Source organism: Bos indicus, chromosome 18, assembly GCF_029378745.1.
Source record: "Bos indicus isolate NIAB-ARS_2022 breed Sahiwal x Tharparkar chromosome 18, NIAB-ARS_B.indTharparkar_mat_pri_1.0, whole genome shotgun sequence".
In the NCBI taxonomy this organism is placed as follows: Eukaryota; Metazoa; Chordata; class Mammalia; order Artiodactyla; family Bovidae; genus Bos; species Bos indicus.
In genome coordinates, this window is record NC_091777.1 from 58,102,533 (window position 1) to 58,172,748 (window position 70,216).

The window sequence follows — 70,216 nt, forward strand, 5'->3', positions numbered from 1 at the left end:
GGCCTTCTTTTCAAAGCCACATGAAGGCTTAAGTCATGTGTGCAAAAAACCTGTGAACTTGCTGCCCTTTCGGGAAAAAATTATTTAATTTTCACAAGTTTGACTATGATCATAAACATTTTAGATACTTTCAGGAAGAAGCTATGGGACTGATGGAAAGTTTCTTTTACAGTTAGATAGAAATAATAATAAATTTTTTACTTTTTTAAACTACAGAAACAAAAAGAAATGTCCGTCAATCAATCAATTATCTTCTTTCTACTCTATTTTAGATATCATATAATTAATCTTATTTCCTCATATAATGGGCTTCCCTGCTAGCTCAGATGGTAAAGAATCTGCCCTCAGTGTGAAGACCAGGGTTCGATCCCTGGGTCAGGAAGATCTCCTGGAGAAGGGACTGGCAACCCACTCCAGTATCCTTGCTTGGAGAATTCCATGGAGAGAGGGCCCTTGCAGGCTACAGTCCATAGGATCACAAAGAGTCAGACATGGCTGACTAACACTTTATTAGTAGAATATTCATATTAATTAATATACATGATTATTCTCTTAAAACGAGGCAATCAAAGAGGATCAGGCCAAAAGTATGGGGAACAGGTGTTATGCAGGTGTGATAGGTGTGCCTGACTTGTGAGAAAAATGGTATGGTGGCCCAGTGCTTAGCACTCTGCACTCTCACTGCCTCTGGCCCAGATTCAATCCCTGGTCTGAGAACTAAGACCCTACAAGCCCTAGGTCATGGTTGTAAAAAAAAAAAGGAAGGAAGAAAAATAGTCTTCAATAACTGTCTTATCTTTTGTTTTTCAGCATTTTATGTTTTGTGATTGATTACATAGGTTTCTCATTTCGAAAGAAACTCAGATGTGATGTGCCTGTGATAAAGAGACTTTTAGGAAATATATATTTGGCCTTCATCCACAGTTCCTGGCTCACAGATTCATGGATTGTTGGAATTTTCTGATTGATAAGAGATATGGCAGGTTCTTTGTCCAAATATTTGCTCTTTGTTCTCAGTCCCTGAAAACACTTCAGGGCCACACCAGAGACATGGGGGTCACATTTTGTATCTGGGGGCCATGTCTGTATTGTATTCAGTGACACCATTGTTTTGCCTAAGGAGGGATCTGAACAGTTGAGTCAATGTCAGGCTCCACAGAACCCTGGACTGGCCCTGCCCAGGGTCCTGGTGAAAAAGAGGGGATGAGCTCTCTCCCTCACTCCTCATCTGTTGCGGGAACATTGCTGGACAAGCAGGCGCTGGAGAAGGCCAGGATCCGCAGGGCTGTGCAGCACACCTTCAGAGCGGCTGGCGTCCAGCAAAGGTCAAGCTGGGATGGTCAAAGAACAAGAAACAAGCAGTGTTGGTGAGGATGTGGGGTAAAGGGAACCCTTGGGCACTGCTGGTGGGAATGTGAATTGTGCGGCCAGTATGGGGACACTGTGCAGGTTCCTCAAAACTAAAAATAGAGCCTCAAGCACTTTCACTTTGGGGCCTTTAAAGAAGATGAAAATGGCAATTTGAAAATATATATGCACCCCATGTTCATGGAAGTGTTATGTACATTATTGAAGACACGGAAACAACTTCCATATCTAATGATGAGAGAATGAAAAAGAAACTGCAGTGTGTGCACACTCGTGATCACTCTTCAGCTATAAAAGAGAAGGAAATCCTGCCTTTACAATACATGGATGGTACGTGAGGGCATTAGGGTAATGAAACACGTTAGACAGAGGAAGAAAAATACTGTATGATCTCACAGGTAGGTGGAACTAAAAAAAACCAAACAACATAAAGTCAAAGATAAAGAGAAATAACCGGTGGTTCTCAGAGGTAGAGAGTGGGCTCTATGGCAAAATTGGCAAAGTGGTCAGAAGGTACACATTTCCAGGAATAAAATAAATAAGTATGGACATGTAATGTACATCATGGTGACTATATTTAAAATGTTAAGGACACTAATACAGTTAACAATACTGCACTGTACATTTGAAAGTTGCTAAAAGACTAGATCTTAAAATTTCTCTTCACACAAAAAAATTTTACCCTGTAGATATAAATGTTAATTAGGCATATTTGGTGATCATTTTGTAATATGTACATATATTAAATCATTATATTGTACACCTGAAACTAACACAATGTTATACCTGTATCTCAGAGAGAATATGTGTCTATGTATGTAAAAGATTTGAACAACGTCAATTGGGGGCTTGGATTAGAGTGGTCCAAAACTAAGAGAGTGTTCCCTGCTTGACAGGCTCCAGTGGCCTTTCAACACCTGCACAATCGATTACTTATGTTACATTTCCTCTGTGGAAATACACAATACGTAGTGTGGCTTCTAGTGTGGCTACTGTCCCTGATTTACTGATTAAACCTCCAGAGATGAAAACAGTGAACACTGGATGATTGCAAATGCCTTTGTGATAAAATTCACAGTGCATTGGAAATAAAAGAGAAATTCCCTAAAAAGATGAAGGGTATCTTTAGATAACATCATACTTAATGGAGTAGCATAGGTTCCACCCTAGCAAGTCAACAAATATCGGTAAAAGGTATAACAATTGAAAGGAAAAAAGAAAGATTTTGTTCATAAAAGTTCTACATGTAGAAAAATCCAAAAGTTTATACCGATACATTTAGAGGTTTAACAAGAGAGCACAATGACTTGAGACAAATTCTAATTTGAAAAATTCATTGCAGACTTCCCTGTGGTCCATGACCAAGCATCTACCTTCTAAAGCAAGGGATGGGAATTTGATCCCTGGTAAGGGAACCAAGGTCCCACATGCCTTGCCACTCGGCCAAAAAGATCAATTACGTTCTCATATCACAGTAATATAAAACTGTATGAGAGCCATTGACAGTTGCATCAAAAATTAGGATATACCTGGAATCTATCTAACATTTAGAAAGGTATACAACAAGAGGATATACAAAACCTCAATGGAGAAAATTATAAATCTGTCTTGAAGGACATTAAAGATATAAATAAATGGGAAAATATACCACATTAGGGGTTTGAAAAAAGAATATAAATATCCATTCTACTCAAAATAATGTGCAGAATCAAAATGTATGTCACCATATCCCAAGTGGACATCTGTGGAACTCAATAATTCCACTGTAAAATTTATTTATTTATTTATTTATTTTCCACTGTAAAATTTAAAAGGAAGCAGACATTTCAAGGAAGGCACGGGTACCTTGAAAAAGAACAGTGTGTGAGGCCTGGCTCTGCAAGTTGTGAAGACACATAACCCCCTGCCTGCTTGCTTAGTTGGACAGTCATGTCTGACTCTTTGCCACCCCATGGACTGTAGCCCACAAGACTCCTGGGTCCATGGGATTGTCCAGGCAAGAATACTGGATTGGGTTGCCATTCTCTTCTCCAGGGTATATTAGAGCATAGTAGAACCAAATTTTGGACTGAAAGAGGGATGGTCAGGTAGACTAGTGGATCGGAAAAGGGAACCTAGAAATAAACCCCAACCACAGGAAGCATCATGTGCAATAGAAAAGGTGATAGAAAGAAGTGACAAAGAGATAGGCGTTTCAATTACTCTGTGGGCGACAGGGGATCTGAAGCCAGTCAAATGCAACTGCACCCCTAGCTCATATGGGAACCAAAATCAAGTGCAGATGGGCTGAAGATCTATTTAGAGAGACAAACAGTAGAGCTGCTGCAAGACACTGCAGCAGGTGTCTCCATGAACTGGGGGGGATGGGGGGGGTAGGATTCCTGAACAACACAGAAACAACACCATCTCTAAGACAGACGCCGAAATCCCGAGCTGTATTAAAATGAAGAACTCTTCATAACAGATATCCCTGGGAGTGCCGAATTGAAAGCCATCAGGTGGGAGAAGACACTGATGACACAGATAACCATCAAAGTAACAGTAGTCAAAATATGAGTTTCTACAAATGCCTAAGGTAAAAGAAATATACAGAAATGGGCCCAAATGAGCAGGACTTTCATCGAGGGCAACATATAAGGAGACCGTCAGGGAATGGAAAGCTGCCCCACGTAACTGCAGTCAGGAACCTGCACATTAAGACACTAACAGGGCATGACTACGTGTGCTCCAAGTAGCCAGCTATTAAAGTCTCTCAAAACACCAACTGCTGGGAAAGTGTGGAGCAGTGGTTGTTGAAATGTAAGTTGGCCCACACGTTTGAGAGGAAAACAGCTTCTTACGGCAAGCTGAGCTTGTTCTTACATGAGGACCCAACACTTCCACTCCTTGGATGCATGTTCTAGACCAGCCATGAGTAATGGTGGCCAAAACCCACATGTGGCAATTGAAGGGTTTAAAGACGGTTATAAGGCTGGGTGTTGGGAGGGGCCACACGAAGTGCTGTAAGGTGAAACGACACTGGGTTTCCAGATTTAGTACAAGAAAATGAATGTAGATGATTGTGGGCCCGATTCCAATGTGTCTGTCAGTTCGACCACATCACGCACAAGCAATTCTGTTGAATTGAGTTGAATTCTCAGAATTCAACTCAACTCAATCCAACTCAATGTTGACACTGTCTACCTGTAAATAGCATCACATCCTACAAGACTTCAGTTCTTCCAGACTGCCCCTCCAGTTTCATATGCCTGTTTCAAATCCAGGTTGTCACATGTACACCTGATCTGCTGGTTACTCATGATTCATTCAGTTCAGTCACTCTGTCATGTCCGATTCTTGGAGATCCCATAGACTGCAGCACGCCAGGCCTCCCTGTCCATCACCAACTCCCGGAGTTTACTCAAACTCAAGTCCATTGAGTCGGTGATGCCATCCAACCATCTCATCCTCTGTCGTCCCCTTCTCCTCCCGCCTTCAATCTTTCCCAGTATCAGGGCCTTTTCCAATGAGTCGGTTCCTTGCATCAGGTGGTAAAGTGTTGGAGTTTCAGCTTCAGAATCAGTGCTTTCAATGAATATTGAGGACTGATCTCCTTTAGGATGGACTGGCTTGATGTCCTTGCAGTCCAAGGATTCTCAAGAGTCTTCTCCAACACCACAGTACAAAAGCATCAATTCTTCAGCAGTCAGCTTTCTTTATGGTCCAACTGTCACATCCATACATGACTACTGGCAAAAACATGGCTTTGACTAGACAGACCTTTATCGGCCAAGTACTGACTCTGCTTTTAAATATGCTGTCTAGGCTGGTCATAACTTTCCTGCCAAGAAGTAAGTGTCTTTTAATTTCATGGCTGCAGTCTCCATATTCAGTGATTTTGGAGCTCCCCAAAATAAAGTCTGCCACTGTTTCAACTGTTTCCCCATATGTTTTCCTTGAAGTGATGGGACTGGATGCCATGATCTTAGTTTTCTGAATGCTGAGTTTTAAGCCAACTTTATCACTTTCCACTTTCACTTTCATCAAGAGGCTCTTTAGTTCTTCACTTTCTGCCATAAGGGTGGTGTCATCTGCGTATCTGAGGTTATTGATATTTGTCCCAACAATCTTGATTACAACTTGTGCTTCATCCAGTCCAGCATTTCTCGTGATATACTAGGCATATAAGTTAAATAAGCAGGGTACAATATGCAGGCTTGAGGTACCTCTTTCCCGATTTGGAACAGTCTGTTATTCCATGTCCAGTTCTAACTGTTGCTTGCTGTTCTGCAGACAGATTTCTCAAGAGGCAGGTCAGGTGGTCTGCTATTCCCATCTCTTTAAGAGTTTTCCAGAGTTTGTTGTGATCCACACGGTGAAAGGCTTTCCCATAGTCAATAAAGCAGAAGTAGATGTTTTTCTGGAATTCTCTTGCTTTTTCGGTGATCCAACAGATGTTGGCAATTTGATCTCTGCTTCCTCTGCCTTTTCTAAATCCAGCTTGAACATCTGGAAGTTCACAGTTCATGTATTGCTGAAGCCTGGCTTGGAGAATTTTGAGCATTACTTTACTAGTGTGTGAGAAGAGTGCAATTGTGCAGTAGTTTGAGCATTCTTTGACATTGCCTTTCTTTGGAATTGGAATGAAAAGTGATCTTTCCCAGTCCTGTGGCCACTGCTGAGTTTTCCAACTTTGCTGGCATAAAGTGCAGCACTTCCACAGCATCATCGTTTAAGACTTGAAATAGCTCAACTGGAATTCCATCACCTCCACTAGCTTTGTGATGCTTCCTAAGTGATGCTTCCTAAGGCCCACTTGACTCCCCATTCCAGGATGTCTGGCTGTAGGTGAGTGATCATACCATCGTGATTACCTGGGTTATGAAGATCTTTTTTGTACAGTTCTTCTGTGTATTCTTGCCACCTCTTTAATATCTTCTGCTTCTATTAGGTCCATACCATTTCTGTCCTTTATTGTGCCCATCGTTGTATGAAAAGTTCCCTTGGTACCTCTAATTTTCTTGAAGAGATCTCTAGTCTTCCGCCACTTAATTGTTTTCCTCTATTTCTTTGCATTGATTACTGAGGAAGGCTTTCTTATCTCTCCTTGCTGTTCTTTGAGACTCTGCATTCAGATGGGTATATCCTTCCTTTTCTCCTTTGCCTTTCGCTTCTCTTCTTTTCTCAGCTGTTTGTAGGCCTCCTCAGACAACCATTTGCATTTTTGCATTTCTTTTTCATGGGGATTGTCTTGATCACTGCCTCCTGTACAATGTAACGAACCTCCATAGTCCATAGTTCGTCAGGCACTCTGTCTATCAGATCCAATTCCTTAAATCTATTTCTCACTTCCACTGTATAATCGTGAGGGATTTGAGTTAGGTCATACCTGAATGGTCTAGTGGTTTTCCCCACTTTCTTCAATTTCAGTCTGAATTTGACAATAAGGAGTTCAAGATCTGAGCCACAGTCAGCTCCTGGTCTTGTTTTGCGGACTGTGTAGAGTTTATCCACCTTTGGTTGCTAAGAATATAATCACTCTGATTTCGGTGTTGACCATTTGGTGATGTCCATGTGTAGTCTTCTCTTCTATTGTTGGAAGAGGGTGTTTGCTATGACCAGTGTATTCTCTTGGCAAAATTCTATTAGCCTTTGCCCTGCTTCATTCTGTACTCCAAGGCCAAATTTGCCTGTTACTCCTAGTATTTCTTGACTTCCTACTTTTGTATTCCAGTCCCCTATAATGAAAAGGACATCTTTCATGAGTGTGAGTTCTAGAAAGTCTTGTAGGTTTTCATAGAACCGTTCAACTTCAGCATTACTGGTAGGATCATGGACTTGGATTAATGTGATATTGAATGGTTTGCCTTGGAAATGAACAGAGATCATTCTGTCATTTTTGAGATTGCATCCAAGTACTGCACTCAGACACTTTTGTTGACTATGATGGCTACTCCATTTCTTCTAAGGGATTCTTGTCCGCAGTAGTAGATATAATGGTCATCTGAGTTAAATTCGCCCATTCCAGTCCATCTTAGTTTGCTGATTCCTAAAATGTCAATGTTCAGTCTTGCCATCTCCTGTTGACCACTTTCGATTTACCTTGATTCACAGACCTAACATCCAGGTTCCTATGCAATATTATTCTTTACAGCATTGGACTGTACTTCCATCACCAGTCACATCTACAACTGGGTGTTATTTTTGCTTTGGCTCCGGCTCATCATTCTGTCTGGTGTTATTTCTCCACTGATCTCCAGTAGCATATTGGGCACCTACTGACCTGGGGAGTTCATCTTTCAGTGTCCTATCTTTTTGCCTTTTCATACTGTTCATGGGGTCCTCAAGGCAATACTGAAGCAGTTTGGCATTCCCTTCTCCAGTGGACCACGTTTTGTCAGAACTCTCCACCATGACCCGTCCGTCTTGGGTGGCCCTATATGGCATGGCTCATAGTTTCATTGAGTTAAACAAGGCTGTGGTTCATGTGATCGAATTGGTTAGTTATCTCCCACTGAAACGTGAAACTGAGTTCTGTTATGATGCTGGGATGGAAATTCACTTGGCTAATCAAGAGAACTCTTTGAGGCTGCCTTCTAGAATTAAATAAATGCTGGCCTTATGGCGAAACACTTCCTTACCCACCAGGAAAGAAGTGCTGTGCTGCTGTGATGTGCTTATTCCCTCAGTCATTTCCTACACTGTGGACCACATGGACTACAGCCCGCCAGGTTCCTCTGTCCATGGGGATTCTCCAGGCAAGAACACTGGAAGTCAGTTGCCATGCCTTTCTCCAAGGGACCTCCCCAACCCAGGGATCAAACCCTGGTGTCTGCCATTGCAGGTGGATTCTTTACCAGTTGAGTCACCAGGGAAGCCCAAGAACACTGGAGTGGGTAGTCTATCCCTTCTCCAGGGGAACTTCCTGACCCAGGAGTTGAACCAGGTCTCCAGCATTGCAGGCAGATTCTTTTTTTTTTGTCTATATGTACTTTATTATTATTTTTTTTTTTTATAAGTAGAACTCTAAAGTTGGAAGGAAGTTTTGGTGAATTTATCCTCATCAAATGTTTCATAATTTGGACATTTTCTATTTAGTATAGATTTCCCCCTAGACACACTATATTATACGGGCAAGGTTCTACTTTATGTAAATAATTAAATATGAGGAATGTCAAAGAAGAGGACTAGGGAGTAATTCATCAGTTGATTCATAAAATATTTGCTAAATGCCTATCTTACATTTGAACAAATTGCTTAACTTCTGACAGGTGAGCTTCGTTTCCTTAAACGTGAAGATAATGTCTATCACAGGGCTACCATTAGGATTAAATAAGACAAAGTATGTGAAATTGCCCTGCATATCACCTGCTCAATATGGGATTTCAGTGGTGATTTTTTTTTTTTTTATTGCCATACCTCATTTTACTGTGCTTTGCTTTAGTGAGCTTTATAGATACATGTTTTTTTTTTTTTTTTCCTTGTTAATTTTCTGTTTAGTTGATCTATCCATAAGTGTGAGTGGGGTTTTAAAGTCTCCCACTATTATTGTGTTATTGTTAATTTCTCCTTTCATACTTGTTAGCATTTGTCTTACATACTGCGGTGCTCCCATGTTGGGTGGATATATATTTATAATTGTTATATCTTCTTCTTGGATTGATCCTTTGATCATTATGTAGTGACCTTCTTTGTCTCTTTTCACAGCCTTTGTTTTAAAGTCTAATTTATCTGATACGAGTATTGTGACTCCTGCTTTCTTTTGGTCCCAATTTGCATGGAAAATCTTTTTCCAGCCCTTCACTTTCAGTCTGTATGTGTCCCCTGTTTTGAGGTGGGTCTCTTGTAGACAACATATGTAGGGGTCTTGTTTTTGTATCCATTCAGCCAGTCTTTGTCTTTTGGTTGGGGCATTCAACCCATTTACGTTTAAGGTAATTACTAATAAGTATGATCCCGTTGCCATTTACTTTATTGTTTTGGGTTCGAGTTTATACACCATTTTTGTGTTTCCTGTCTAGAGAATATCCTTTAGTATTTGTTGGAGAGCTGGTTTGGTGGTGCAGAATTCTCTCAGCTTTTGCTTGTCTGAAAAGCTTTTGATTTCTCCTTCATACTTGAATGAGATCCTTGCTGGGTACAATAATCTGGGCTGTAGGTTATTTTCTTTCATCATTTTAAGTATGTCTTGCCATTCCCTCCTGGCTTGAAGAGTTTCTATTGAAAGATCAGCTGTTATCCTTATGGGAATTCCCTTGTGTGTTATTTGTTGTTTTTCCCTTGCTGCTTTTAATATTTGTTCTTTGTGTTTGATCTTTGTTAATTTGATTAATATGTGTCTTGGGGTGTTTCTCCTTGGGTTTATCCTGTTTGGGACTCTCTGGATTTCTTGGACTTGGGTGCTTATTTCCTTCCCCATTTTAGGGAAGGTTTCAACTATTATCTCCTCAAGTATTTTCTCATGGTCTTTCTTTTTGTCTTCTTCTTCTGGAACCCCTATGATTCGAATGTTGTAGCGTTTAATATTGTCCTGGAGGTCTCTGAGATTGTCCTCATTTCTTTTAATTCGTTTTTCTTTTATCCTCTCTGATTCATTTATTTCTACCATTCTATCTTCTAATTCACTAATCCTATCTTCTGCCTCTGTTATTCTACTATTTGTTGGCTCCAGAGTGTTTTTAATTTCATTTATTGCATTATTCATTATATATTGACTCTTTTTTATTTCTTCTAGGTCCTTGTTAAACCTTTCTTGCATCTTCTCAATCCTTGTCTCCAGGCTATTTATCTGTGATTCCATTTTAGTTTCAAGATTTTGGATCAATTTCACTATCACTATTTGGAATTCTTTATCAGGTAGATTCCCTATCTCTTCCTCTTTTGTTTGGTTTGGTGGGCATTTATCCTGTTCCTTTATCTGCTGAGTATTCCTCTGTCTCTTCATCTTGTTTAAATTGCTGAGTTTGGGAGTCCTTTCTGTATTCTGGCAGTTTGTGGAGTTCTCTTTATTGTGGCCTTTCCTCGCTGTGTGTGGGTATGTAGAGGTGGCTTGTCAAGGTTTCCTGGTTAGGGAAGCTTGTGTCGGTGTTCTGGTGGGTGGAGCTGTATTTCTTCTCTTTGTTCAGTCGCGCTATGGGGAGGGAGGGAGGGATGCTGCAAACAAATGACACTGGCGTGCGCTCGCAGTGCCTCAGCCACACTGGGTCTGCCCCCGCTCACGGCGCGTGTAGCCTCCCTGCCCACACTGCTCAGGCTCTAGGTTGTTCCGCCGGGAACAATCCGAGGCTGGCCCTGGGTTGCATGCACCTCCCAGGTCCAAGCCGCTCAGGTTCAGGCACTCAGGTAGTCCTCAGAGGCGCAGACTCAGTTGGGGCTGCGTTTTGTGCTCTTCCCAGGTCCGAGCAGCTCAGGTGATGAGGTGTTTGGCGAGCGCCAATGCTGCGACTTATCGCCTCCCCGCCACTTGCTTATCTGGGTGTAAAACTGGCGCACCTTCTCAGGCAGATGTTGACCGTCCAGACCCCCAATAAGTTTTAGTTAGCAAAGAAGCCAGTTTTATAGATAATGTCTCTCTGGGGCTGCGATTGCCCCCTTCCAGCCCTGCTGCCTGTCACCGGAGGGGGAAGGTTTGCAGCCGGCTACCTCTGTTTAGTCCTTTGTTCCGTGTGCGGGCTGGCGGTGTCTTAGGTTAGGGCTGGCTTTTCGCATGGTAGATATCCCACAGTCTGGTTTGCTAGCCCAAATTAGTTCTCTCAAATAGCGCTCGGGGCATTCAGGCCAGATCCTTACTCTAAGCAATGCAGCCCGTGCCTCCCTGCCCAACCCCCGCTTGCTAATGGCGGATGCAGGCGTCTGCGCTGCTTCTCCGCTGGAGGAGTTACCGTAGGGCTCGCAATCTGCGAGTTTTAATTGTTTATTTATTTTTTCTCCCTGTTATGTTGTCCTCTGTGCTTCCAAAGCTCGGCACGGATTCGGCAGTGAGAAGGTTTCCTGGTGTTTGGAAACTTCTCTCTTTTTAAGACTCCCTTCCCGGGACGGAACTCCGTCCCTCCCTCTTTTGTCTCTTTTATTGTCTTCAATATTTTTTCCTACCTCCTTTCAAGGAGTTGGGTTGCTTTTCTGGGTGCCTGATGTCCTCTGCCGGCATTCAGAAGTTGTTTTGTGGAATTTACTCGACGTTTAAATGCTCTTTTGATGAATTTGTGGGGGAGAAAGTGTTTTCCCCGTCCTACTCCTCCGCCATCTTGGCGCCTTCCCTCTGCAGGCAGATTCTTTACTGACTGTGTGGATCACAACAAACTGTGGGAAATTGTTCAAGAGATAAGAAGACCAGACTACCTTACCTGCCTCCTACAAAACCTGTTTGCAGGTCAAGAAGCAACAGTTAGAACCAGACATGGAACAAGAGACTGGTTCAAAATCGGGGAAGGAGTACGTCACAGCTGCATACTGTCACCTTGCTTTTCTAACTTATATGCAGAGTACATCATGAGAAATGCTGGGCTGGACAAAGCACTAGCTGGAATCAAGATTGCCAGGACAAGTAACAATAACCTCAGATATGCAGCTGACACCACCCTTATGGTGGAAAGTGAGAAGGAAACGAAACAGCCTCTACATGAAGGTGAAAGAGGAGAGTGAAAAATCTGGCTTAAAACCCAACATTCAAAAAACTAAGTTCATGGCATCTCGTCCCATCACTTCATGGCAAATAGATGGGGAAACAATGACAGACTTTATTTTGGGGGGCTCCAAAATCACAGCAGATGGGGACTGCAGCCATGAAATTAAAACATGCTTGATCCTTGGAAGAAAAGCTATATTTCCTTCCAAACCTAGACAGCATATTGAAGAGCAGAGACATTACTTTGCTGATAAAGTTCTGTATAGTCAGAGCTATGGTTTTTCCAGTAGTCATGTATGGATGTGCGAGCTGGACTATAGAGAAATTGAGTGCCAAAGAATTGATGCTTTTGAACTGTGGTGTTGGAGAAGACTCTTGAAAGTCCCTTGGAATGCAAGGAGATCCAACCGATCCATCCTAAAGGAAATCAACCTTGAATATTCACTGGAAGTGTTGCAGGAAGGGGGACCCCTTCCAGGGCCTGAAACTGGGCTCTTGTCCAACACTCAGAAATGGATTGTCCGAAGAGACATATGTGCTGACAAAGCAAGAGCCCAGAGGGTTCTGAGCTTGCTAGGCGAACTCTCTTTCTGCAGGTCTCAGCCCTGCATCTCCAGGATCCTGGTGCTGGAGATGGGGGCAGCGTCCAGGGTGGGAAACCCTGGAACCCAGCTCAGCTGTGCAGGAGGGTTGCTGTCAGCAACACAGAGCAGCTGCAGTGCCTGGCTCTCTGAGATGAGAAGGGACGAGGTGTTCTGCAGAATCTTGAGGGCTTTTGGGGAAAGCCCAGCAGGAGAGCTGGGGGAGGCTGAGTTCTCACCATCCGGCCTTCCCAGGATCTATTAGCATCTGTGCATATATCTTTGTGTATATTGCATGTGTGTGTGGTCTAGTGCATGGGAGGTGGGGCGGGGTGGTGATTTTCTCGCTGTTCTTCCCATATCTGATCGCACTCAAGTGCACACACCCCCCTCCTTGGAGGCGGTCCTAGGAGCAGGACCCAGCCCTGGAGAGCAGAGGTCCTGTCCTACCTGTGATGTTTCTGAAGGAGAGGCTGATGCGGAGGTTCCTCAGGGCATCTGGGGCAGAAAGACATGGGCTTGCTGCAGAGGAGGAGTGGGATGGAAACTGACCAGCACCCCAGGAGGGAAACCAGGAAGCGGAGGGCTGTCCTTCACGGCCACTCCCCACCTCAGCTCCCAGTGCGTAGACCCATAGAAGAGTAGGCTGGCCTTCTCTCTACACACTCACACACACACACACACACACACACACACACCACTGCCCTGAGGGACTCAGCCACCCCTCCACACTCATAGGAGACATTGAGATGGATGGCTCTCTCCATGGTCACCTGAGATCCTTGGAGATTCACCCAACATGTGAGGTCAGTGCTGTGGTCCTGGGGCCTCAGGGTGGGGGTGAACTTCAAGGAATGCAGAGTCTCTGGGTGCAGCAGCAGCAGCGGTACCATGTCCGCATCCTCCAGCCCAGGTCCAGGTGCCTCCGTCTGGGAGGAAGTGCCCCAAATGTGGGGAAGGAAGGAGGAAGCCCCAACAGGAAGCCAGGAAGGCAGCAGGTGATGAAGACTGGCTGGCGAAGAAGGGGGAGGTGGACTCCATAGGCGGGTCTGGGAGGGTATCGATAAGAAGTCAGGCTGTTTCACGTTCTCCCTCCAACCTCTCCCCCCTCCCCTCTGCCGCAGGCTGCAGGGGAGAGCATGAAGCCCCAGAGCTGGCAAGGTTTCACCATATGTGACTCTGAAATGTTGTTGTTTACTCACTATGCTGTGTCCGACTCTGCGGCCCCAGGGACCATAGCCCGCTGGACTTCTCAACCCATGGGATTACCCAGGCAAGAATACTGGAGTGGGTTGCCATTTTGTTCTCCAGGGGATCTTCCCAACCCAGGTACTGAACCCACATCTTCTGCATTGCAGCCTGACTCTTTACCACCGAGATACCAGGGAAGCCCAGATGTGACATGATCACCTTCCGAATGATTTTCATGTTCACCATGGGATCGCCCCGGGAGCAGTGAAACCAGAAAAAGAGAAACAAAGTCCAGCCCTGGTCATCCGGCTTGACCCACCTACAGCTGAAAAACACCGAACGTTCTGGAAAAGAATATTGAAAAATTTATCAAAACCATTCCACTTCAGGCAGGAAAAAAGTTTCCAGACCCCCAAACAGTGGAGGATGGAGCCCAGGAAGGAAAACTTGAACATTAAAGCTCCTTTGCCCAGAAGGGTTATCAGAATACGGCACAGGCCTACGGGTCTACGTGGACCTGAGTGTCTGTAGGACCAGCCCCCGGGGCACTGCTGCTGCTGCTGTCACTTCAGTCGTGTCCGACTCTGTGCGACCCCATAGACAGCAGCCCACCAGGCTCCCCCGTCCCTGGGATTCTCCAGGCAAGAACACTGGAGTGGGTTGCCATTTCCTTCTCCAATGCATGAAAGTGAAAAGTGAAAGTGAAGTCCTCAGTCGTGTCTGACCCTCAGCGACCCCATGGACTGCAGCCCACCAGGCTCCTCCGTCCATAGGATTTTCCAGGCAAGAGTATTGGAGTGGGGTGCCATTGCCTTCTCCGGGGCACAGGCCCATGCAAAATGGGGTGGCTGAAGTGAGCGCCTTGCCCCACTCAGTGCAGACCCCCGAAGCCCGGACTTCACAAGAATGGCATTCAGGACCCCTCACACTGCATGCCCTTGTTTTCAAAGCCACGTGAAGGCTCAAGCCATGTATGGAAATAACCTGTGATGTCAATGCTCTTTAGGATTGATATTTCATAAGGTTTCCTAAATTTGACAGTGCCCCTAAACATTCTACACCCTCCCAGTAACCAGTTCTGGAAACCAAAACAAACAAACAAAAAAAACCCTTTCTTTAATATTTATTTAGAAATACTCTGTTTACATTTGTTAGTTTCTTAAAGTGTAAAAATCTTAAAATTTTTTCAGAGGGAGGAAGGATAAATTGGGAGATTGGGATTGACAAATACACACTACTGTATCTAAAATAGATAACCAACAAGGACCAACTGTACAGCCCAGGGAAGTATACTAACAATGTTGTAAAAATGTATAATGGGAAAGAATCTGGGGAGAATATATGTATATCACTGAAACACTTTGCTGTACTGTGAAACTAATACAGCATTAGAAATCAATTATATTTTAATTTTTAAAAAGTCACATCCAGACTAAAGAATTCAAATTAACAAGAAAAAGACTGCCCAATTTTTATTTTTTTTAAATTACATAGAAGTGATTTTTATTTTTTAAATTTTATTTTATTTTTAAACTTTACAATATTGTATTAGTTTTGCCAAATATTGAAATGAATCCGCCACAGGTATACCTGTGTTCCCCATCCTGAACCCTCCTCCCTCCTCCCTCCCCATACTCTCCCTCTGGGTCGTCCCAGTGCACCAGCCCCAAGCATCCAGTATCGTGCATCGAACCTGGACTGGCGACTCGTTTCATACATGATATTATACATGTTTCATTGCTATTCTCCCAAATCTCCCCATCCTCTCCCACTCCCACAGAGTCCATAAGACTGATCTATACATCAGTGTCTCTTCTGCTGTCTCGAAAGAATACATTTGAATCAGTTCTAATGAGATGGATGAAACTGGAACCTAGTATACAGAGTGAAGTAAGCCAGAAAGAAAAACACCAATACAGTATACTAACGCATATATATGGAATTTAGAAAGATGGTACCAATTTTTATTTTAAGTGGGCAAAGATCGAAACAGGAATTTCACTAAAGAAGATATTCAGATGGCTCAACATCATTGTACATGAGGGAAAGAAACTAAAAAGGCAAGGAGATACCGTCACAGTGGAGTGCAGTGCTGAAAACTGACCGTGTAGGTAATACAAGTGCTCCTGAGGGTGTACAAAGCTCAGAACCCTCACATATGCCATGGGATATAAACTCATTTAACTACTCAGAAGAACTCTCTGAGGCCACCTTCTCAAACTAAATATATGCCAAATTTATGATGAAGCAGTTCCACACCCACCAGGAGGAAAGTGCTAGCCCTCCTATTTTCATCACACCATTCACGTCAACGTTACTTTGAATGAGCCAAAATTTGCAAACGAAGGCAATGTCATCATATTTTAGAGTCCATACAGAACTGGAGGAATAGTCATACATAAAATACTATTTTCAAGACAAAACCAAGCAATACCAAGAATGAGTTATTGATACATGTAAAAACATGAGTAATCCCATACTAAGCGAGGTAAGTCAGAAAGTCGCCTTTCAATGGCATTGACTCTTCCCACTGTCACGCAGTCATCTCCACAAATAAAGGCTCGTGGATGCAAAGGGCACAGGGTTGGAGGCGAGAGTTTCCAGGGAGAAGCAAACTGTGATGTCCCCACGTCTGTCCTCTGGGCTCTGCATCCTCAGGTGAATCTCGTCATGAGAGGGAGCGAGGCTCAGCCATACCCCTCAGCCCAGCTCCTAGTGGCCACCACACCTGCAGAGCCAATAGAGTCTCAGGTCCGAGAGTCAGACCCATTTCATTCATTCTGGGCTCTGCCTCAAGGCATATGCGACCTTAGTTCCTCAACCCAGGATCGAGCCCCTGCCCCCTGCAGTGGAAACTCACAGGCTCAACCACTGGACCAACAGGGAAGGCCCTGGAGAGTCACACAGCTTAGCTCCAGGCAGGACAGGACCACCCAGCCCCACCGGCAACTCCAGAGCCATTCCCCGGACGTCCGCGCAGGGGCACAGGGGTGCTCACCTGGTGTAGTAGGTCCAGGTGAGGCCATAGGTGAGGAGGAAGCCAGCCCCCATGAGGGCCCCTCTGATCAGGGTGAGGACCAGGGGCCAGGAGCCCTGCTGCTCCTCAGTCTCACAGCTGCAGGGAGGGGGGCCTTCTGGGGAAGGGAGAGGGGGTGAAGCTCAGTCCCCAGACCCAGCTCTCTCAAAGGCACACACCTGCCAAGGCTGCCCACCCCCAGGACCTGTCCTGTAACTCACTCTGCATAGAGAGGCTGAAGGAAACTTGCTGGGAGCCCAGAGGGTTCTGCGCTCGGCAGGTGACTTCTCCATCTCCAGCCGGTACTTGTGGTATCTCCAAGACCCCGGTGCTGGAGATGGGGGTAGCCTCCAGAGTGGGAGACCCTTGGAACCAGCTCAGCTGTGCAGAGGGATTGCTGTCAGCAACACACAGCAGCTGCAGCGCCTGGCCTTCTGAGATGAGAATAGATGCGGTGTTCTGCAGAATCTTGAGGGCTTTGGGGGAAAGCCCAGTGGGAGAGCTGGGGGAGGCTGACATCTCCTCCTCCCTCCTTCCCAGGATCTCCTGACTTCGCTGTCTCCTCCCCTGGCTGGCCATCTGGGTTCCCTGTGGTCCCAGGGCTGGACCTTCCCACCCTAAGCAGGCTGAGCCAACGTGTCTGGGCCTCGTATCTTCAGGGGAGGCTTGGTGTCTCAATGGGACAGGCCTGGGCTGTTTGGTGGAAAGAAAACCCAGAGCCTCAAGGCTTGAGATGTTGATTCAGTGAAGGCAGCAGGAGATGGGACTAAGGAGGCTTTTGTGCAAGAAAGCCACACAATAGAACCATGGTGAAGGAAATGGGCTTTGAACAGGGTGTGTGAGTGTGTATATATGTGGGGTGTATGTGTGTGTGCCTGTGTGAATGTGTGCCTGAGTGCACGTGTGCCTGAGTGCACATGTATATGTCCATGAGTGTATGTGTACATGATGGGTGCCTGTGCTGTGGGTATATCTCTGTGTATATGTGTGATGTGTATGTGCCTGTGTGTATGGGCGTTTCTGTGTGTGTCTCAGTGTATGTTCACGTGTATGTACTATATGTGTGTGCCTGTGTGTGTGAGTCTCAGTGTGTATTGCATGTGTGTGTGGTCTAGTGCATGGGAGGTGGGGCAGGGTGGTGATTTTCTCCTTGATCCTCCCCTATCTGATCACATTCAAGCCCACTCCCCTGCCCCACCTTGGAGGTAGTCCCAGGAGCAGGACCCAGCCCTGGAGAGGAGAGGTCCTGTCCTACCTGTGACATTTTTGAAGGAGAGGCTGATGTGGAGGTTCCTCGGAATATCTGGGGCAGAAAGACATGGGCTTGCTGCAGAGGGAGGAGTGGGATGGAAACTGACCAGCACCCCAGGAGGGAAACATGGAAGGAGGGGTGGGTGTCCTTCACGGCCACTCCCCACCTCAGCTCCCAGGGCGCAGACCCACAGACGAGTAGGCTGGCCTTCTCTCTACACACACACACACACACACACACACCACCGCCCTCAGGGACCCCATCACCCCTCCACACTCACAGGAGACGTTGAGAAGGACGGTTCTCTCTAGGGTCACCTGCTGGATTGTCACCCGACAGGTAAGGTTGGTGCCGTGGTCCTGGGCCCTCGGGGTGAGGGTGATCTCCGAGGAGTGGAGGGTGTCTGGCTTCATGGCATCAAGGGCGTCCCCCGCCCAGGAGAACAGGAGAGGGTGTGGCTCATCACAGGCTAGTGACAGTCTGCAGGTCAGCTTTGTGGGGCGGCCGGACTCCAGAGGCTCCAGAAAATGGATTTCGGGTTTCCCTGGAGAAAGGGAGATGAGGAGACAGAGGGAGATGCCTGGACGCAGGGGTGTGGGGACCCAGAGGGTCAGGGTCACAACTCCTTCCCAGTTCTGGGTCTCTCGTGAACCCTCAAACCCCAAGACCTGGAGCAGGGAGGGCTCCTATACCCTGTTCCTGTTCTAATAGAGGAGTCTCCATGGGCCAGGGTCCTCTCCTGGGCCCCCTGTCATACCTGTCACCAGCAAATTCAGCTTTTTATCTCTGTAACTGTATCTCACATCATATCCTCTCTCCACTCGGAAGTAGTAGACTCCTGAGTCGCTCAGCCTGGCCTGTCTGATGCTCAGGGAGCAGTCATTGTTGTTGGGGTCCCCGAGGAGGCTGAATCGGCCCTGGGTCTCTGGTTTCACTCGTTTCCTTGGGTCGTTTGTGGCCACAGCATCATTGGTGTGCTGGTCTTTTTCCCGGAACCAGTAGATGAAAAGTTCGGCAGAGGAATACCGGGGATATCCCAAATTCCAGGGGTAGGAGAAGGAGCAGGTCACGCGGACGTCCATGCACGCCTTCACCGCCACTGATTCCTGCACTTCGAGCCCGAACCCTGCCATTTCCTGCAGGGACCCTGGGGAACACAGAGGCTCAGCGGCAGCTCCAGCCCCTCCCCACGCGTGCTCCCCTCCCCCAGCCGTGAGCCCCGTCCCCCACCTCCCCCACTCACCCCCCCACAGCAGGGGCAGCAGCAGCAGGGGCACCATGTCAGCATCCGCCAGCACAGAGCCGGTTCAGGTCCCTCTGCTGGGGAGGGAAGCGCCCCGAATGTGGGGAGGGAACGAGGAAGCCCCAACAGGAAGCCAGAGGGTGACGGAGACAGAGCCTTGGCCAAGCACAGAAGGGGAACTTGGATGCCCCAGGCCATGGAGGAGGGGTGGCCCTGAGAAGGCAGAAGGTCACACCCCACACCCCACACCCCAGGGGGAGATCCTGAGGCCCCCAGAGGCCGAGAGGCTTCACCGCACGTGGCTCTGACATGACCACCCATCCAGTGATGCTCGGGTCCACGGTGGGATCGCCCAGCAGTCGGCACAACCAGAAAAGAGAAACCAGGTCCAGCCCTGGTCATCGGGTGGGACTGACCCTGCAACAGAGAAACACTGAACTTTCCAGGAAAGAACATTGAAAGATTTCTCAAAACTATTCAGACTTGGGCAGGAAGACTCACATACGCTGGAGGGTGGAACCCAGGAAGGAAAGCTGAGCGTGAAAAGCTCCTTTGCCCAGAAGGGTTTTCAGAACAGGGCACACGGGCTGTGCGTCGTCATGGATCTGAGGGTCTGTGGGACCAGCCGACCAGGACAGGCCCACGCAGTGGGGTGGTAAAGGAAGAACTTTGCCCCATTCAGCTGGGACCACAAAGTCCAGACCTCACACAGAAATACAGTTCACGACCCCTCACTCTGGATGGCCTTCTTTCAAAGCCACATGAAGGCTTAAGTCATGTGTGCAAAAAACCTGTGAACTTACTGCCCTTTTGGGAAAAAATTCTTTAAGATTCAGAAATTTTACTATGATCATAAACGTTTTAGACACTTTCAGGAAGAAGCTATGGGACTGATGGAAAGTTTCTTTTACAGTTAGATAGAAATATTAATATATTTTTTACTTTTTTAAACTACAGAAAGAAAAAGATATGTCCGTCAATTAATCGTGCCAGTGGAAATACTGTATTTTCTTTCTACTCTATTTTAGATATAATTAATCTTATTTCCTCATATAATGGGCTTCCCTGCTAGCTCAGATGGTAAAGAATCTGCCCTCAGTGTGAAGACCAGGATTCGATCTCTGGGTCAGAAAGATCTCCTGGAGAAGGGACTGGCAACCCACTCCAATATCCTTGCTTGGAGAATTCCATGGACAGAGGGCCCTTGCAGGCTACAGTCCATGGGATCACAAAGAGTCAGACATGGCTAACTAACACTTTATTAGTAGAATATTCACATTAATTAATATACATGCTTATTCTCCTAAAAAGAGGCAATCAAAGAGGATCAGGCCAAAAGTATGGGGAACAGGTGTTACGCAGGTGTGATAGGTGTGCCTGACTTGTGAGAAAAATGGTATGGTGGCCCAGTGCTTAGCACTCTGCACTCTCACTGCCTCTGGCCCAGATTCAATCCCTGGTCTGGGAACTAAGACCCCACAAGCCCTAGGTCATGGCTTAAAAAAAAAAGGAAGAAAGAAAACTAGTCTGCAATAACTGTCTTATCTTTTGGTTTTCAGCATTTTATGTTTTGTGATTGATTACATAGGTTTCTCATTTCGAAAGAAACTCAGATGTGATGTGCCTGTGATATTGAGACTTTTAGGAAATATATATTTGACCTTCATCCACAGTTCCTGGCTCACAGATTCATGCGTTCTTGGAATTTATTGATTGAAAAGAGATATGGCAGCTTCTTTGTTCATTTGCTCTTTGTTCTCAGTCCCTGAAAACACTTCAGGGCCACACCAGAGACCTAACGGTCACATTTTGTATTTTGGGGTCCATGTCTGTATTGCATTCTGTGACACCATTTTTTTTTCCTTTTTTTTGCCTAAGGAGGGATCTGAACACTTGAGTCAATGTCATGCTCCACAGAACCCTGGCCTTGGGGTCCTGGTGAACAAGAGGGGATGAGCTCTCTCCCTCACTCCTCACCGGTTGCGGGAACATTGCTGGACAAGCAGGCGCTGGAGAAGGCCAGGATCCACAGGGCTGTGCAGCACACCTTCAGAGCGGCTGGTGTCCAGCAAAGGTCAAGCTGGGACGGTCAAAGAACAAGAAACAAGCAGTGTTGGTGAGGATGTGGGGTAAAGGGAACCCTTGGGCACTGCTGGTGGGAATGTGAATTGTGCAGCCACTATGCGGACACTGTGCAGGTTCCTCAAAACTAAAAACAGAACCTCAAGCACTTTCACTTTGGGGCCTTTAAAGAAGATGAAATAGGCAATTTGAAAATATATATGCACCCCATGTTCATGGAAGTGTTATGTACATTATTGAAGCCATGGAAACAACTTCCATATCCGATGATGAGAGAATGAATAAAGAAACTGCAGTGTGTGCATACTCGTGATCATTCTTCAGCTATAAAAGAGAAGGAAATCCTGCCTTTACAATACATGGATGGTACGTGAGGGCATTAGGGTAATGAAACACGTTAGACAGAGGAAGGAAAATACTGTATGATCTCACAGGTAGGTGGAACTGAAAAAAAAACAAACAACATAACGTCATAGATAAAGAGAAATAACTGGTGGTTCTCAGAGGTAGAGAGTGGGCTCTATGGCAAAATTGGCAAAAGTGGTCAGAAGGTACACATTTCCAGGAATAAAATAAATAAGTCATGGACATGTAATGTACATCATGGTGACTATATTTAAAATGTTAAGGACACTAATACAGTTAACAATACTGCACTGTACATTTGAAAGTTGCTAAAAGACTAGATCTTAAAATTTCTCATCACACAAAAAAATTTTACCCTGTAGATATAAATGTTAATTAGGCATATGTGGTGATCATTTTGTAATATGTACATAATAAATCATTATACTGTACACCTGAAACTAACACATGTTATACCTGTATCTCAGAGAGAATGTGTGTCTATGTAGGTAAAAGATTTGAACAACGTCAATTGGGGGCTTGGATGAGAGCGGTCCAAGACTAAGAGAGTGTCCCCTGCTTGACAGGCTCCAGTGGCCTTTCAACAGCTGCACAATCGGTTACTTACGTTACATGTCCTCTGTGGAAATACACAAGATGTAGTGTGGCTTCTAGTGTGGCTACTGTCCCTGGTTCACTGATTAAATCTCCAGAGATGAAAACAATGAACACTGGATGAGTGTGAATGCCTTTGTGATAAAATTCACAGTGCATTGGAAATAAAAGAGAAATTCCCTAAAAAGATGAAGGGTGTCTTTAGATAACATCATACTTAATGGAGTAGCATAGGTTCCACCCTAGCAAGTCAACAAATATCGGTAAAAGGTATAACAATTGAAAGGAAAAAAGAAAGATTTATGTTCATAAAAGTTCTACATGTAGAAAAATCCAAAAGTTTATACCGATACATTTAGAGGTTTAACAAGAGAGCACAATGACTTGAGACAAATTCTAATTTGAAAAATCCATTGCAGACTTCCCTGTGGTCCATGATCAAGCATCTGCCTTCTAAAGCAAGGGATGGGAATTTGATCCCTGATAAGGGAACCAAGGTCCCACATGCCTTGCCACTCGGCCAAAAAAGATCAGTTACATTCTCATATCACAGTAATATAAAACTGTATGAGAGCCATTGACAGTTGCATCAAAAATTAGGATATACCTGGAATCTATCTAACATTTAGAAAGGTATACAACAAGAGGATATACAAAACCTCAATGGAGAAAATTATAAATCTGTCTTGAAGGACATTAAAGATATAAATAAATGGGAAAATATACCACATTAGGGGTTTGAAAAAAGAATATAAATATCCATTCTACTCAAAAAAATGTGCAGAATCAAAATGTATGTCACTGCATCCCAAGTGGACATCTCTGGAACTCAGTAACTCCACTGTAAAATTTATAAGGAAGCAGACATTTCAAGGAAGGCAAGGGAACCTTGAAAAGAACAATGTGTGAGGCCTGGCTCTGCAAGTTGTGAAGATACATAACCCCCTGCCTGCTTGCTTAGTTGGACAGTCATGTCTGACTCTTTGCCACCCCATGGACTGTAGCCCACAAGACTCCTGGGTCCATGGGATTGTCCAGGCAAGAATACTGGATTGGGTTGCCATTCTCTTCTCCAGGGTATATTAGAGCATAGTAGAACCAAACTTTTGGACTGAAAGAGGGATGGTCAGGTAGACTAGTGGATCGGAAAAGGGAACCTAGAAATAAACCCCAACCACAGGAAGCATCATGTGCAATAGAAAAGGTGATAGAAAGAAGTGACAAAGAGATAGGCGTTTCAATTACTCTGTGGGCGACAGGGGATCTGAAGCCAGTCAAATGCAACTGCACCTCTAACTCATATGGGAACCAAAATCAAGTGCAGATGGGCTGAAGATCTATTTAGAGAGACAAACAGTAGAGCTTCTGCAAGACACTGCAGCAGGTGTCTCCATGAACTGCGTGGGATGGGGGGGGCAGGATTCCTGAACAACACAGAAACAACGCCATCTCTAAGACAGACGCCGAAATCCCGAGCTGTATTAAAATGAAGAACTCTTCATAACAGACATCCCTGGGAGTGCCGAATTGAAAGCCATCAGGTGGGAGAAGACACTGATGACACAGATAACCATCAAAGTAACAGTAGCCAAAATATGAGTTTCTACAAATGCCTAAGGTAAAAGAAATATACAGAAATGGGGCCAAATGAGCAGGACTTTCATCGAGGGCAACGTATAAGGAGACCGTCAGGGAATGGAAAGCTGCCCCACGTAACTGCAGTCAGGAACCTGCACATTAAGACACTAACAGGGTATGACTATACGTGCTCCAAGTAGCCAGCTATTAAAGTCTCTCAAAACACCAACTGCTGGGAAAGTGTGGAGCAGTGGTTGTTGAAATGTAAGTTGGCCCACACGTTTGAGAGGAAAACAGCTTCATCCAGCAAGCCAAGCCTGTGCTTACATCAGGACTCAACACTTCCACTCCTTGGATGCATGTTCTAGAGCAGCCATGATGAATGGTGGCCAAAACCCACATGTGGCAATTGAAGGGTTTAAAGACGGTTATAAGGCTGGGTGTTTGGAGGGGCCACATGAAGTGCTGTAAGGTGAAACGACACTGGGTTTCCAGATTTAGTACAAGAAAATGAATGTAGATGATTGTGGGCCCGATTCCAATGTGTCTGTCAGTTCGACCACATCACGCACAAGCAATTCTGTTGAATTGAGTTGAATTCTCAGAATTCAACTCAACTCAATCCAACTCAATGTTGACACTGTCTACCTGTAAATAGCATCACATCCTACAAGACTTCAGTTCTTCCAGACTGCCCCTCCAGTTTCATATGCCTGTTTCAAATCCAGGTTGTCACATGTACACCTGATCTGCTGGTTACTCATGATTCATTCAGTTCAGTCACTCCGTCATGTCCGATTCTTGGAGATCCCATAGACTGCAGCATGTCAGGCCTCCCTGTCCATCACCAACTCCCGGAGTTTACTCAAACTCAAGTCCATTGAGTCGGTGATGCCATCCAACCATCTCATCTATTGTCGTCCCCTTCTCCTCCCGCCTTCAATCTTTCCCAGTATCAGGGCCTTTTCCAATGAGTCGGTTCCTTGCATCAGGTGGTAAAGTGTTGGAGTTTCAGCTTCAGAATCAGTGCTTTCAATGAATATTGAGGACTGATCTCCTTTAGGATGGACTGGCTTGATGTCCTTGCAGTCCAAGGATTCTCAAGAGTCTTCTCCAACACCACAGTACAAAAGCATCAATTCTTCAGCAGTCAGCTTTCTTTATGGTCCAACTGTCACATCCATACATGACTACTGGCAAAAACATGGCTTTGACTAGACAGACCTTTATCGGCCAAGTACTGACTCTGCTTTTAAATATGCTGTCTAGGCTGGTCATAACTTTCCTGCCAAGAAGTAAGTGTCTTTTAATTTCATGGCTGCAGTCTCCATATTCAGTGATTTTGGAGCTCCCCAAAATAAAGTCTGCCACTGTTTCTACTGTTTCCCCATATGTTTTCCTTGAAGTGATGGGACTGGATGCCATGATCTTAGTTTTCTGAATGCTGAGTTTTAAGCCAACTTTATCACTTTCCACTTTCACTTTCATCAAGAGGCTCTTTAGTTCTTCACTTTCTGCCATAAGGGTGGTGTCATCTGCGTATCTGAGGTTATTGATATTTGTCCCAACAATCTTGATTACAACTTGTGCTTCATCCAGTCCAGCATTTCTCGTGATATACTAGGCATATAAGTTAAATAAGCAGGGTACAATATGCAGGCTTGAGGTACCTCTTTCCCGATTTGGAACAGTCTGTTATTCCATGTCCAGTTCTAACTGTTGCTTGCTGTTCTGCAGACAGATTTCTCAAGAGGCAGGTCAGGTGGTCTGCTATTCCCATCTCTTTAAGAGTTTTCCAGAGTTTGTTGTGATCCACACGGTGAAAGGCTTTCCCATAGTCAATAAAGCAGAAGTAGATGTTTTTCTGGAATTCTCTTGCTTTTTCGGTGATCCAACAGATGTTGGCAATTTGATCTCTGCTTCCTCTGCCTTTTCTAAATCCAGCTTGAACATCTGGAAGTTCACAGTTCATGTATTGCTGAAGCCTGGCTTGGAGAATTTTGAGCATTACTTTACTAGTGTGTGAGAAGAGTGCAATTGTGCAGTAGTTTGAGCATTCTTTGACATTGCCTTTCTTTGGAATTGGAATGAAAAGTGATCTTTCCCAGTCCTGTGGCCACTGCTGAGTTTTCCAACTTTGCTGGCATAAAGTGCAGCACTTCCACAGCATCATCGTTTAAGACTTGAAATAGCTCAACTGGAATTCCATCACCTCCACTAGCTTTGTGATGCTTCCTAAGTGATGCTTCCTAAGGCCCACTTGACTCCCCATTCCAGGATGTCTGGCTGTAGGTGAGTGATCATACCATCGTGATTACCTGGGTTATGAAGATCTTTTTTGTACAGTTCTTCTGTGTATTCTTGCCACCTCTTTAATATCTTCTGCTTCTATTAGGTCCATACCATTTCTGTCCTTTATTGTGCCCATCATTGTATGAAAAGTTCCCTTGGTACCTCTAATTTTCTTGAAGAGATCTCTAGTCTTCCGCCACTTAATTGTTTTCCTCTATTTCTTTGCATTGATTACTGAGGAAGGCTTTCTTATCTCTCCTTGCTGTTCTTTGAGACTCTGCATTCAGATGGGTATATCCTTCCTTTTCTCCTTTGCCTTTCGCTTCTCTTCTTTTCTCAGCTGTTTGTAGGCCTCCTCAGACAACCATTTGCATTTTTGCATTTCTTTTTCATGGGGATTGTCTTGATCACTGCCTCCTGTACAATGTAACGAACCTCCATAGTCCATAGTTCGTCAGGCACTCTGTCTATCAGATCCAATTCCTTAAATCTATTTCTCACTTCCACTGTATAATCGTGAGGGATTTGAGTTAGGTCATACCTGAATGGTCTAGTGGTTTTCCCCACTTTCTTTAATTTCAGTCTGAATTTGACAATAAGGAGTTCAAGATCTGAGCCACAGTCAGCTCCTGGTCTTGTTTTGCTGACTGTGTAGAGTTTATCCACCTTTGGTTGCTAAGAATATAATCACTCTGATTTCGGTGTTGACCATTTGGTGATGTCCATGTGTAGTCTTCTCTTCTATTGTTGGAAGAGGGTGTTTGCTATGACCAGTGTATTCTCTTGGCAAAATTCTATTAGCCTTTGCCCTGCTTCATTCTGTACTCCAAGGCCAAATTTGCCTGTTACTCCTAGTATTTCTTGACTTCCTACTTTTGTATTCCAGTCCCCTATAATGAAAAGGACATCTTTCATGAGTGTGAGTTCTAGAAAGTCTTGTAGGTTTTCATAGAACCGTTCAACTTCAGCATTACTGGTAGGATCATGGACTTGGATTAATGTGATATTGAATGGTTTGCCTTGGAAATGAACAGAGATCATTCTGTCATTTTTGAGATTGCATCCAAGTACTGCACTCAGACACTTTTGTTGACTATGATGGCTACTCCATTTCTTCTAAGGGATTCTTGTCCGCAGTAGTAGATATAATGGTCATCTGAGTTAAATTCGCCCATTCCAGTCCATCTTAGTTTGCTGATTCCTAAAATGTCAATGTTCAGTCTTGCCATCTCCTGTTGACCACTTTCGATTTACCTTGATTCACAGACCTAACATCCAGGTTCCTATGCAATATTATTCTTTACAGCATTGGACTGTACTTCCATCACCAGTCACATCTACAACTGGGTGTTATTTTTGCTTTGGCTCCGGCTCATCATTCTGTCTGGTGTTATTTCTCCACTGATCTCCAGTAGCATATTGGGCACCTACTGACCTGGGGAGTTCATCTTTCAGTGTCCTATCTTTTTGCCTTTTCATACTGTTCATGGGGTCCTCAAGGCAATACTGAAGCAGTTTGGCATTCCCTTCTCCAGTGGACCACGTTTTGTCAGAACTCTCCACCATGACCCGTCCGTCTTGGGTGGCCCTATATGGCATGGCTCATAGTTTCATTGAGTTAAACAAGGCTGTGGTTCATGTGATCGAATTGGTTAGTTATCTCCCACTGAAACGTGAAACTGAGTTCTGTTATGATGCTGGGATGGAAATTCACTTGGCTAATCAAGAGAACTCTTTGAGGCTGCCTTCTAGAATTAAATAAATGCTGGCCTTATGGCGAAACACTTCCTTACCCACCAGGAAAGAAGTGCTGTGCTGCTGTGATGTGCTTATTCCCTCAGTCATTTCCTACACTGTGGACCACATGGACTACAGCCCGCCAGGTTCCTCTGTCCATGGGGATTCTCCAGGCAAGGACACTGGAAGTCAGTTGCCATGCCTTTCTCCAAGGGACCTCCCCAACCCAGGGATCAAACCCTGGTGTCTCCCATTGCAGGTGGATTCTTTACCAGTTGAGTCACCAGGGAAGCCCAAGAACACTGGAGTGGGTAGTCTATCCCTTCTCCAGGGGAACTTCCTGACCCAGGAGTTGAACCAGGTCTCCAGCATTGCAGGCAGATTCTTTTTTTTTTTGTCTATATGTACTTTATTATTATTTTTTTTTTTTTATAAGTAGAACTCTAAAGTTGGAAGGAAGTTTTGGTGAATTTATCCTCATCAAATGTTTCATAATTTGGACATTTTCTATTTAGTATAGATTTCCCCCTAGACACACTATATTATACGGGCAAGGTTCTACTTTATGTAAATAATTAAATATGAGGAATGTCAAAGAAGAGGACTAGGGAGTAATTCATCAGTTGATTCATAAAATATTTGCTAAATGCCTATCTTACATTTGAACAAATTGCTTAACTTCTGACAGGTGAGCTTCGTTTCCTTAAACGTGAAGATAATGTCTATCACAGGGCTACCATTAGGATTAAATAAGACAAAGTATGTGAAATTGCCCTGCATATCACCTGCTCAATATGGGATTTCAGTGGTGATTTTTTTTTTTTTATTGCCATACCTCATTTTACTGTGCTTTGCTTTAGTGAGCTTTATAGATACATGTTTTTTTTTTTTTTTTTTTCCTTGTTAATTTTCTGTTTAGTTGATCTATCCATAAGTGTGAGTGGGGTTTTAAAGTCTCCCACTATTATTGTGTTATTGTTAATTTCTCCTTTCATACTTGTTAGGATTTGTCTTACATACTGCGGTGCTCCCATGTTGGGTGGATATATATTTATAATTGTTATATCTTCTTCTTGGATTGATCCTTTGATCATTATGTAGTGACCTTCTTTGTCTCTTTTCACAGCCTTTGTTTTAAAGTCTAATTTATCTGATACGAGTATTGTGACTCCTGCTTTCTTTTGGTCCCAATTTGCATGGAAAATCTTTTTCCAGCCCTTCACTTTCAGTCTGTATGTGTCCCCTGTTTTGAGGTGGGTCTCTTGTAGACAACATATGTAGGGGTCTTGTTTTTGTATCCATTCAGCCAGTCTTTGTCTTTTGGTTGGGGCATTCAACCCATTTACGTTTAAGGTAATTACTGATAAGTATGATCCCGTTGCCATTTACTTTATTGTTTTGGGTTCGAGTTTATACACCATTTTTGTGTTTCCTGTCTAGAGAATATCCTTTAGTATTTGTTGGAGAGCTGGTTTGGTGGTGCAGAATTCTCTCAGCTTTTGCTTGTCTGAAAAGCTTTTGATTTCTCCTTCATACTTGAATGAGATCCTTGCTGGGTACAATAATCTGGGCTGTAGGTTATTTTCTTTCATCATTTTAAGTATGTCTTGCCATTCCCTCCTGGCTTGAAGAGTTTCTATTGAAAGATCAGCTGTTATCCTTATGGGAATTCCCTTGTGTGTTATTTGTTGTTTTTCCCTTGCTGCTTTTAATATTTGTTCTTTGTGTTTGATCTTTGTTAATTTGATTAATATGTGTCTTGGGGTGTTTCTCCTTGGGTTTATCCTGTTTGGGACTCTCTGGATTTCTTGGACTTGGGTGCTTATTTCCTTCCCCATTTTAGGGAAGGTTTCAACTATTATCTCCTCAAGTATTTTCTCATGGTCTTTCTTTTTGTCTTCTTCTTCTGGAACCCCTATGATTCGAATGTTGTAGCGTTTAATATTGTCCTGGAGGTCTCTGAGATTGTCCTCATTTCTTTTAATTCGTTTTTCTTTTATCCTCTCTGATTCATTTATTTCTACCATTCTATCTTCTAATTCACTAATCCTATCTTCTGCCTCTGTTATTCTACTATTTGTTGGCTCCAGAGTGTTTTTAATTTCATTTATTGCATTATTCATTATATATTGACTCTTTTTTATTTCTTCTAGGTCCTTGTTAAACCTTTCTTGCATCTTCTCAATCCTTGTCTCCAGGCTATTTATCTGTGATTCCATTTTAGTTTCAAGATTTTGGATCAATTTCACTATCACTATTTGGAATTCTTTATCAGGTAGATTCCCTATCTCTTCCTCTTTTGTTTGGTTTGGTGGGCATTTATCCTGTTCCTTTATCTGCTGAGTATTCCTCTGTCTCTTCATCTTGTTTAAATTGCTGAGTTTGGGAGTCCTTTCTGTATTCTGGCAGTTTGTGGAGTTCTCTTTATTGTGGCCTTTCCTCGCTGTGTGTGGGTATGTAGAGGTGGCTTGTCAAGGTTTCCTGGTTAGGGAAGCTTGTGTCGGTGTTCTGGTGGGTGGAGCTGTATTTCTTCTCTTTGTTCAGTCGCGCTATGGGGAGGGAGGGAGGGATGCTGCAAACAAATGACACTGGCGTGCGCTCGCAGTGCCTCAGCCACACTGGGTCTGCCCCCGCTCACGGCGCGTGTAGCCTCCCTGCCCACACTGCTCAAGCTCTAGGTTGTTCCGCCGGGAACAATCCGAGGCTGGCCCTGGGTTGCATGCACCTCCCAGGTCCAAGCCGCTCAGGTTCAGGCACTCAGGTAGTCCTCAGAGGCGCAGACTCAGTTGGAGCTGCGTTTTGTGCTCTTCCCAGGTCCGAGCAGCTCAGGTGATGAGGTGTTTGGCGAGCGCCAATGCTGCGACTTATCGCCTCCCCGCCACTTGGTTATCTGGGTGTAAAACTGGCGCACCTTCTCAGGCAGATGTTGACCGTCCAGACCCCCAATAAGTTTTAGTTAGCAAAGAAGCCAGTTTTATAGATAATGTCTCTCTGGGGCTGCGATTGCCCCCTTCCAGCCCTGCTGCCTGTCACCGGAGGGGGAAGGTTTGCAGCCGGCTACCTCTGTTTAGTCCTTTGTTCCGTGTGCGGGCTGGCGGTGTCTTAGGTTAGGGCTGGCTTTTCGCATGGTAGATATCCCACAGTCTGGTTTGCTAGCCCAAATTAGTTCTCTCAAATAGCGCTCGGGGCATTCAGGCCAGATCCTTACTCTAAGCAATGCAGCCCGTGCCTCCCTGCCCAACCCCCGCTTGCTAATGGCGGATGCAGGCGTCTGCGCTGCTTCTCCGCTGGAGGAGTTACCGTAGGGCTCGCAATCTGCGAGTTTTAATTGTTTATTTATTTTTTCTCCCTGTTATGTTGTCCTCTGTGCTTCCAAAGCTCGGCACGGATTCGGCAGTGAGAAGGTTTCCTGGTGTTTGGAAACTTCTCTCTTTTTAAGACTCCCTTCCCGGGACGGAACTCCGTCCCTCCCTCTTTTGTCTCTTTTATTGTCTTCAATATTTTTTCCTACCTCCTTTCAAGGAGTTGGGTTGCTTTTCTGGGTGCCTGATGTCCTCTGCCGGCATTCAGAAGTTGTTTTGTGGAATTTACTCGACGTTTAAATGCTCTTTTGATGAATTTGTGGGGGAGAAAGTGTTTTCCCCGTCCTACTCCTCCGCCATCTTGGCGCCTTCCCTCTGCAGGCAGATTCTTTACTGACTGTGTGGATCACAACAAACTGTGGGAAATTGTTCAAGAGATAAGAAGACCAGACTACCTTACCTGCCTCCTACAAAACCTGTTTGCAGGTCAAGAAGCAACAGTTAGAACCAGACATGGAACAAGAGACTGGTTCAAAATCGGGGAAGGAGTACGTCACAGCTGCATACTGTCACCTTGCTTTTCTAACTTATATGCAGAGTACATCATGAGAAATGCTGGGCTGGACAAAGCACTAGCTGGAATCAAGATTGCCAGGACAAGTAACAATAACCTCAGATATGCAGCTGACACCACCCTTATGGTGGAAAGTGAGAAGGAAACGAAACAGCCTCTACATGAAGGTGAAAGAGGAGAGTGAAAAATCTGGCTTAAAACCCAACATTCAAAAAACTAAGTTCATGGCATCTCGTCCCATCACTTCATGGCAAATAGATGGGGAAACAATGACAGACTTTATTTTGGGGGGCTCCAAAATCACAGCAGATGGGGACTGCAGCCATGAAATTAAAACATGCTTGATCCTTGGAAGAAAAGCTATATTTCCTTCCAAACCTAGACAGCATATTGAAGAGCAGAGACATTACTTTGCTGATAAAGTTCTGTATAGTCAGAGCTATGGTTTTTCCAGTAGTCATGTATGGATGTGCGAGCTGGACTATAGAGAAATTGAGTGCCAAAGAATTGATGCTTTTGAACTGTGGTGTTGGAGAAGACTCTTGAAAGTCCCTTGGAATGCAAGGAGATCCAACCGATCCATCCTAAAGGAAATCAACCTTGAATATTCACTGGAAGTGTTGCAGGAAGGGGGACCCCTTCCAGGGCCTGAAACTGGGCTCTTGTCCAACACTCAGAAATGGATTGTCCGAAGAGACATATGTGCTGACAAAGCAAGAGCCCAGAGGGTTCTGAGCTTGCTAGGCGAACTCTCTTTCTGCAGGTCTCAGCCCTGCATCTCCAGGATCCTGGTGCTGGAGATGGGGGCAGCGTCCAGGGTGGGAAACCCTGGAACCCAGCTCAGCTGTGCAGGAGGGTTGCTGTCAGCAACACAGAGCAGCTGCAGTGCCTGGCTCTCTGAGATGAGAAGGGACGAGGTGTTCTGCAGAATCTTGAGGGCTTTTGGGGAAAGCCCAGCAGGAGAGCTGGGGGAGGCTGAGTTCTCACCATCCGGCCTTCCCAGGATCTATTAGCATCTGTGCATATATCTTTGTGTATATTGCATGTGTGTGTGGTCTAGTGCATGGGAGGTGGGGCGGGGTGGTGATTTTCTCGCTGTTCTTCCCATATCTGATCGCACTCAAGTGCACACACCCCCCTCCTTGGAGGCGGTCCTAGGAGCAGGACCCAGCCCTGGAGAGCAGAGGTCCTGTCCTACCTGTGATGTTTCTGAAGGAGAGGCTGATGCGGAGGTTCCTCAGGGCATCTGGGGCAGAAAGACATGGGCTTGCTGCAGAGGAGGAGTGGGATGGAAACTGACCAGCACCCCAGGAGGGAAACCAGGAAGCGGAGGGCTGTCCTTCACGGCCACTCCCCACCTCAGCTCCCAGTGCGTAGACCCATAGAAGAGTAGGCTGGCCTTCTCTCTATACACTCACACACACACACACACACACACACACACACACACACACACACACCACTGCCCTGAGGGACTCAGCCACCCCTCCACACTCATAGGAGACATTGAGATGGATGGCTCTCTCCATGGTCACCTGAGATCCTTGGAGATTCACCCAACATGTGAGGTCAGTGCTGTGGTCCTGGGGCCTCAGGGTGGGGGTGAACTTCAAGGAATGCAGAGTCTCTGGGTGCAGCAGCAGCAGCGGTACCATGTCCGCATCCTCCAGCCCAGGTCCAGGTGCCTCCGTCTGGGAGGAAGTGCCCCAAATGTGGGGAAGGAAGGAGGAAGCCCCAACAGGAAGCCAGGAAGGCAGCAGGTGATGAAGACTGGCTGGCGAAGAAGGGGGAGGTGGACTCCATAGGCGGGTCTGGGAGGGTATCGATAAGAAGTCAGGCTGTTTCACGTTCTCCCTCCAACCTCTCCCCCCTCCCCTCTGCCGCAGGCTGCAGGGGAGAGCATGAAGCCCCAGAGCTGGCAAGGTTTCACCATATGTGACTCTGAAATGTTGTTGTTTACTCACTATGCTCTGTCCGACTCTGCGGCCCCAGGGACCATAGCCCGCTGGACTTCTCAACCCATGGGATTACCCAGGCAAGAATACTGGAGTGGGTTGCCATTTTGTTCTCCAGGGGATCTTCCCAACCCAGGTACTGAACCCACATCTTCTGCATTGCAGCCTGACTCTTTACCACCGAGATACCAGGGAAGCCCGGATGTGACATGATCACCTTCCGAATGATTTTCATGTTCACCATGGGATCGCCCCGGGAGCAGTGAAACCAGAAAAAGAGAAACAAAGTCCAGCCCTGGTCATCCGGCTTGACCCACCTACAGCTGAAAAACACCAAACGTTCTGGAAAAGAATATTGAAAAATTTATCAAAACCATTCCACTTCAGGCAGGAAAAAAGTTTCCAGACCCCCAAACAGTGGAGGATGGAGCCCAGGAAGGAAAACTTGAACATTAAAGCTCCTTTGCCCAGAAGGGTTGTCAGAACACGGCACAGGCCTACGGGTCTACGTGGACCTGAGTGTCTGTAGGACCAGCCCCCGGGGCACTGCTGCTGCTGCTGTCACTTCAGTCGTGTCCGACTCTGTGCGACCCCATAGACAGCAGCCCACCAGGCTCCCCCGTCCCTGGGATTCTCCAGGCAAGAACACTGGAGTGGGTTGCCATTTCCTTCTCCAATGCATGAAAGTGAAAAGTGAAAGTGAAGTCCTCAGTCGTGTCTGACCCTCAGCGACCCCATGGACTGCAGCCCACCAGGCTCCTCCGTCCATAGGATTTTCCAGGCAAGAGTATTGGAGTGGGGTGCCATTGCCTTCTCCAGGGCACAGGCCCATGCAAAATGGGGTGGCTGAAGTGAGCGCCTTGCCCCGCTCAGTGCAGACCCCCGAAGCCCGGACTTCACAAGAATGGCATTCAGGACCCCTCACACTGCATGCCCTTGTTTTCAAAGCCACGTGAAGGCTCAAGCCATGTATGGAAATAACCTGTGATGTCAATGCTCTTTAGGATTGATATTTCATAAGGTTTCCTAAATTTGACAGTGCCCCTAAACATTCTACACCCTCCCAGTAACCAGTTCTGGAAACCAAAACAAACAAACACAAAAACCCTTTCTTTAATATTTATTTAGAAATACTCTGTTTACATTTGTTAGTTTCTTAAAGTGTAAAAATCTTAAAATTTTTTCAGAGGGAGGAAGGATAAATTGGGAGATTGGGATTGACAAATACACACTACTGTATCTAAAATAGATAACCAACAAGGACCAACTGTACAGCCCAGGGAAGTATACTAACAATGTTGTAAAAAAGTATAATGGGAAAGAATCTGGGGAGAATATATGTATATCACTGAAACACTTTGCTGTACTGTGAAACTAATACAGCATTATAAATCAATTATATTTTAATTTTTAAAAAGTCACATCCAGACTAAAGAATTCAAATTAACAAGAAAAAGACTGCCCAATTTTTATTTTTTTTAAATTACATAGAAGTGATTTTTATTTTTTAAATTTTATTTTATTTTTAAACTTTACAATATTGTATTAGTTTTGCCAAATATTGAAATGAATCCGCCACAGGTATACCTGTGTTCCCCATCCTGAACCCTCCTCCCTCCTCCCTCCCCATACTCTCCCTCTGGGTCGTCCCAGTGCACCAGCCCCAAGCATCCAGTATCGTGCATCGAACCTGGACTGGCGACTCGTTTCATACATGATATTATACATGTTTCATTGCTATTCTCCCAAATCTCCCCATCCTCTCCCACTCCCACAGAGTCCATAAGACTGATCTATACATCAGTGTCTCTTCTGCTGTCTCGAAAGAATACATTTGAATCAGTTCTAATGAGATGGATGAAACTGGAACCTAGTATACAGAGTGAAGTAAGCCAGAAAGAAAAACACCAATACAGTATACTAACGCATATATATGGAATTTAGAAAGATGGTACCAATTTTTATTTTAAGTGGGCAAAGATCGAAACAGGAATTTCACTAAAGAAGATATTCAGATGGCTCAACATCATTGTACATGAGGGAAAGAAACTAAAAAGGCAAGGAGATACCGTCACAGTGGAGTGCAGTGCTGAAAACTGACCGTGTAGGTAATACAAGTGCTCCTGAGGGTGTACAAAGCTCAGAACCCTCACATATGCCATGGGATATAAACTCATTTAACTACTCAGAAGAACTCTCTGAGGCCACCTTCTCAAACTAAATATATGCCAAATTTATGATGAAGCAGTTCCACACCCACCAGGAGGAAAGTGCTAGCCCTCCTATTTTCATCACACCATTCACGTCAACGTTACTTTGAATGAGCCAAAATTTGCAAACGAAGGCAATGTCATCATATTTTAGAGTCCATACAGAACTGGAGGAATAGTCATACATAAAATACTATTTTCAAGACAAAACCAAGCAATACCAAGAATGAGTTATTGATACATGTAAAAACATGAGTAATCCCATACTAAGCGAGGTAAGTCAGAAAGTCGCCTTTCAATGGCATTGACTCTTCCCACTGTCACGCAGTCATCTCCACAAATAAAGGCTCGTGGATGCAAAGGGCACAGGGTTGGAGGCGAGAGTTTCCAGGGAGAAGCAAACTGTGATGTCCCCACGTCTGTCCTCTGGGCTCTGCATCCTCAGGTGAATCTCGTCATGAGAGGGAGCGAGGCTCAGCCATACCCCTCAGCCCAGCTCCTAGTGGCCACCACACCTGCAGAGCCAATAGAGTCTCAGGTCCGAGAGTCAGACCCATTTCATTCATTCTGGGCTCTGCCTCAAGGCATATGCGACCTTAGTTCCTCAACCCAGGATCGAGCCCCTGCCCCCTGCAGTGGAAACTCACAGGCTCAACCACTGGACCAACAGGGAAGGCCCTGGAGAGTCACACAGCTTAGCTCCAGGCAGGACAGGACCACCCAGCCCCACCGGCAACTCCAGAGCCATTCCCCGGACGTCCGCGCAGGGGCACAGGGGTGCTCACCTGGTGTAGTAGGTCCAGGTGAGGCCATAGGTGAGGAGGAAGCCAGCCCCCATGAGGGCCCCTCTGATCAGGGTGAGGACCAGGGGCCAGGAGCCCTGCTGCTCCTCAGTCTCACAGCTGCAGGGAGGGGGGCCTTCTGGGGAAGGGAGAGGGGGTGAAGCTCAGTCCCCAGACCCAGCTCTCTCAAAGGCACACACCTGCCAAGGCTGCCCACCCCCAGGACCTGTCCTGTAACTCACTCTGCATAGAGAGGCTGAAGGAAACTTGCTGGGAGCCCAGAGGGTTCTGCGCTCGGCAGGTGACTTCTCCATCTCCAGCCGGTACTTGTGGTATCTCCAAGACCCCGGTGCTGGAGATGGGGGTAGCCTCCAGAGTGGGAGACCCTTGGAACCAGCTCAGCTGTGCAGAGGGATTGCTGTCAGCAACACACAGCAGCTGCAGCGCCTGGCCTTCTGAGATGAGAATAGATGCGGTGTTCTGCAGAATCTTGAGGGCTTTGGGGGAAAGCCCAGTGGGAGAGCTGGGGGAGGCTGACATCTCCTCCTCCCTCCTTCCCAGGATCTCCTGGCTTCGCTGTCTCCTCCCCTGGCTGGCCATCTGGGTTCCCTGTGGTCCCAGGGCTGGACCTTCCCACCCTAAGCAGGCTGAGCCAACGTGTCTGGGCCTCGTATCTTCAGGGGAGGCTTGGTGTCTCAATGGGACAGGCCTGGGCTGTTTGGTGGAAAGAAAACCCAGAGCCTCAAGGCTTGAGATGTTGATTCAGTGAAGGCAGCAGGAGATGGGACTAAGGAGGCTTTTGTGCAAGAAAGCCACACAATAGAACCATGGTGAAGGAAATGGGCTTTGAACAGGGTGTGTGAGTGTGTATATATGTGGGGTGTATGTGTGTGTGCCTGTGTGAATGTGTGCCTGAGTGCACGTGTGCCTGAGTGCACATGTATATGTCCATGAGTGTATGTGTACATGATGGGTGCCTGTGCTGTGGGTATATCTCTGTGTATATGTGTGATGTGTATGTGCCTGTGTGTATGGGCGTTTCTGTGTGTGTCTCAGTGTATGTTCACGTGTATGTACTATATGTGTGTGCCTGTGTGTGTGAGTCTCAGTGTGTATTGCATGTGTGTGTGGTCTAGTGCATGGGAGGTGGGGCAGGGTGGTGATTTTCTCCTTGATCCTCCCCTATCTGATCACATTCAAGCCCACTCCCCTGCCCCACCTTGGAGGTAGTCCCAGGAGCAGGACCCAGCCCTGGAGAGGAGAGGTCCTGTCCTACCTGTGACATTTTTGAAGGAGAGGCTGATGTGGAGGTTCCTCGGAATATCTGGGGCAGAAAGACATGGGCTTGCTGCAGAGGGAGGAGTGGGATGGAAACTGACCAGCACCCCAGGAGGGAAACATGGAAGGAGGGGTGGGTGTCCTTCACGGCCACTCCCCACCTCAGCTCCCAGGGCGCAGACCCACAGACGAGTAGGCTGGCCTTCTCTCTACACACACACACACACACACACACACCACCGCCCTCAGGGACCCCATCACCCCTCCACACTCACAGGAGACGTTGAGAAGGACGGTTCTCTCTAGGGTCACCTGCTGGAATGTCACCAGACAGGTAAGGTTGGTGCCGTGGTCCTGGGCCCTCGGGGTGAGGGTGATCTCCGAGGAGTGGAGGGTGTCTGGCTTCATGGCATCAAGGGCGTCCCCCGCCCAGGAGAACAGGAGAGGGTGTGGCTCATCACAGGCTAGTGACAGTCTGCAGGTCAGCTTTGTGGGGCGGCCGGACTCCAGAGGCTCCAGAAAATGGATGTCGGGTTTCCCTGGAGAAAGGGAGATGAGGAGACAGAGGGAGATGCCTGGACGCAGGGGTGTGGGGACCCAGAGGGTCAGGGTCACAACTCCTTCCCAGTTCTGGGTCTCTCGTGAACCCTCAAACCCCAAGACCTGGAGCAGGGAGGGCTCCTATACCCTGTTCCTGTTCTAATAGAGGAGTCTCCATGGGCCAGGGTCCTCTCCTGGGCCCCCTGTCATACCTGTCACCAGCAAATTCAGCTTTTTATCTCTGTAACTGTATCTCACATCATATCCTCTCTCCACTCGGAAGTAGTAGACTCCTGAGTCGCTCAGCCTGGCCTGTCTGATGCTCAGGGAGCAGTCATTGTTGTTGGGGTCCCCGAGGAGGCTGAATCGGCCCTGGGTCTCTGGTTTCACTCGTTTCCTTGGGTCGTTTGTGGCCACAGCATCATTGGTGTGCTGGTCTTTTTCCCGGAACCAGTAGATGAAAAGTTCGGCAGAAGAATACCGGGGATATCCCAAATTCCAGGGGTAGGAGAAGGAGCAGGTCACGCGGACGTCCATGCACGCCTTCACCGCCACTGATTCCTGCACTTCGAGCCCGAACCCTGCCATTTCCTGCAGGGACCCTGGGGAACACAGAGGCTCAGCGGCAGCTCCAGCCCCTCCCCACGCGTGCTCCCCTCCCCCAGCCGTGAGCCCCGTCCCCCACCTCCCCCACTCACCCCCCCACAGCAGGGGCAGCAGCAGCAGGGGCACCATGTCAGCATCCGCCAGCACAGAGCCGGTTCAGGTCCCTCTGCTGGGGAGGGAAGCACCCCGAATGTGGGGAGGGAACGAGGAAGCCCCAACAGGAAGCCAGAGGGTGACAGAGACAGAGCCTTGGCCAAGCAGAGAAGGGGAACTTGGACGCCCCAGGCCATGGAGGAGGGGCGGCCCTGAGAAGGCAGAAGGTCCCACCCCACACCCCACACCCCAGGGGGAGGTCCTGAGGCCCCCAGAGGCCGAGAAGCTTCACTGCACGTGGCTCTGACATGACCACCCATCCAGTGATGCTCGGGTCCACGGTGGGATCGCCCAGCAGCCGGCACAACCAGAAAAGAGAAACCAGGTCCAGCCCTGGTCATCGGGTGGGACTGACCCTGCAACAGAGAAACACTGAACTTTCCAGGAAAGAACATTGAAAGATTTCTCAAAACTATTCAGACTTGGGCAGGAAGACTCACATACGCTGGAGGGTGGAACCCAGGAAGGAAAGCTGAGCGTGAAAAGCTCCTTTGCCCAGAAGGGTTTTCAGAACAGGGCACACGGGCTGTGCGTCGTCATGGATCTGAGGGTCTGTGGGACCAGCCGACCAGGACAGGCCCACGCAGTGGGGTGGTAAAGGAAGAACTTTGCCCCATTCAGCTGGGACCACAAAGTCCAGACCTCACACAGAAATACAGTTCACGACCCCTCACTCTGGATGGCCTTCTTTTCAAAGCCACATGAAGGCTTAAGTCATGTGTGCAAAAAACCTGTGAACTTACTGCCCTTTTGGGAAAAAATTCTTTAAGATTCAGAAATTTTACTATGATCATAAACGTTTTAGACACTTTCAGGAAGAAGCTATGGGACTGATGGAAAGTTTCTTTTACAGTTAGATAGAAATATTAATATATTTTTTACTTTTTTAAACTACAGAAAGAAAAAGATATGTCCGTCAATTAATCGTGCCAGTGGAAATACTGTATTTTCTTTCTACTCTATTTTAGATATAATTAATCTTATTTCCTCATATAATGGGCTTCCCTGCTAGCTCAGATGGTAAAGAATCTGCCCTCAGTGTGAAGACCAGGATTCGATCTCTGGGTCAGAAAGATCTCCTGGAGAAGGGACTGGCAACCCACTCCAATATCCTTGCTTGGAGAATTCCATGGACAGAGGGCCCTTGCAGGCTACAGTCCATGGGATCACAAAGAGTCAGACATGGCTAACTAACACTTTATTAGTAGAATATTCACATTAATTAATATACATGCTTATTCTCCTAAAAAGAGGCAATCAAAGAGGATCAGGCCAAAAGTATGGGGAACAGGTGTTACGCAGGTGTGATAGGTGTGCCTGACTTGTGAGAAAAATGGTATGGTGGCCCAGTGCTTAGCACTCTGCACTCTCACTGCCTCTGGCCCAGATTCAATCCCTGGTCTGGGAACTAAGACCCCACAAGCCCTAGGTCATGGCTTAAAAAAAAAAGGAAGAAAGAAAACTAGTCTGCAATAACTGTCTTATCTTTTGGTTTTCAGCATTTTATGTTTTGTGATTGATTACATAGGTTTCTCATTTCGAAAGAAACTCAGATGTGATGTGCCTGTGATATTGAGACTTTTAGGAAATATATATTTGACCTTCATCCACAGTTCCTGGCTCACAGATTCATGCGTTCTTGGAATTTATTGATTGAAAAGAGATATGGCAGCTTCTTTGTTCATTTGCTCTTTGTTCTCAGTCCCTGAAAACACTTCAGGGCCACACCAGAGACCTAACGGTCACATTTTGTATTTTGGGGTCCATGTCTGTATTGCATTCTGTGACACCATTTTTTTTTTCCTTTTTTTTGCCTAAGGAGGGATCTGAACACTTGAGTCAATGTCATGCTCCACAGAACCCTGGCCTTGGGGTCCTGGTGAACAAGAGGGGATGAGCTCTCTCCCTCACTCCTCACCGGTTGCGGGAACATTGCTGGACAAGCAGGCACTGGAGAAGGCCAGGATCCACAGGGCTGTGCAGCACACCTTCAGAGCGGCTGGTGTCCAGCAAAGGTCAAGCTGGGACGGTCAAAGAACAAGAAACAAGCAGTGTTGGTGAGGATGTGGGGTAAAGGGAACCCTTGGGCACTGCTGGTGGGAATGTGAATTGTGCAGCCACTATGCGGACACTGTGCAGGTTCCTCAAAACTAAAAACAGAACCTCAAGCACTTTCACTTTGGGGCCTTTAAAGAAGATGAAATAGGCAATTTGAAAATATATATGCACCCCATGTTCATGGAAGTGTTATGTACATTATTGAAGCCATGGAAACAACTTCCATATCCGATGATGAGAGAATGAATAAAGAAACTGCAGTGTGTGCATACTCGTGATCATTCTTCAGCTATAAAAGAGAAGGAAATCCTGCCTTTACAATACATGGATGGTACGTGAGGGCATTAGGGTAATGAAACACGTTAGACAGAGGAAGGAAAATACTGTATGATCTCACAGGTAGGTGGAACTGAAAAAAAAACAAACAACATAACGTCATAGATAAAGAGAAATAACTGGTGGTTCTCAGAGGTAGAGAGTGGGCTCTATGGCAAAATTGGCAAAAGTGGTCAGAAGGTACACATTTCCAGGAATAAAATAAATAAGTCATGGACATGTAATGTACATCATGGTGACTATATTTAAAATGTTAAGGACACTAATACAGTTAACAATACTGCACTGTACATTTGAAAGTTGCTAAAAGACTAGATCTTAAAATTTCTCATCACACAAAAAAATTTTACCCTGTAGATATAAATGTTAATTAGGCATATGTGGTGATCATTTTGTAATATGTACATAATAAATCATTATATTGTACACCTGAAACTAACACATGTTATACCTGTATCTCAGAGAGAATGTGTGTCTATGTAGGTAAAAGATTTGAACAACGTCAATTGGGGGCTTGGATGAGAGCGGTCCAAGACTAAGAGAGTGTCCCCTGCTTGACAGGCTCCAGTGGCCTTTCAACAGCTGCACAATCGGTTACTTACGTTACATTTCCTCTGTGGAAATACACAAGACGTAGTGTGGCTTCTAGTGTGGCTACTGTCCCTGGTTCACTGATTAAATCTCCAGAGATGAAAACAATGAACACTGGATGAGTGTGAATGCCTTTGTGATAAAATTCACAGTGCATTGGAAATAAAAGAGAAATTCCCTAAAAAGATGAAGGGTGTCTTTAGATAACATCATACTTAATGGAGTAGCATAGGTTCCACCCTAGCAAGTCAACAAATATCGGTAAAAGGTATAACAATTGAAAGGAAAAAAGAAAGATTTATGTTCATAAAAGTTCTACATGTAGAAAAATCCAAAAGTTTATACCGATACATTTAGAGGTTTAACAAGAGAGCACAATGACTTGAGACAAATTCAAATTTGAAAAATTCATTGCAGACTTCCCTGTGGTCCATGATCAAGCATCTGCCTTCTAAAGCAAGGGATGGGAATTTGATCCCTGGTAAGGGAACCAAGGTCCCACATGCGTTGCCACTCGGCCAAAAAAGATCAATTACTTTCTCATATCACAGTAATATAAAACTGTATGAGAGCCATTGACAGTTGCATCAAAAATTAGGATATACCTGGAATCTATCTAACATTTAGAAAGGTATACAACAAGAGGATATACAAAACCTCAATGGAGAAAATTATAAATCTGTCTTGAAGGACATTAAAGATATAAATGAATGGGAAAATATACCACATTAGGGGTTTGAAAAAAGAATATAAATATCCATTCTACTCAAAATAATGTGCAGAATCAAAATGTATGTCACCACATCCCAAGTGGACATCTGTAGAACTCAATAATTCCACTGTAAAATTTATTTATTTATTTATTTTCCACTGTAAAATTTATTTATTTATTTTTCTAATTTTATTTTATTTTTAAACTTTACATAATTGTATTAGTTTTGCCAAATATCAAAATGAATCCACCACAGGTATACATGTGTTCCCCATCCCGAACCCTCCTCCCTCCTCCCTCCCCATACCATCCCTATGGGCCGTCCCAGTGCACCAGCCCCAAGCATCCAGCATCGTGCGTCGAACCTGGACTGGCAACTCGTTTCCTACATGATATTTTACATGTTTCATTGCCATTCTCCCAAATCTTCCCACCCTCTCCCTCTCCCATAGAGTCCATAAGACTGTTCTATGCATCAGTGTCTCTTTTGCTGTCTCGTACACAGGGTTATTGTTACCATCTTTCTAAATTCCATATATATGCATTAGTATACTGTATTTATGTTTTTCCTTCTGGCTTACTTCACTCTGTATAATAGGCTCCAGTTTCATCCACCTCATTAGAACTGATTCAAATGTATTCTTTTTAATGGCTGAGTAATACTCCATTGTGTATATGTACCACAGCTTTCTTATCCATTCATCTGCTGATGGACATCTAGGTTGCTTCCATGTCTTGGCTATTATAAACAGTGCTGTGATGAACATTGGGGTACACGTGTCTCTTTCCCTTCTGGTTTCCTCAGTGTGTATGCCCAGCAGTGGGGTTTCTGGATCATAAGGCAGTTCTATTTCCAGTTTTTTAAGGAATCTCCACACTGTTCTCCATAGTGGCTGTACTAGTTTGCATTCCCACCAACAGTGTAAGAGGGTTCCCTTTTCTCCACACCCTCTCCAGCATTTATTATTTGTAGACTTTTGGATCGCAGCCATTCTGACTGGTGTGAAATGGTACCTCATAGTGGTTTTGATTTGCATTTCTCTGATAATGAGTGATGTTGAGCATCTTTTCATGTGTTTGTTAGCCATCTGTATGTCTTCTTTGGAGAAATGTCTATTTAGTTCTTTGGCCCATTTTTTGATTGGGTCGTTTATTTTTCTGGAGTTGAGCTGTAGGAGTTGCTTGTATATTTTTGAGATTAGTTGTTTGTCGGTTGCTTCATTTGCTATTATTTTCTCCCATTCTGAAGGCTGTCTTTTCACCTTGCTAATAGTTTCCTTTGATGTGCAGAAGCTTTTAAGGTTAATTAGGTCCCATTTGTTTATTTTTGCTTTTATTTCCAATATTCTGGGAGGTGGGTCATAGAGGATCCTGCTGTGATGTATGTCGGAGAGTGTTTTGCCTATGTTCTCCTCTAGGAGTTTTATAGTTTCTGGTCTTACGTTGAGATCTTTAATCCATTTTGAGTTTATTTTTGTGTATGGTGTTAGAAAGTGGTCCAGTTTCATTCTTTTACAAGTGGTTGACCAGATTTCCCAGCACCACTTGTTAAAGAGATTGTCTTTAATCCATTGTATATTCTTGCCTCCTTTGTCAAAGATAAGGTGTCCATATGTGCGTGGATTTATCTCTGGGCTTTCTATTTTATTCCATTGATCAATATTTCTGTCTTTGTGCCAGTACCATACTGTCTTGATAACTGTGGCTTTGTAGTAGAGCCTGAAGTCAGGTAGGTTGATTCCTCCAGTTCCATTCTTCTTTCTCAAGATCGCTTTGGCTATTCGAGGTTTTTTGTATTTCCATACAAATTGTGAAATTATTTGTTCTAGCTCTGTGAAGAATACTGTTGGTAGCTTGATAGGGATTGCGTTGAATCTATAAATTGCTTTGGGTAGTATACTCATTTTCACTATATTGATTCTTCCAATCATGAACATGGTATATTTCTCCATCTATTAGTGTCCTCTTTGATTTCTTTCACCAGTGTTTTATAGTTTTCTATATATAGGTCTTTAGTTTCTTTAGGTAGATATATTCCTAAGTATTTTATTCTTTCCGTTGCAATGGTGAATGGAATTGTTTCCTTAATTTCTCTTTCTGTTTTCTCATTATTAGTGTATAGGAATGCAAGGGATTTCTGTGTGTTGATTTTATATCCTGAAACTTTACTATAGTCATTGATTATTTCTAGTAATTTTCTGGTGGAATCTTTAGGGTTTTCTATGTAGAGGATCATGTCATCTGCAAATAGTGAGAGTTTTACTTCTTCTTTTCCAATTTGGATTCCTTTTATTTCTTTTTCTGCTCTGATTGCTGTGGCCAAAACTTCCAAAACTATGTTGAATAGTCATGGTGAAAGTGGGCACCCTTGTCTTGCTCCTGACTTTAGAGGAAATGCTTTCAATTTTTCACCATTGAGGATAATGTTTGCTGTGGGTTTGTCATATATAGCTTTTATTATGTTGAGGTATGTTCCTTCTATTCCTGCTTTCTGGAGAGTTTTTATCATAAATGGATATTGAATTTTGTCAAAGGCTTTCTCTGCATCTATTGAGATAATCATATGGTTTTTATTTTTCAATTTGTTAATGTGGTGTATTACATTGATTGATTTGCGGATATTGAAGAATCCTTGCATCCCTGGGATAAAGCCCACTTGATCATGGTGTATGATCTTTTTAATGTGTTGTTGGATTCTGATTGCTAGAATTTTGTTAAGGATTTTTGCATCTATGTTCATCAGTGATATTGGCCTGTAGTTTTCTTTTTTTGTGGGATCTTTGTCAGGTTTTGGTATCAGGGTGATGGTGGCCTCATAGAATGAGTTTGGAGGTTTACCCTCCTCTGCAATTTTCTGGAAGAGTTTGAGCAGGATAGGTGTTAGCTCTTCTCTAAATTTTTGGTAGAATTCAGCTGTGAAGCCGTCTGGACCGGGGCTTTTGTTTGCTGGAAGATTTTTGATTACAGTTTCAATTTCCATGCTTGTGATGGGTCTGTTAAGATTTTCTCTTTCTTCCTGGTCCAGTTTTGGAAAGTTGTACTTTTCTAAGAATTTGTCCATTTCTTCCACATTGTCCATTTTATTGGCATATAATTGTTGATAGTAGTCTCTTATGATCCTTTTTATTTCTGTGTTGTCTGTTGTGATCTCTCCATTTTCGTTTCTAATTTTGTTGATTTGATTTTTCTCCCTTTGTTTCTTGATGAGTCTGGCTAATGGTTTGTCAATTTTATTTATCCTTTCAAAGAACCAGCTTTTGGTTTTGTTGATTTTTGCTATGGTCTCTTTTGTTTCTTTTGCATTTATTTCTGCTCTAATTTTTAAGATTTCTTTCCTTCTACTAACCCTGGGGTTCTTCATTTCTTCCTTTTCTAGTTGCTTTAGGTGTAGAGTTAGGTTATTTATTTGACTTTCTTCTTGTTTCTTGAGGTGTGCCTGTATTGCTATGAACTTTCCCCTTAGGACTGCTTTTACGGTGTCCCACAGGTTTTGGGTTGTTGTGTTTTCATTTTCATTCGTTTCTATGCAAATTTTGATTTCTTTTTTGATTTCTTCTGTGATTTGTTGGTTATTCAGTAGTGTGTTGTTCAGCCTCCATATGTTGGAATTTTTAATAGTTTTTCTCCTGTAATTGAGATCTAATCTTACTGCATTGTGGTCAGAAAAAATGCTTGGAATGATTTCTATTTTTTTGAATTTACCAAGGCTAGCTTTATGGCCCAGGATGTGATCTATCCTGGAGAAGGTTCCATGTGCGCTTGAGAAAAAGGTGAAATTCATTGTTTGGGGATGATCCTATAGATATCAATTAGGTCTAACTGGTGTATTGTATCGTTTAAAGTTTGTGTTTCCTTGTTAATTTTCTGTTTAGTTGATCTATCCATAGGTGTAAGTGGGGTATTAAAGTCTCCCACTGTTATTGTGTTATTGTTAATTTCTCCTTTCATACTTGTTAGCATTTGTCTTACGTACTGTGGTGCTCCCGTGTTGGGTGCATATATATTTATAATTGTTATATCTTCTTCTTGGATTGATCCTTTGATCATTATGTAGTGACCTTCTTTGTCTCTTTTCACAGCCTTTGTTTTAAAGTCTATTTTATCTGATATGAGTATTGCTACTCCTGCTTTCTTTTGGTCCCTATTTGCATGGAAAATCTTTTTCCAGCCCTTCACTTTCAGTCTGTATGTGTCCCCTGTTTTGAGGTGGGTCTCTTGTAGACAACATATGTAGGGGTCTTGTTTTTGTATCCATTCAGCCAGTCTTTGTCTTTTGGTTGGGGCATTCAACCCATTTACGTTTAAGGTAATTACTGATAAGTATGATCCCGTTGCCATTTACTTTATTGTTTTGGGTTCGAGTTTATACACCGTTTTTGCGTTTCCTGTCTAGAGAATATCCTTTAGTATTTGTTGGAGAGCTGGTTTGGTGGTGCAGAATTCTCTCAGCTTTTGCTTGTCTGAAAAGCTTTTGATTTCTCCTTCATACTTGAATGAGATCCTTGCTGGGTACAATAATCTGGGCTGTAGGTTATTTTCTTTCATCATTTTAAGTATGTCTTGCCATTCCCTCCTGGCTTGAAGAGTTTCTCTTGAAAGATCAGCTGTTATCCTTATGGGAATTCCCTTGTGTGTTATTTGTTGTTTTTCCCTTGCTGCTTTTAATTTTTGTTCTTTGTGTTTGATCTTTGTTAATTTGATTAATATGTGTCTTGGGGTGTTTCTCCTTGGGTTTATCCTGTTTGGGACTCTCTGGGTTTCTTGTACTTGGGTGATTATTTCCTTCCCCATTTTAGGGAAGTTTTCCACTATTATCTCCTCAAGTATTTTCTCATGGTCTTTCTTTTTGTCTTCTTCTTCTGGAACCCCTATGATTCGAATGTTGTAGCGTTTAATGTTGTCCTGGAGGTCTCTGAGATTGTCCTCATTTCTTTTAATTTGTTTTTCTTTTATCCTCTCTGATTCATTTATTTCTACCATTCTATCTTCTAATTCACTAATCCTGTCTTCTGCCTCTGTTATTCTACTATTTGTTGCCTCCAGAGTGTTTTTAATTTCACTTATTGCATTATTCATTATATATTGACTCTTTTTTATTTCTTCTAGGTCCTTGTTAAACCTTTCTTGCATCTTCTCAATCCTTGTCTCCAGGCTATTTATCTGTGATTCCATTTTAGTTTCAAGATTTTGGATCAATTTCACTATCATTATTCGGAATTCTTTATCAGGTAGATTCCCTATCTCTTCCTCTTTTGTTTGGTTTGGTGGGCATTTATCCTGTTCCTTTATCTGCTGAGTATTCCTCTGTCTCTTCATCTTGTTTAAATTGCTGAGTTTGGGGTGTCCTTTCTGTATTCTGGCAGTTTGTGGAGTTCTCTTTATTGTGGCGTTTCCTCGCTGTGTGTGGGTTTGTACAGATGGCTTGTCAAGGATTCCTGGTTAGGGAAGCTTGTGTCGGTGTTCTGGTGGGTGGAGCTGTATTTCTTCTCTCTGGAGTGCAATGAAATGTCCAGTAATGAGTTATGAGATGTCTATAGTTTTGGGGTGACTTTCGGCAGCCTGTATCTTGAAGCTCAGGGCTGTGTTCCTTTGTTGCTGGAGAATTTGCTTGGTATGTCTTGCCCTGGAACTTATTGGCCCTTGTGTGGTGCTTGGTTTCAGTGTCGGTATGGAGGCATTTGATGAGCTCCTGTCAATTAATGTTCCTTGGAGTCAGGAGTTCCCTGGAGTCAGGATTTGGACTTAAGCCTCCTGCTTCCGGTTATCGGTCTTATTTTTACAGTAGTTTCAAAACTTCTCCTTCTATACAGCACCATTGATAAAACATCTACATTACAGATGAAAAGTTTCTCTACAGTGAGGGTCACTCAGAGAGGTTCACAGGGTTACATGGAGAAGAGAAGAGGGAGGAGGGAGTTAGAGGTGACCCAAATGAGATGAGGTGAATCAATAGTGGAGAGAGTGGGCTAGCCAGTAGTCACTTCCTTATGTGCACTCCACAACTGGACCACTCAGAGATGTTCACGGGGTTATACAGAGAAGAGAAGAAGGAGGAAGGTAACAGAGGTGGCCAGAAGGATAAAAGGGGGGAATGAAAAGGAGGGAGACAGATCCAGCCAGTAATCAGTTCCCTAAGTGTTCTCCACCGTCTGGAACACACAGAAATTCACAGAGTTGGGTAGAGTAGAGAGGGGTTAGGGCGGAGACACAGGCGACCTGGTGGAGAAAAAGGAGAGTCCAAAGGGAGAGAGAGCAGTCAAGCCAGTAATCTCACTCCCTAGTGAAAAATGGGTCCTGAAGATTGGGTCCTTAAAGGTACAAAATTGGTAACAAATACATAAAAGCAAAAATTAAAAATCTAGAGTAGAGTTTGGAATTTCAAAAATACGATGTTAAAGAAAAGAAGAAGGAAAAGAAAGAGAGAAAAAATGAACAAACAAAAACAAACAAGGTCGTGAAAATTATAAAGAAAGTACAGGTACAAAATTGATAACTAATACCAGAAAGCAAAAATTAAAAATCTAGAGTAGAGTTTGGAATTTCAAAAATACAATGTTAAAAAAAAAAAAAGAAGAAGAAGAAGAAGAAAAATAAAGAGAGAAAACAAACAAACAAATACAAACAATGTCACAAAAATTATAAAGAAAATACAGGTACAAAATTGATATCAAATACAAAAAGCATAAATTAAAAATCTAGAGTAAAGTTTGGAATTTCAGATATACAATGTTATATAAAAGAAGAAGAGAAAGAAACAGAGAAGAAGAAGAAAAAGAAAAAAGTCACAGAAATTATATATAAAAAAAACTATAGGTACAAAATTGATAACATATACCAAAAAGCGAAAATTAAAAATCTAGAGTAGAGTTTGGAATTTCAAAAATACAATGTTAAAGAAAAGAAGAAAAAAACAAAAACAAAAACAAACAAACAAACAAAAAAAAAATAAGGTCAAAAAATTATAAAATATATATATATGAAGTTTGCTGAAGAAGAAAAAAATAGGGTCTTTTTTTTTTTTTTGCAAAGTAATAGGTTATAAAAGTGAAAATTAAAGGAACAATAGAGGACTTAAAATTTTTTTTTAATTAAAAAAAAAAGAAAGAATGATCGTAAAAATAATAAAAATATATCTAGGACTTTTTTGTTTTGTTTTTTTTTTGTGGGTGTTGTGGGTTCAGTTCATTTTTGGCTAGTTCCTTGGTCAGATTTATATTTCTCAAGATCTATAGGCCCCTCCTATGTAGTCCGTAGTAACCACAGGGTTTTGATCTATTGCCTGTAGCTTCCAAGGCGTTTCCCTCTGTTATATCTTCTTCTGTTTGCTAGTCTCTTCAGTATCTGGTTTCCGCCCTGACACAAAGGGCACGGCGGAGGACACTTTTTTTTTTTTTTAGGTTTACTTGTTCAGTTGCGCTGTGGGGAGGGAGGGAGGGATGCTGCAAACAAATAACACTGGCGTGGGCTCACAGTGCCTCAGCCACCCTGGGTCTGCCCCCGCTCACGGCGCGTGTAGCCTCCCTGTCCACACTGCTCGGACTCTAGGTTGTTCCACCGGGAACAATCCAAGGCTGGCCCTGGGCTGCATGCACCTCCCAGGTCCAAGCCGCTCAGGTTCAGGCACTCGGGTAGTCCTCAGAGGCGCAGACTCAGTTGGGCCTGCGTTTTGTGCTCTTCCCAGGTCCGAGCAGCTCAGGTGATGAGGTGTTTGGCGAGCGCCAATGCTGCGACTTATCGCCTCCCCGCCACTCGGTTATCTGGGTGTAAAACCGGCGCACCTTCTCAGGCAGATGTTGACTGTCCAGACCCCCAAGAAGTTTTAGTTAGCAAAGAAGCCTGCTTACAGTTTTATAGATAATGTCTCTCTGGGGCTGCGATTGCCCCCTTCCGGCTCTGGCTGCCTGTCACCGGAGGGGGAAGATCTGCAGCCGGCTATCTCTGTTCAGTCCTTTGTTCCGTGCGCGGGCCTGGCGGTCTTAGGTTAGGGCTGGCTTTTCGCGTGGTAGATATCCCACAGTCTGGTTTGCTAGCCCAAATTATTTCGCTCAGATAGCGCTCAGGGTATTCAGGCCAGATTCTTACTCTCAGCGATGCAGCCCACGCCGTGCCTCCCTGCCCAGCCCCGGCTTGCTAATGGCAGATGCAGGCATCTGCGCTGCTTCTCCGCTGAGGGAGTTACTGTAGGGCTCGCAATCTGCGAGTTTTAATTGTTTATTTATTTTTTCTCCCTGTTATGTTGCCCTCTGTGCTTCCAAAGCTCGGCACAGATTCGGCAGTGAGAAGGTTTCCTGGTGTTTGGAAACTTCTATCTTTTTAAGATTCCCTTCCCGGGACGGAACTCCGTCCCTCCCTCTTTTGTCTCTTTTTTTTTGTTTTTAATATTTTTTCCTACCTCCATTCGAAGAGTTGGGTTGCTTTTCTGGGTGCCTGATGTCCTCTGCCGGCATTCAGAAGTTGTTTTGTGGAATTTACTCGACGTTTAAATGCTCTTTTGATGAATTTGTGGGGGAGAAAGTGTTTTCCCCGTCCTACTCCTCCGCCATCTAGGCTCCTCTCCTCCACTGTAAAATTTAAAAGGAAGCAGACATTTCAAGGGAGGCAAGGGAACCTTGAAAAAGAACAGTGTGTGAGGCCTGGCTCTGCAAGTTGTGAAGATACATAACCCCCTGCCTGCTTGCTTAGTTGGACAGTCGTGTCTGACTCTTTGCCACCCCATGGACTGTAGCCCACAAGACTCCTGGGTCCATGGGATTGTCCAGGCAAGAATACTGGATTGGGTTGCCATTCTCTTCTCCAGGGTATATTAGAGCATAGTAGAACCAAACTTTTGGACTGAAAGAGGGATGGTCAGGTAGACTAGTGGAACGGAAAAGGGAACCTAGAAATAAACCCCAACCACAGGAAGCATCATGTGTAATAGAAAAGGTGATAGAAAGAAGTGACAAAGAGATAGGCGTTTCAATTACTCTGTGGGCGACAGGGGATCTGAAGCCAGTCAAATGCAACTGCATCCCTAGCTCATATGGGAACCAAAATCAAGTGCAGATGGGCTGAAGATCTATTTAGAGAGACAAACAGTAGAGCTGCTGCAAGACACTGCAGCAGGTGTCTCCATGAACTGCGGGGGATGGGGGGGGCAGGATTCCTGAACAACACAGAAACAACACCATCTCTAAGACAGACGCCGAAATCCCGAGCTGTATTCAAATGAAGAACTCTTCATAACAGATATCCCTGGGAGTGCCGAATTGAAAGCCATCAGGTGGGAGAAGACACTGATGACACAGATAACCATCAAAGTAACAGTAGTCAAAATATGAGTTTCTACAAATGCCTAAGGTAAAAGAAATATACAGAAATGGGCCCAAATGAGCAGGACTTTCATCGAGGGCAACGTATAAGGAGACCGTCAGGGAATGGAAAGCTGCCCCACGTAACTGCAGTCAGGAACCTGCACATTAAGACACTAACAGGGCATGACTACGTGTGCTCCAAGTAGCCAGCTATTAAAGTCTCTCAAAACACCAACTGCTGGGAAAGTGTGGAGCAGTGGTTGTTGAAATGTAAGTTGGCCCACACATTTGAGAGGAAAACAGCTTCTTACAGCAAGCTGAGCTTGTTCTTACATGAGGACCCAACACTTCCACTCCTTGGATGCATGTTCTAGAGCAGCCATGAGTAATGGTGGCCAAAACCCACATGTGGCAATTGAAGGGTTTAAAGACGGTTATAAGGCTGGGTGTTGGGAGGGGCCACATGAAGTGCTGTAAGGTGAAACGACACTGGGTTTCCAGATTTAGTACAAGAAAATGAATGTAGATGATTGTGGGCCCGATTCCAATGTGTCTGTCAGTTCGACCACATCATGCACAAGCAATTCTGTTGAATTGAGTTGAATATTCAACTCAACTCAATCCAACTCAATGTTGACACTGTCTACCTGTAAATAGCATCACATCCTACAAGACTTCAGTTCTTCCAGACTGCCCCTCCAGTTTCATATGCCTGTTTCAAATCCAGGTTGTCACATGTACACCTGATCTGCTGGTTACTCATGATTCATTCAGTTCAGTCACTCTGTCATGTCCGATTCTTGGAGATCCCATAGACTGCAGCACGCCAGGCCTCCCTGTCCATCACCAACTCCCGGAGTTTACTCAAACTCAAGTCCATTGAGTCGGTGATGCCATCCAACCATCTCATCCTCTGTCGTCCCCTTCTCCTCCCGCCTTGAATCTTTCCCAGTATCAGGGCCTTTTCCAATGAGTCGGTTCCTTGCATCAGGTGGTAAAGTGTTGGAGTTTCAGCTTCAGAATCAGTGCTTTCAATGAATATTGAGGACCGATCTCCTTTAGGATGGACTGGCTTGATGTCCTTGCAGTCCAAGGATTCTCAAGAGTCTTCTCCAACACCACAGTACAAAAGCATCAATTCTTCAGCAGTCAGCTTTCTTTATGGTCCAACTCTCACATCCATACATGACTACTGGCAAAAACATGGCTTTGACTAGACAGACCTTTATCGGCCAAGTAACGACTCTGCTTTTAAATATGCTGTCTAGGCTGGTCATAACTTTCCTGCCAAGAAGTAAGTGTCTTTTAATTTCATGGCTGCAGTCTCCATATTCAGTGATTTTGGAGCCCCCCAAAATAAAGTCTGCCACTGTTTCTACTGTTTCCCCATATGTTTTCCTTGAAGTGATGGGACTGGATGCCATGATCTTAGTTTTCTGAATGCTGAGTTTTAAGCCAACTTTATCATTCAGATGGGTATATCCTTCCTTTTCTCCTTTGCCTTTCGCTTCTCTTCTTTTCTCAGCTATTTGTAGGCCTCCTCAGACAACCATTTGCATTTTTGCATTTCTTTTTCATGGGGATTGTCTTGATCACTGCCTCCTGTACAATGTAACGAACCTCCATAGTCCATAGTTCGTCAGGCACTCTGTCTATCAGATCCAATTCCTTAAATCTATTTCTCACTTCCACTGTATAATCGTGAGGGATTTGATTTAGGTCATACCTGAATGGTCTAGTGGTTTTCCCCACTTTCTTCAATTTCAGTCTGAATTTGACAATAAGGAGTTCAAGATCTGAGCCACAGTCAGCTCCTGGTCTTGTTTTGCTGACTGTGTAGAGTTTATCCACCTTTGGTTGCTAAGAATATAATCACTCTCATTTCGGTGTTGACCATTTGTTGATGTCCATGTGTAGTCTTCTCTTCTATTGTTGGAAGAGGGTGTTTGCTATGACCAGTGTATTCTCTTGGCAAAATTCTATTAGCCTTTGCCCTGCTTCATTCTGTACTCCAAGGCCAAATTTGCCTGTTACTCCTAGTATTTCTTGACTTCCTACTTTTGTATTCCAGTCCCCTATAATGAAAAGGACATCTTTCATGAGTGTGAGTTCTAGAAAGTCTTGTAGGTTTTCATAGAACCGTTCAACTTCAGCATTACTGGTAGGATCATGGACTTGGATTAATGTGATATTGAATGGTTTGCCTTGGAAATGAACAGAGATCATTCTGTTATTTTTGAGATTGCATCCAAGTACTGCACTCAGCCACTTTTGTTGACTATGATGGCTACTCCATTTCTTCTAAGGGATTCTTGTCCGCAGTAGTAGATATAATGGTCATCTGAGTTAAATTCGGCCATTCCAGTCCATCTTAGTTTGCTGATTCCTAAAATGTCAATGTTCAGTCTTGCCATCTCCTGTTGACCACTTTCAATTTACCTTGATTCACAGACCTAACATCCAGGTTCCTATGCAATATTATTCTTTACAGCATTGGACTGTACTTCCATCACCAGTCACATCTACAACTGGGTGTTGTTTTCACTTTGGCTCCGGCTCATCATTCTGTCTGGTGTTATTTCTCCACTGATCTCCAGTAGCATATTGGGCACCTACTGACCTGGGGAGTTCATCTTTCAGTGTCCTATCTTTTTGCCTTTTCATACTGTTCATGGGGTTCTCAAGGCAATACTGAAGCAGTTTGGCATTCCCTTCTCCAGTGGACCACGTTTTGTCAGAATTCTCCACCATGACCCGTCTGTCTTGGGTGGCCCTATATGGCATGGCTCATAGTTTCATTGAGTTAAACAAGGCTGTGGTTCATGTGATCGAATTGGTTAGTTATCTCCCACTGAAACGTGAAACTGAGTTCTGTTATGATGCTGGGATGGAAATTCACTTGGCTAATCAAGAGAACACTTTGAGGCTGCCTTCTAGAATTAAATAAATGCTGGCCTTATGGCGAAACACTTCCTTACCCACCAGGAAAGAAGTGCTGTGCTGCTGTGATGTGCTTATTCCCTCAGTCATTTCCTACACTTTGGACCACATGGACTACAGCCCGCCAGGTTCCTCTGTCCATGGGGATTCTCCAGGCAAGAACACTGGAAGTCAGTTGCCATGCCTTTCTCCAAGGGACCTCCCCAACCCAGGGATCAAACCCTGGTGTCTGCCATTGCAGGTGGATTCTTTACCAGTTGAGTCACCAGGGAAGCCCAAGAACACTGGAGTGGGTAGTCTATCCCTTCTCCAGGGGAACTTCCTGACCCAGGAGTTGAACCAGGTCTCCAGCATTGCAGGCAGATTCTTTACTGACTGTGTGGATCACAACAAACTGTGGGAAATTGTTCAAGAGATAAGAAGACCAGACTACCGTACCTGCCTCCTACAAAACCTGTTTGCAGGTCAAGAAGCAACAGTTAGAACCAGACATGGAACAAGAGACTGGTTCAAAATCGGGGAAGGAGTACGTCACAGCTGCACACTGTCACCTTGCTTTTCTAAATTATGCAGAGTACATCATGAGAAATGCTGGGCTGGACAAAGCACTAGCTGGAATCAAGATTGCCAGGACAAGTAACAATAACCTCAGATATGCAGCTGACACCACCCTTATGGTGGAAAGTGAGAAGGAAACTAAACAGCCTCTACATGAAGGTGAAAGAGGAGAGTGAAAAATCTGGCTTAAAACCCAACATTCAAAAAACTAAGTTCATGGCATCTCGTCCCATCACTTCATGGCAAATAGATGGGGAAACAATGACAGACTTTATTTTGGGGGGCTCCAAAATCACAGCAGATGGGGACTGCAGCCATGAAATTAAAACATGCTTGATCCTTGGAAGAAAAGCTATATTTCCTTCCAAACCTAGACAGCATATTGAAGAGCAGAGACATTACTTTGCTGATAAAGTTCTGTATAGTCAGAGCTATGGTTTTTCCAGTAGTCATGTATGGATGTGAGAGCTGGACTATAAAGAAACTGAGTGCCAAAAAATTGATGCTTTTGAACTGTGGTGTTGGAGAAGACTCTTGAAAGTCCCTTGGAATTCAAGGAGATCCAACCAATCCATCCTAAAGGAAATCAACCTTGAATATTCACTGGAAGTGTTGCAGGAAGGGGGACCCCTTCCAGAGCCTGAAACTGGGCTCTTGTCCAACACTCAGAAATGGATTGTCCGAAGAGACATATGTGCTGACAAAGCAAGAGCCCAGAGTGTTTTGAGCTCGCCAGGCGAACTCTCTTTCTGCAGGTCTCAGCGCTGCATCTCCAGGATCCTGGTGCTGGAGATGGGGGCAGCGTCCAGGGTGGGAAACCCTGGAACCCAGCTCAGCTGTGCAGGAGGGTTGCTGTCAGCAACACAGAGCAGCTGCAGTGCCTGGCTCTCTGAGATGAGAAGGGACGAGGTGTTCTGCAGAAACTTGAGGGCTTTTGGGGAAAGCTCAGCAGGAGAGCTGGGGGAGGCTGAGTTCTCACCATCCGGCCTTCCCAGGATCTATTAGCATCTGTGCATATATCTTTGTGTATATTGCATGTGTGTGTGGTCTAGTGCATGGGAGGTGGGGCGGGGTGGTGATTTTCTCGCTGTTCTTCCCATATCTGATCGCACTCAAGTGCACACCCCCCCTCCTTGGAGGCGGTCCTAGGAGCAGGACCCAGCCCTGGAGAGCAGAGGTCCTGTCCTACCTGTGATGTTTCTGAAGGAGAGGCTGATGCAGAGGTTCCTCAGGGCATCTGGGGCAGAAAGACATGGGCTTGCTGCAGAGGAGGAGTGGGATGGAAACTGACCAGCACCCCAGGAGGGAAACCAGGAAGCGGAGGGCTGTCCTTCACGGCCACTCCCCACCTCAGCTCCCAGTGCGTAGACCCATAGAAGAGTAGGCTGGCCTTCTCTCTACACACTCACACACACACACACACACACCACTGCCCTGAGGGACTCAGCCACCCCTCCACACTCACAGGAGACATTGAGATGGATGGCTCTCTCCATGGTCACCTGAGATCCTTGGAGATTCACCCAACATGTGAGGTCAGTGCTGTGGTCCTGGGGCCTCAGGGTGGGGGTGAACTTCAAGGAATGCAGAGTCTCTGGGTGCAGCAGCAGCAGCGGTACCATGTCCGAATCCTCCAGCCCAGGTCCAGGTGCCTCCGTCTGGGAGGAAGTGCCCCAAATGTGGGGAAGGAAGGAGGAAGCCCCAACAGGAAGCCAGGAAGGCAGCAGGTGATGAAGACTGGCTGGCGAAGAAGGGGGAGGTGGACTCCATAGGCGGGTCTGGGAGGGTATCGATGAGAAGTCAGGCTGTTTCACGTTCTCCCTCCAACCTCTCCCCTCTCCCCTCTGCCGCAGGCTGCAGGGGAGAGCATGAAGCCCCAGAGCTGGCAAGGTTTCACCATATGTGACTCTGAAATGTTGTTGTTTACTCACTATGCTGTGTCCGACTCTGCGGCCCCAGGGACCATAGCCCGCTGGACTTCTCAACCCATGGGATTACCCAGGCAAGAATACTGGAGTGGGTTGCCATTTTGTTCTCCAGGGGATCTTCCCAACCCAGGTACTGAACCCACATCTTCTGCATTGCAGCCTGACTCTTTACCACCGAGATACCAGGGAAGCCCGGATGTGACATGATCACCTTCCGAATGATTTTCATGTTCACCATGGGATCGCCCCGGGAGCAGTGAAACCAGAAAAAGAGAAACAAAGTCCAGCCCTGGTCATCCGGCTTGACCCACCTACAGCTGAAAAACACCGAACGTTCTGGAAAAGAATATTGAAAAATTTATCAAAACCATTCCACTTCAGGCAGGAAAAAAGTTTCCAGACCCCCAAACAGTGGAGGATGGAGCCCAGGAAGGAAAACTTGAGCATTAAAGCTCCTTTGCCCAGAAGGGTTATCAGAACACGGCACAGGCCTACGGGTCTACGTGGACCTGAGTGTCTGTAGGACCAGCCCCTGGGGCACTGCTGCTGCTGCTGTCACTTCAGTCATGTCCGACTCTGTGCGACCCCATAGACAGCAGCCCACCAGGCTCCCCCGTCCCTGGGATTCTCCAGGCAAGAACACTGGAGTGGGTTGCCATTTCCTTCTCCAATGCATGAAAGTGAAAAGTGAAAGTGAAGTCCTCAGTCGTGTCTGACCCTCAGCGACCCCATGGACTGCAGCCCACCAGGCTCCTCCGTCCATAGGATTTTCCAGGCAAGAGTATTGGAGTGGGGTGCCATTGCCTTCTCCGGGGCACAGGCTCATGCAAAATGGGGTGGCTAAAATGAGCGTCTTGCCCCGCTCAGTGCAGACCCCCGAAGCCCGGACTTCATAAGAATGGCATTCAGGACCCCTCACACTGCATGCCCTTGTTTTCAAAGCCACGTGAAGGCTCAAGCCATGTATGGAAATAACCTGTGATGTCAATGCTCTTTAGGATTGATATTTCATAAGGTTTCCTAAATTTGACAGTGCCCCTAAACATTCTACACCCTTCCAGTAACCAGTTCTGGAAACCAAAAAAAAAAAAAAAAAAAAACCACCTTTCTTTAATATTTATTTAGAAATACTCTGTTTACATTTGTTAGTTTCTTAAAGTGTAAAAATCTTAAAATTTTGTCAGAGGGAGGAAGGATAAATTGGGAGATTGGGATTGACAAATACACACTACTGTATCTAAAATAGATAACCAACAAGGACCAACTGTACAGCCCAGGGAAGTATACTAACAATGTTGTAAAAAAGTATAATGGGAAAGAATCTGGGGAGAATATATGTATATCACTGAATCACTTTGCTGTACTGTGAAACTAATACAGCATTAGAAATCAATTATATTTTAATTTTTAAAAAGTCACATCCAGACTAAGGAATTCAAATTAATAAGAAAAAGACTGCCCAATTTTTATTTTTTTTAAATTACATAGAAGTGATTTTTATTTTTTTTATTTTATTTTATTTTTAAACTTTACAATATTGTATTAGTTTTGCCAAATATCGAAATGAATCCGCCACAGGTATACCTGTGTTCCCCATCCTGAACCCTCCTCCCTCCTCCCTCCCCATACCCTCCCTCTGGGTCGTCCCAGTGCACCAGCCCCAAGCATCCAGTATCGTGCATCGAACCTGGACTGGCGACTCGTTTCATACATGATATTATACATGTTTCAATGCTATTCTCCCAAATCTCCCCACCCTCTCCCTCTCCCACAGAGTCCATAAGACTGATCTATACATCAGTGTCTCTTTTGCTGTCTCGAAAGAATACATTTGAATCAGTTCTAATGAGATGGATGAAACTGGAACCTATTATACAGAGTGAAGTAAGCCAGAAAGAAAAACACCAATACAGTATACTAATACATATATATGGAATTTAGAAAGATGGTACCAATTTTTATTTTAAGTGGGCAAAGATCGAAACAGGAATTTCACTAAAGAAGATATTCAGACGGCTCAACATCATTGTACATGAGGGAAAGAAACTAAAAAGGCAAGGAGATACCGTCACAGTGGAGTGCAGTGCTGAAAACTGACCGTGTAGGTAATACAAGTGCTCCTGAGGGTGTACAAAGCTCAGAACCCTCACATATGCCATGGGATATAAACTCATCTAACTACTCAAAAGAATTCTCTGAGGCTACCTTCTCAAACTAAATATATGCCAAATTTATGATGAAGCAGTTCCACACCCACCAGGAGGAAAGTGCTAGCCCTCCTATTTTCATCACACCATTCACGTCAACGTTACTTTGAATGAGCCAAAATTTGCAAACGAAGGCAATGTCATCATATTTCAGAGTCCATACATAACTGGAGGAATAGTCATACATAAAATACTATTTTCAAGACAAAACCAAGCAATACCAACAATGAGTTATTGATACATGTAAAAACATGAGTAATCCCATACTAAGCGAGGTAAGTCAGAAAGTCGCCTTTCAATGGCATTGACTCTTCCTACTGTCACGCAGTCATCTCCACAAATAAAGGCTCGTGGATGCAAAGGGCACAGGGTTGGAGGCGAGAGTTTCCAGGGAGAAGCAAACTGTGATGTCCCCACGTCTGTCCTCTGGGCTCTGCATCCTCGGGTGAATCTCGTCATGAGAGGGAGCGAGGCTCAGCCATACCCCTCAGCCCAGCTCCTAGTGGCCACCACACCTGCAGAGCCAATAGAGTCTCAGGTCCGAGAGTCAGACCCATTTCATTCATTCTGGGCTCTGCCTCAAGGCATATGCGACCTTAGTTCCTCAACCCAGGATCGAGCCCCTGCCCCCTGCATGGAAACTCACAGGCTCAACCACTGGACCAACAGGGAAGGCCCTGGAGAATCACACAGCTTAGCTCCAGGCAGGACAGGACCGCCCAGCCCCACCGGCAACTCCAGAGCCATTCCCCGGACGTCCGCGCAGGGGGACAGGGGTGCTCACCTGGTGTAGTAGGTCCAGGTGAGGCCATAGGTGAGGAGGAAGCCAGCCCCCATGAGGGCCCCTCTGATCAGGGTGAGGACCAGGGGCCAGGAGCCCTGCTGCTCCTCAGTCTCACAGCTGCAGGGAGGGGGGCCTTCTGGGGAAGGGAGAGGGGGTGAAGCTCAGTCCCCAGACCCAGCCCTCCCAAAGGCACACACCTGCCCAGGCTGCCCGTCCCTAGCACCTGTCCTGCAACTCACTCTGCACAGAGAGGCTGAAGGAAACTTGCTGAGAGCCCAGAGGGTTCTGCGCTCGGCAGGTGACTTCTCCATCTCCAGCCGGTACTTGTGGTGTCTCCAAGACCCCGGTGCTGGAGATGGGGGTAGCCTCCAGGGTGGGAGACCCTTGGAACCAGCTCAACTGTGCAGAGGGGTTGCTGTCAGCAACACACAGCAGCTGCAGCGCCTGGCCTTCTGAGATGAGAATAGATGCGGTGTTCTGCAGAATCTTGTGGGCTTTGGGGGAAAGCCCAGTGGGAGAGCTGGGGGAGGCTGAGGTCTCCTCCTCCCTCCTTCCCAGCATCTCCTGGCTTCGCTGTCTCCTCCCCTGGCTGGCCAGCTGGGTTCCCTGTGGTCCCAGGGCTGGACCTTCCCACCCTAAGCAGGCTGAGCCAACATGTCTGGGCCTCGTATCTTCAGGGGAGGCTTGGTGTCTCAATGGGACAGGCCTGGGCTGTTTGGTGGAAAGAAAACACAGAGCCTCAAGGCTTGAGATGTTGATTCAGTGAAGGCAGCAGGAGATGGGACTAAGGAGGCTTTTGTGGAAGAAAGCCACACAATAGAACCATGGTGAAGGAAATGGGCTTTGAACAGGGTGTGTGAGTGTGTATATATGTGGGGTGTATGTGTGTGTGCCTGTGTGAATGTGTGCCTGAGTGCACGTGTGCCTGAGTGCACATATCTATGTCCATGAGTGTATGTGTACATGATGGGTGCCTGTGCTGTGGGTATATCTCTGTGTATATGTGTGATGTGTATGTGCCTGTGTGTATGGGCGTTTCTGTGTGTGTCTCAGTGTATGTTCACGTGTATGTACTATATGTGTGCCTGTGTGTGTGAGTCTCAGTGTGTATTGCATGTGTGTGTGGTCTAGTGCATGGGAGGTGGGGCAGGGTGGTGATTTTCTCCTTGCTCCTCCCCTATCTGATCACATTCAAGCCCACTCCCCTGCCCCACCTTGGAGGCAGTCCCAGGAGCAGGACCCAGCCCTGGAGAGGAGAGGTCCTGTCCTACCTGTGACATTTCTGAAGGAGAGGCTGATGTGGAGGTTCCTCGGAATATCTGGGGCAGAAAGACACGGGCTTGCTGCAGAGGGAGGAGTGGGATGGAAACTGACCAGCACCCCAGGAGGGAAACCAGGAAGGGGGGGTGGGTGTCCTTCACGGCCACTCCCCACCTCAACTCCCAGGGCGCAGACCCACAGACGAGTAGGCTGGCCTTCTCTCTACACACACACACACACACACACACACCACCACCCTCAGGGACCCCATCACCCCTCCACACTCACAGGAGACGTTGAGAAGGACGGTTCTCTCTAGGGTCACCTGCTGGAATGTCACCCGACAGGTAAGGTTGGTGCCGTGGTCCTGGGGCCTCGGGGTGAGGGTGAGCTCCGAGGAGTGGAGGGTGTCTGGGTTCATGGCATCAAGGGCGTCCCCCGCCCAGGAGAACAGGAGAGGGTATGGCTCATCACAGGCTAGTGACAGTGTGCAGGTCAGCTTTGTGGGGCGGCCGGACTCCAGAGGCTCCAGAAAATGGATGTCAGGTTTCCCTGGAGAAAGGGAGATGAGGAGACAGAGGGAGATGCCTGGACGCAGGGGTGTGGGGACCCAGAGGGTCAGGGTCACAACTCCTTCCCAGTTCTGGGTCTCTCGTGATCCCTCAAACCCCAAGACCTGGAGCAGGGAGGGCTCCTATACCCTGTTCCTGTTCTAATAGAGGAGTCTCCATGGGCCAGGGTCCTCTCCTGGGCCCCCTGTCATACCTGTCACCTGCAAATTCAGCTTCTTGTCTCTGTAACTGTATCTCATATCACGTCCTCTCTCCACTCGGAAGTAGTAGACTCCTGAGTCGCTCAGCCTGGCCTGTCTGATGCTCAGGGAGCAGTCACTGTTGCTGGGGTCCCCGAGGAGGCTGAATCGGCCCCGGGTCTCTGGCTTCACTCGTTTCCTTGGGTCGTTTGTGGCCACAGTATTATTGGTGTGCTGGTCTTTTTCCCGGAACCAGTAGATGAAAAGTTCGCCAGAGGAATACCAGGGATACCCCGAATTCCAGGGGTAGGAGAAGGAGCAGGTCACGCGGACGTCCATGCACGCCTTCACCGCCACTGATTCCTGCACTTCGAGCCCGTACCCTGCCATTTCCTGCAGGGACCCTGGGGAACACAGAGGCTCAGCGGCAGCTCCAGCCCCTCCCCACGCGTGCTCCCCTCCCCCAGCCGTGAGCCCCGTCCCCCACCTCCCCTACTCACCCCCCCCACAGCAGGGGCAGCAGCAGCAGGGGCACCATGTCAGCATCCGCCAGCACAGAGCCGGTTCAGGTCCCTCTGCTGGGGAGGGAAGCGCCCTGAATGTGGGGAGGGAACGAGGAAGCCCCAACAGGAAGCCAGAGGGTGACAGAGACAGAGCCTTGGCCAAGCAGAGAAGGGGAACTTGGATGGGAACTTGGATGCCCCAGGCCATGGAGGCGGGGTGGCCCTGAGAAGGCAGAAGGTCACACCCCACACCCCACACTGCAGGGGGAGATCCTGAGGCCCCCAGAGGTCGAGAGGCTTCACCGCATGTGGCTCTGACATGACCACCTGTCCAGTGATGCTCGGGTCCACGCTGGGAACACCCAGCGGGCGGCAGAACCAGAAAAGAGAAACGGGGTCCAGCCCTGGTCATCGGGTGGGACTGACTCTGCAACAGAGAAACACTGAACTTTCTGGAAAGGAACATTGAAAGATTTCTCAAAACCATTCAGACTTGGGCAGGAAGACTCACATACGCTGGAGGGTGGAACCCAGGAAGGAAAGCTGAGAGTGAAAAGCTCCTTTGCCCAGAAGGGTTTTCAGAACAGGGTACACAGGCTGTGTGTCTTCATGGATCCGAGGGTCTGTGGGACCAGCCGACCAGGACACAGGCCCACGCAAAGTTGGGTGGTAAAGGAAGAACTTTGCCACATTCAGCTGGGACCCCAAAATCTAGACCTCACACAGAAACACAGTTCACAACCCCTCACTCTGGATGGCCTTCTTTTCAAAGCCACATGAAGGCTTAAGTCATGTGTGCAAAAAACCTGTGAACTTGCTGCCCTTTCGGGAAAAAATTATTTAATTTTCACAAGTTTGACTATGATCATAAACATTTTAGATACTTTCAGGAAGAAGCTATGGGACTGATGGAAAGTTTCTTTTACAGTTAGATAGAAATAATAATAAATTTTTTACTTTTTTAAACTACAGAAACAAAAAGAAATGTCCGTCAATCAATCAATTATCTTCTTTCTACTCTATTTTAGATATCATATAATTAATCTTATTTCCTCATATAATGGGCTTCCCTGCTAGCTCAGATGGTAAAGAATCTGCCCTCAGTGTGAAGACCAGGGTTCGATCCCTGGGTCAGGAAGATCTCCTGGAGAAGGGACTGGCAACCCACTCCAGTATCCTTGCTTGGAGAATTCCATGGAGAGAGGGCCCTTGCAGGCTACAGTCCATAGGATCACAAAGAGTCAGACATGGCTGACTAACACTTTATTAGTAGAATATTCATATTAATTAATATACATGATTATTCTCCTAAAACGAGGCAATCAAAGAGGATCAGGCCAAAAGTATGGGGAACAGGTGTTATGCAGGTGTGATAGGTGTGCCTGACTTGTGAGAAAAATGGTATGGTGGCCCAGTGCTTAGCACTCTGCACTCTCACTGCCTCTGGCCCAGATTCAATCCCTGGTCTGAGAACTAAGACCCTACAAGCCCTAGGTCATGGTTGTAAAAAAAAAAGGAAGGAAGAAAAATAGTCTTCAATAACTGTCTTATCTTTTGTTTTTCAGCATTTTATGTTTTGTGATTGATTACATAGGTTTCTCATTTCGAAAGAAACTCAGATGTGATGTGCCTGTGATAAAGAGACTTTTAGGAAATATATATTTGGCCTTCATCCACAGTTCCTGGCTCACAGATTCATGAATTGTTGGAATTTTCTGATTGATAAGAGATATGGCAGGTTCTTTGTCCAAATATTTGCTCTTTGTTCTCAGTCCCTGAAAACACTTCAGGGCCACACCAGAGACATGGGGGTCACATTTTGTATCTGGGGGCCATGTCTGTATTGTATTCAGTGACACCATTGTTTTGCCTAAGGAGGGATCTGAACAGTTGAGTCAATGTCAGGCTCCACAGAACCCTGGACTGGCCCTGCCCAGGGTCCTGGTGAAAAAGAGGGGATGAGCTCTCTCCCTCACTCCTCATCTGTTGCGGGAACATTGCTGGACAAGCAGGCGCTGGAGAAGGCCAGGATCCGCAGGGCTGTGCAGCACACCTTCAGAGCGGCTGGCGTCCAGCAAAGGTCAAGCTGGGATGGTCAAAGAACAAGAAACAAGCAGTGTTGGTGAGGATGTGGGGTAAAGGGAACCCTTGGGCACTGCTGGTGGGAATGTGAATTGTGCGGCCACTATGGGGACACTGCGCAGGTTCCTCAAAACTAAAAATAGAGCCTCAAGCACTTTCACTTTGGGGCCTTTAAAGAAGATGAAAATGGCAATTTGAAAATATATATGCACCCCATGTTCATGGAAGTGTTATGTACATTATTGAAGACACGGAAACAACTTCCATATCTAATGATGAGAGAATGAAAAAGAAACTGCAGTGTGTGCACACTCGTGATCACTCTTCAGCTATAAAAGAGAAGGAAATCCTGCCTTTACAATACATGGATGGTACGCGAGGGCATTAGGGTAATGAAACACGTTAGACAGAGGAAGAAAAATACTGTATGATCTCACAGGTAGGTGGAACTAAAAAAAACCAAACAACATAAAGTCAAAGATAAAGAGAAATAACTGGTGGTTCTCAGAGGTAGAGAGTGGGCTCTATGGCAAAATTGGCAAAGTGGTCAGAAGGTACACATTTCCAGGAATAAAATAAATAAGTCATGGACATGTAATGTACATCATGGTGACTATATTTAAAGTGTTAAGGACACTAATACAGTTAACAATACTGCACTGTACATTTGAAAGTTGCTAAAAGACTAGATCTTAAAATTTCTCTTCACACAAAAAAATTTTAGCCTTGTAGATATAAATGTTAATTAGGCATATTTGGTGATCATTTTGTAATATGTATATATATTAAATCATTACATTGTACACCTGAAACTAACACAATGTTATACCTGTATCTCAGAGAGAATATGTGTCTATGTATGTAAAAGATTTGAACAACGTCAATTGGGGGCTTGGATTAGAGTGGTCCAAAACTAAGAGAGTGTTCCCTGCTTGACAGGCTCCAGTGGCCTTTCAACACCTGCACAATCGATTACTTATGTTACATTTCCTCTGTGGAAATACACAATACGTAGTGTGGCTTCTAGTGTGGCTACTGTCCCTGATTTACTGATTAAACCTCCAGAGATGAAAACAGTGAACACTGGATGATTGCAAATGCCTTTGTGATAAAATTCACAGTGCATTGGAAATAAAAGAGAAATTCCCTAAAAAGATGAAGGGTATCTTTAGATAACATCATACTTAATGGAGTAGCATAGGTTCCACCCTAGCAAGTCAACAAATATCGGTAAAAGGTATAACAATTGAAAGGAAAAAAGAAAGATTTTGTTCATAAAAGTTCTACATGTAGAAAAATCCAAAAGTTTATACCGATACATTTAGAGGTTTAACAAGAGAGCACAATGACTTGAGACAAATTCTAATTTGAAAAATTCATTGCAGACTTCCCTGTGGTCCATGACCAAGCATCTACCTTCTAAAGCAAGGGATGGGAATTTGATCCCTGGTAAGGGAACCAAGGTCCCACATGCCTTGCCACTCGGCCAAAAAGATCAATTACGTTCTCATATCACAGTAATATAAAACTGTATGAGAGCCATTGACAGTTGCATCAAAAATTAGGATATACCTGGAATCTATCTAACATTTAGAAAGGTATACAACAAGAGGATATACAAAACCTCAATGGAGAAAATTATAAATCTGTCTTGAAGGACATTAAAGATATAAATAAATGGGAAAATATACCACATTAGGGGTTTGAAAAAAGAATATAAATATCCATTCTACTCAAAATAATGTGCAGAATCAAAATGTATGTCACCATATCCCAAGTGGACATCTGTGGAACTCAATAATTCCACTGTAAAATTTATTTATTTATTTATTTATTTTCCACTGTAAAATTTAAAAGGAAGCAGACATTTCAAGGAAGGCACGGGTACCTTGAAAAAGAACAGTGTGTGAGGCCTGGCTCTGCAAGTTGTGAAGATACAGAACCCCCTGCCTGCTTGCTTAGTTGGACAGTCGTGTCTGACTCTTTGCCACCCCATGGACTGTAGCCCACAAGACTCCTGGGTCCATGGGATTGTCCAGGCAAGAATACTGGATTGGGTTGCCATTCTCTTCTCCAGGGTATATTAGAGCATAGTAGAACCAAATTTTGGACTGAAAGAGGGATGGTCAGGTAGACTAGTGGATCGGAAAAGGGAACCTAGAAATAAACCCCAACCACAGGAAGCATCATGTGCAATAGAAAAGGTGATAGAAAGAAGTGACAAAGAGATAGGCGTTTCAATTACTCTGTGGGCGACAGGGGATCTGAAGCCAGTCAAATGCAACTGCACCCCTAGCTCATATGGGAACCAAAATCAAGTGCAGATGGGCTGAAGATCTATTTAGAGAGACAAACAGTAGAGCTGCTGCAAGACACTGCAGCAGGTGTCTCCATGAACTGCGGGAGATGGGGGGGGCAGGATTCCTGAACAACACAGAAACAACGCCATCTCTAAGACAGACGCCGAAATCCCGAGCTGTATTCAAATGAAGAACTCTTCATAACAGACATCCCTGGGAGTGCCGAATTGAAAGCCATCAGGTGGGAGAAGACACTGATGACACAGATAACCATCAAAGTAACAGTAGTCAAAATATGAGTTTCTACAAATGCCTAAGGTAAAAGAAATATACAGAAATGGGCCCAAATGAGCAGGACTTTCATCGAGGGCAACGTATAAGGAGACCGTCAGGGAATGGAAAGCTGCCCCACGTAACTGCAGTCAGGAACCTGCACATTAAGACACTAACAGGGCATGACTACGTGTGCTCCAAGTAGCCAGCTATTAAAGTCTCTCAAAACACCAACTGCTGGGAAAGTGTGGAGCAGTGGTTGTTGAAATGTAAGTTGGCCCACACGTTTGAGAGGAAAACAGCTTCTTACAGCAAGCTGAGCTTGTTCTTACATGAGGACCCAACACTTCCACTCCTTGGATGCATGTTCTAGAGCAGCCATGAGTAATGGTGGCCAAAACCCACATGTGGCAATTGAAGGGTTTAAAGACGGTTATAAGGCTGGGTGTTGGGAGGGGCCACCTGAAGTGCTGTAAGGTGAAACGACACTGGGTTTCCAGATTTAGTACAAGAAAATGAATGTAGATGATTGTGGGCCCGATTCCAATGTGTCTGTCAGTTCGACCACATCATGCACAAGCAATTCTGTTGAATTGAGTTGAATTTCAACTCAATCCAACTCAATGTTGACACTGTCTACCTGTAAATAGCATCACATCCTACAAGACTTCAGTTCTTCCAGACTGCCCCTCCAGTTTCATATGCCTGTTTCAAATCCAGGTTGTCACATGTACACCTGATCTGCTGGTTACTCATGATTCATTCAGTTCAGTCACTCTGTCATGTCCGATTCTTGGAGATCCCATAGACTGCAGCACGCCAGGCCTCCCTGTCCATCACCAACTCCCGGAGTTTACTCAAACTCAAGTCCATTGAGTCGGTGATGCCATCCAACCATCTCATCCTCTGTCGTCCCCTTCTCCTCCCGCCTTCAATCTTTCCCAGTATCAGGGCCTTTTCCAATGAGTCGGTTCCTTGCATCAGGTGGTAAAGTGTTGGAGTTTCAGCTTCAGAATCAGTGCTTTCAATGAATATTGAGGACCGATCTCCTTTAGGATGGACTGGCTTGATGTCCTTGCAGTCCAAGGATTCTCAAGAGTCTTCTCCAACACCACAGTACAAAAGCATCAATTCTTCAGCAGTCAGCTTTCTTTATGGTCCAACTGTCACATCCATATATGACTACTGGCAAAAACATGGCTTTGACTAGACAGACCTTTATCGGAAAAGTAATGACTCTGCTTTTAAATATGCTGTCTAGGCTGGTCATAACTTTCCTGCCAAGAAGTAAGTGTCTTTTAATTTCATGGCTGCAGTCTCCATATTCAGTGATTTTGGAGCCCCCCAAAATAAAGTCTGCCACTGTTTCTACTGTTTCCCCATATGTTTTCCTTGAAGTGATGGGACTGGATGCCATGATCTTAGTTTTCTGAATGCTGAGTTTTAAGCCAACTTTATCACTTTCCACTTTCACTTTCATCAAGAGGCTCTTTAGTTCTTCACTTTCTGCCATAAGGGTGGTGTCATCTGCTTATCTGAGGTTATTGATATTTGTCCCAACAATCTTGATTACAACTTGTGCTTCATCCAGTCCAGCATTTCTCGTGATATACTAGGCATATAAGTTAAATAAGCAGGGTACAATATGCAGGCTTGAGGTACCTCTTTCCCGATTTGGAACAGTCTGTTATTCCATGTCCAGTTCTAACCGTTGCTTGCTGTTCTGCAGACAGATTTCTCAAGAGGCAGGTCAGGTGGTCTGCTATTCCCATCTCTTTAAGAGTTTTCCAGAGTTTGTTGTGATCCACACGGTGAAAGGCTTTCCCATAGTCAATAAAGCAGAAGTAGATGTTTTTCTGGAATTCTCTTGCTTTTTCGGTGATCCAGCAGATGTTGGCAATTTGATCTCTGCTTCCTCTGCCTTTTCTAAATCCAGCTTGAACATCTGGAAGTTCACAGTTCACGTATTGCTGAAGCCTGGCTTGGAGAATTTTGAGCATTACTTTACTAGTGTGTGAGAAGAGTGCAATTGTGCAGTAGTTTCAGCATTCTTTGACATTGCCTTTCTTTGGAATTGGAATGAAAACTGATCTTTCCCAGTCCTGTGGCCACTGCTGAGTTTTCCAACTTTGCTGGCATAAAGTGCAGCACTTCCACAGCATCATCGTTTAAGACTTGAAATAGCTCAACTGGAATTCCATCACCTCCACTAGCTTTGTGATGCTTCCTAAGTGATGCTTCCTAAGGCCCACTTGACTTCCCATTCCAGGATGTCTGGCTCTAGGTGAGTGATCACACCATCGTGATTACCTGGGTCATGAAGATCTTTTTTGTACA

General features: G+C 45.2%; 3 protein-coding genes across 13 annotated transcripts; all 3 read right to left on the reverse strand.

Moving 5' to 3' along the window:
* Positions 1-15,189: 15,189 nt before the first annotated feature.
* On the reverse strand, positions 15,190-19,410 carry LOC139177178 (sialic acid-binding Ig-like lectin 14). 3 transcript variants are annotated; one of them, XM_070771568.1, is made up of 7 exons: positions 19,255-19,410; positions 18,769-19,158; positions 18,292-18,555; positions 18,015-18,062; positions 16,981-17,190; positions 16,742-16,877; positions 15,190-16,471 (listed from the first exon to the last, which is right to left on the reverse strand). In XM_070771568.1, the coding sequence occupies exons 1-7, from the start codon at positions 19,289-19,291 to the stop codon at positions 16,456-16,458; spliced, it is 1,101 nt and encodes a 366-aa protein (XP_070627669.1). In that variant the 5' UTR covers positions 19,292-19,410; the 3' UTR covers positions 15,190-16,455. The 3 variants fall into 3 exon arrangements, with proteins under 3 accessions (XP_070627669.1, XP_070627668.1, XP_070627667.1); XM_070771567.1 differs by having other exon boundaries at positions 16,981-17,193; XM_070771566.1 differs by having other exon boundaries at positions 16,981-17,235.
* A 15,767-nt stretch (positions 19,411-35,177) lies between these two features.
* On the reverse strand, positions 35,178-39,387 carry LOC139177172 (sialic acid-binding Ig-like lectin 14). Of its 4 annotated transcripts, none has more exons than XM_070771531.1 (7): positions 39,243-39,386; positions 38,757-39,146; positions 38,280-38,543; positions 38,003-38,050; positions 36,969-37,178; positions 36,730-36,865; positions 35,178-36,459 (listed from the first exon to the last, which is right to left on the reverse strand). In XM_070771531.1, the coding sequence occupies exons 1-7, from the start codon at positions 39,277-39,279 to the stop codon at positions 36,444-36,446; spliced, it is 1,101 nt and encodes a 366-aa protein (XP_070627632.1). In that variant the 5' UTR covers positions 39,280-39,386; the 3' UTR covers positions 35,178-36,443. The 4 variants fall into 4 exon arrangements, with proteins under 4 accessions (XP_070627632.1, XP_070627631.1, XP_070627630.1 ...); XM_070771530.1 differs by having other exon boundaries at positions 36,969-37,181; XM_070771529.1 differs by having other exon boundaries at positions 36,969-37,223.
* Positions 39,388-59,655: 20,268 nt separating this feature from the next.
* LOC139177179 (sialic acid-binding Ig-like lectin 14) lies at positions 59,656-63,141 on the reverse strand. 6 transcript variants are annotated; one of them, XM_070771574.1, is made up of 6 exons: positions 62,736-63,141; positions 62,259-62,522; positions 61,982-62,029; positions 60,950-61,159; positions 60,711-60,846; positions 59,656-60,441 (listed from the first exon to the last, which is right to left on the reverse strand). In XM_070771574.1, the coding sequence occupies exons 1-6, from the start codon at positions 63,109-63,111 to the stop codon at positions 60,426-60,428; spliced, it is 1,050 nt and encodes a 349-aa protein (XP_070627675.1). In that variant the 5' UTR covers positions 63,112-63,141; the 3' UTR covers positions 59,656-60,425. The 6 variants fall into 6 exon arrangements, with proteins under 6 accessions (XP_070627675.1, XP_070627674.1, XP_070627672.1 ...); XM_070771573.1 differs by having other exon boundaries at positions 60,950-61,162; XM_070771571.1 differs by having other exon boundaries at positions 60,950-61,204.
* Between the last annotated feature and the right edge of the window lie 7,075 nt (positions 63,142-70,216).

Coding starts and splice junctions, on each gene's coding strand:
- LOC139177178 (XM_070771566.1), bottom strand. CDS start 19,291: ATGGTGCCCCTGCTGCTGCTGCCCCTGCTGTGGGGGG. Junction 19,159..19,254: donor GCTGCCCCTGCTGTGGGGGG/GTGAGTGGGGGA, acceptor TGTGTTCCCCAG/GGTCCCTGCAGGAAATGGCA. Junction 18,063..18,291: donor CGTCCTTCTCAACGTCTCCT/GTGAGTGTGGAG, acceptor TTTCTGCCCCAG/ATATTCCGAGGAACCTCCAC.
- LOC139177172 (XM_070771529.1), bottom strand. CDS start 39,279: ATGGTGCCCCTGCTGCTGCTGCCCCTGCTGTGGGGGG. Junction 38,544..38,756: donor GCTGAATTTGCTGGTGACAG/GTATGACAGGGG, acceptor CCCTTTCTCCAG/GGAAACCCGACATCCATTTT. Junction 37,224..38,002: donor CTCCTTCAAAAATGTCACAG/GTAGGACAGGAC, acceptor TTTCCCCCAAAG/CCCTCAAGATTCTGCAGAAC.
- LOC139177179 (XM_070771570.1), bottom strand. CDS start 63,111: ATGGCAGGGTACGGGCTCGAAGTGCAGGAATCAGTGGCGGTGAAGGCG. Junction 61,205..61,981: donor CTCCTTCAGAAATGTCACAG/GTAGGACAGGAC, acceptor TTTCCCCCAAAG/CCCACAAGATTCTGCAGAAC. Junction 60,847..60,949: donor CTTCAGCCTCTCTGTGCAGA/GTGAGTTGCAGG, acceptor TCCCTTCCCCAG/AAGGCCCCCCTCCCTGCAGC.